At 48.4% G+C, this 63461-nt stretch overlaps 2 protein-coding genes across 4 annotated transcripts; both read left to right on the plus strand.

Moving 5' to 3' along the window:
• Nucleotides 1–23044: 23044 nt before the first annotated feature.
• On the plus strand, nucleotides 23045–29800 carry WAS (WASP actin nucleation promoting factor). The gene is made up of 12 exons (XM_036840687.1): nucleotides 23045–23206; nucleotides 23577–23717; nucleotides 24689–24775; nucleotides 24877–24979; nucleotides 25092–25133; nucleotides 25227–25280; nucleotides 25945–26119; nucleotides 27129–27171; nucleotides 27374–27527; nucleotides 27737–28143; nucleotides 28385–28499; nucleotides 29542–29800. Exons 1-12 carry the CDS (start codon nucleotides 23075–23077, stop codon nucleotides 29595–29597), a joined length of 1509 nt encoding a protein of 502 aa, XP_036696582.1. The 5' UTR covers nucleotides 23045–23074; the 3' UTR covers nucleotides 29598–29800.
• A 5044-nt stretch (nucleotides 29801–34844) lies between these two features.
• SUV39H1 (suppressor of variegation 3-9 homolog 1) lies at nucleotides 34845–47292 on the plus strand. Of its 3 annotated transcripts, XR_005018408.1 has the most exons (7): nucleotides 34845–35019; nucleotides 37139–37284; nucleotides 38893–39555; nucleotides 44666–44812; nucleotides 44896–45025; nucleotides 45345–45460; nucleotides 45762–45828. XR_005018408.1 is itself a non-coding variant. In XM_036840688.1 (6 exons), exons 1-6 carry the CDS (start codon nucleotides 35001–35003, stop codon nucleotides 45893–45895), a joined length of 1239 nt encoding a protein of 412 aa, XP_036696583.1. In that variant the 5' UTR covers nucleotides 34847–35000; the 3' UTR covers nucleotides 45896–47292. The 3 variants fall into 3 exon arrangements, 1 of the variants encoding a protein (XP_036696583.1); XR_005018409.1 differs by lacking the exon at nucleotides 45345–45460 and having other exon boundaries at nucleotides 38893–39542; nucleotides 45762–45898; XM_036840688.1 differs by lacking the exon at nucleotides 45345–45460 and having other exon boundaries at nucleotides 34847–35019; nucleotides 45762–47292.
• Nucleotides 47293–63461: the final 16169 nt, after the last annotated feature.

Genomic DNA, 63461 nt, shown 5'->3' on the forward strand with positions numbered 1-63461 from the left:
TTGGTCGGGGAACTAAGATCCCACATGCCAAAAAAAAAAAAAAATCAGATAATTTGAAGAAAAATTAATTTGTGCAAAGCATAATCAAGGATAGTTTAGTTAAATTATAGGCTTTATTTCTGCACACTTTGTTGACAAACATAAAATTCATAATTAATGTAAGTGACACCCAGAGGCCTCTAAGTATTTAATGGTTAGAAATCAAATCTATTTGTGGTAGATTGTGGAAATGGCCCTAATTCTCCACTCTTCCCTGTTTCCATGTCCTTGTGCAATGTAACTTCACAGCTCCTCCCATCAAGAAGTGGAGTTTATTTCTTCACCCCTTGAATCTAAGCTGCCTTAGGACTTGCTCTGGCCCATAGGACAGTAGCAAATGTGATGAAAGCAGAGACTTGAGGTATGCTTACATATGCTGCTCTTGGGAACCCTAAGCCTAGGGTTAGGGTTAGGGTTAGGGTTAGGGTTAAGGGTTAGGGTTAGGGTTAGGGTTAGGGTTAGAGGTTAAGGTTAGGGTTAGTGTTAGGGTTAGGGTTAGGGGTTAGGGTTAGGGTTAGGGTTAGGGACGTGAGCCAGGGCAGTGGAGGCCTGTCATATACCTTCCGGCCTGCCAACTGCCAGATATGTGAGCGAGGCCGTCTTGTACCCTCCAGCACCAACTGAGCTGGCCTACCTACACCAGAAGAACCACCCAGGTGACCCACAGAATCATGAGAATTAATTTAATGTTTATTGTTTTAAGTCCTAAGTTTTTTGGCTTTGTCATATGCAGCAAAAGCCAACTAATACGCAATTCTTTTTTTAAAAAAATATTTATTTATTTATTTATTTTTGGCTGCGTTGGGTCTTCGTTGCTGCACGCGGGCAATTGTGGCGCGCGGGGGCTACTCTTCATTGCGTTGCACGGGCTTCTCACTTGCAGTGACAAAAGTCACTGCGTCATTGCGTTGCACGGGCTCTAGGTTGCAGGCTCAGTAGTTGTGGTGCACGGGCTTAGTTGTTCCGCAGCATGTGGGGTCTTCCCGGACCAGGGATCAAACCTATGTCTCCTGCATTGACAGGCGGATTCTTAACCACTGCACCACCAGGGAAGTCCCAATACGCAATTCTTAAAGTGATTTATATAATACCAACATAAAGATGGAAAAGGATATTTTTAACTAAGCCCTTGTTATTGCGGGAGTGGGGAGTGACTAAAAGTGAGCTTGAGGGAAATTTAGGAAGTGATGAAAAAATTCTGAAACTGGATTGTGATCATGGTTGTATGATTCTATCAATTTATTAAAAATCATTGAATTGGGCTTCCTTGGTGACACAGTGGTTAAGAATCCGCCTGCCATCGCAGGGGACACAGGTTCGATCCCTGGTCCAGGAAGATCCCACATGCCGCGGAGCAACTAAGCCCGTGCACCACAACTACTGAGCCTACGCGCCACAACTACTGAAGCCCATGCACCTAGAGCCAGTGCTCCGCAACAAGAGAAGCCACCACAATGAGAAGCCTGTGCACGACAAGGAAGAGTACCCCCACTCACCGCAACTAGAGAAAGCCCGTGCACAGCAATGAAGACCCAACACAGCCAAAAATAATTTTTTAAAAAAATCATTGAATTGTACACTTACAATGGGTGAATTTTATGATATGTGTATTATACCTTGATGAAGCTATAAAACATGTGCCCAGACCCAGGAGAGATGAACAGGCTTTATCTTGCCCCAGCAGTCACGGCAACAACCAACCACAGTGTGTGCCTGGAAGATAAGACAGATGAGGAACCAGGACTAAGGAGATGCTGCTGCCACCACCGTTCTCTTGACCAAAGACTGCTGACTACCTCAAGGACCTGCTATTAGAATTGTGAGAAGCTTTTCTAGCGTTCTTTGACACAAAAGATTTCATTTCCTTGGCTTGAAAGCAGACTTGTCCAGTCTTCCACAAATAGACCATAATTTCTGTGCTATCTCCCTGTTTCCCCCCAAATCATCACAAATAACTAGTGAGGTGCAGCTGCAGCAATTTCTTAACCAAGAAGGGATCACAGGTGCTATTGGGCCTTAATACCATCAAACAGACCTTTTGTTTGCCTCTGGGAAGAAATTCCCATTTCCCTCAAAAGATCTTCCAAAGTTTTACCACTAACCCCAAGCTTATTTCCTTTTTTCTTCCAGCAGATGTCCCATCCTACATGATCTGGAAAAATGGAATTCTCCTTACCTTTCTTCTCTCCTTCCTGCTCAGTCATTGCCATCTTCACCCCCATTCTTGCTTCCTTCTCTGGGTCTCTGGAGCCCCAGAGGATGATGTGGCTATATTCTGCGATTATGTCCTTTCTCCTTTTTTTTTTAAATTTTTAAAGTTTTTAAATAAATTATTTTAAACTTTTATTTTATTTTATTTAAAATTTTTATTTATTTATTTATTTTTGGCTGCGTTGGGTCTTCGTTGCTGGGTGCGGGCTCTCTCTAGTTGCGGCGAGCAGGGGCTACTCTTTGTTGCAGTGCGCAGGCTTCTCATTGAGGTAGTTTCTCTTGTTGTGGAGCACGGGGTCTAGAGCGCAGGCTCAGTAGTTGTGGCGCACGTGCTTAGTTGCTCTGCAGCATGTGGGATCTTCCCCGACCAGGGCTCGAACCCATGTTCCCTGCATTGGCAGGCAGATTCTTAACCACTGCACCACCAGGGAAGCCCCGGGAATTAATCGTTTTTAAAAGTATACATACTTTGTTTTTCAGAGCAGTTGTAGGTTCACAGCAAAATTGAGCAGAAAGTTCCCACGTACCTCCTGCCCCCCCACACACAGCCTCCCCAACTATCAACATCCCCCACCAGAGTGGTGCGTTTGTTACAATTGATGAAGCTACACTGACATGCCATTATCACCCAAAGTCCATAGTTTACATTAGAGTTCACTCTTTTTTTAAAAAAAATTTTATTGGCGTATAGTTGATTTACAGTGTTGTGTTAGTTTCAGGTTTACAGCAAAGTGAATCAGTTATACATATACATATATCCCCTCTTTTTACATTCTTTTCCCATATAGGTTATTACAGAATACTGAGTAGAGTTCCCTCAGCTATACTGTAGGTCCTTATTAGTTATCTATTTTATATATAGTAGTGTGTATCTGGTAACCCCAATCTCCTAATTAGGGTTCACTCTTGGTGTTACACATTCTATGGGTTTGGACAAATGTTTAATGACTTGTATCCACCATTACAGTATCATACAGAGTATCTTCACTGCCCTAAAAATCCTCTGTGTTCTTACCTATTCATCCCTCCCTCTGTCCTAACCCCTGGCAACCACTGACCTTCTTACTGTCTCCATAGTTTTGCCTTTTCCAGAATGTCATATAGTTGGAATCAAACAGTATGGAGCCTTTTCAGATTGGATTCTTTCACATAGTAATGTGTGTTTAAGGTTCCTCGTGTCTTTTCATGGCTTGATAGCTCTTTTCCTTTTACCACTGAATAATGTTCCATTGTCTGGATGTATCACAGTTTACTTATTCACCCAGTGAAGGACGTTTTGGTTGCTTCCAAGTTTTGGCAATTATGAATAAAGCTGCTGTAAACATCCACATGCAGGTTTTTGTGTGGACATAAGTTTTCAGCTCCTTTGGGTAAATACCAAGGAGCGCAATTGCTGGATTGTATGGTAAAAGTATGTTTACTTTTTTAAGAAACTGCCCAACTGTCTTTCAAAGTGGCTGTACCATTTTGCATTTCCACTAGCAATGAATGAGAGTTCCTGTTGCTCCACATCCTCACCAGCATTTGGTGTTGTCAGTGTTCTGGATTTTGGCCATTCTAATAGGTCTGTAGTGGTATCTTATTGTCGTTTTAACTTGCATTTCCCTGATGATATATGGTGTGGAGCATCTTTTCATATGCTTATTTGCCATCTGTATATTTTCTTGGGTGAGGTGTCTGTTCAGGTCTTGGGCCCATTTTGTAAAAAAATAAATTTATTTATTTATTTTTGGCTGCCTTGGGTCTTCGTTGTTGTGCGCAGGCTTTCCCTAGTTGCGGCAAGCAGGGGCTACTCTTCGTTGCAGTGCGCGGGCTTCTCCTTGTGGTGACTTCTCTTGTTTGTTGCAGAGCATGGGCTCTAGGCGTTCGGGCTTCAGTAGTTGTGGCTCGCGGGTTCTAGAGCGCAGGCTCAGTAGTTGTGGTGCAGGGGCTTGGTTGCTCCACGGCATGTGGGATCTTCTCAGACCAGGGATAGAACCCATGTCCCCTGCATTGGCAGGTGGATTCTTAGCCACTGTGCCACCAGGGAAGACCCTGGTCCATTTTTTGATCAGGTTGTTCGTTTCCTTTTTTAAAAAAATGTTTATTATTTTTTAATTGAGATATAATTGACATATACCTCTGTATTAGTTTTAGGTGTGCAACATAATGATTTGATATATGTATATATTGTGAAATGATTACCACATGGTCATCTTTTTTTTTTTGTCTGCTGCACTCCCACCTCTTTGCCTTAGATCCGAGGGGTAGAGATGGCTTCTCCTATTCCAGGCAACCCTTCCCCTGGGCTCTGACCCCCATTGCCTCCTACCTCCTCAGCGATCTTTCTCTCAGCAATCCTCTCTCTTGTGTTCCTACTAGACTTTTACCTTCTGCAAATAAAATGGCTCCCATGAAACCTGAAGCACTGTATATATTTTTAAGGTTAATTGATTTAATTGTATTTATTTATTTATTTATTGGCCACACCGTGTGGCTTGCAGGATCTTAGTTCCCTGACCAGGGATTGAACCCAGGCCCTTGGCAGTGAAAGCATGGAGTCCTAACCACTGGACCACCAGGGAATTCCCTTTTTACATTAAAAAAATTTTTTTACTGGAATATAGTTGACTTACAATGTTGTGTTAGTTTCTGCTGTACAGCACCTTCTTACATTTATTATTTATATTTTTTTACATTTAATTTGTATGTCTTTCACATTTCTTGCCTATAATTGTCACCAGCCTATATACACTAACCTGTGCATTTTAGAACAACTATGGACAGTAGGTACATAATATCTATAAATCCTAAGAATTTTATAACAACAGATGAAAAGGGGATTTTTCTCCCTTTCTCTTGTAATTTGGTGCTCCAGTTGCATTATTGAAGCAATGTGCTCAAATTGCTTTTATTTTCCTTAATTAAAGGCACAATATTTTTTTTTTTTTTAAATATTTTATTTATTTATTTATAAATTTATTTATTTATTTTGGCTGTGTTGGGTCTTCGTTTCTGTGCGAGGGCTTTCTCTAGTTGCGGCAAGCGGGGGCCACTCTTCATCGCGGTGCGCGGGCCTCTCACTATCGCGGCCTCTCTTGTTGCGGAGCACAGGCTCCAGACGCACAGGCTCAGCAATTGTGGCTCACAGGCCTAGTTGCTCTGCAGCATGTGGGATCTTCCCAGACCAGGGCTCAAACCCGTGTCCCCTGCATTGGCAGGCAGATTCTCAACCACTGCGCCACCAGGGAAGCCCATAAAGGCACAATATTATCTATTCTTATCTGCAAAGGAAAAAAAGATACATTACAGAAGGAAAAGTAAAACAAAAAAGTGATATTCCTTTTCCTTTCAGGATGACAAAAGGAACATACAGAATAAATTCCAGGGACTTCCCTGGAGGTCCAGTGGTTAAGACTTCGCACTTCCAATGCAGGGGGTGCAGGTTCAATCCCTGGTCGGGGAACTAAGATCTCACATGCCGAGGGGCAACTAAGCCCATGCCGCAGCTACTGAGCCCGTGCACTGCAACTAAGACCCGACCCAGCCAAATAAATAAATATTTTTTAAAAAAGAATAAATTCCACTCCCTCCGGCTCATCCAGCTGCCCTCAGGCTGCCCAGTGAATGATGAGAGGAGAGCTATTTGGCTTTGGGCTGAAGTTAGTGTGTGCTTCAAGCAGAGGCAAACCTCTGATGCTTGCAGGAATGAAATCACAAACTATTAGACCAGGAAACTCTGAATCACAGTCTGACAGACAGATTGCTCTAAACATTTTTAAGGAAGCAATAAATTCTCTATCACACACATATAATATGCCTTTCTCCATCTTTTGGCCTGCTCTAATCCAGGCACTGTGGAGGCAACACAGGAATATGAGGCACGCACTATTCTTGTCCTCGGACTGCCATCAGCCTCAGAGCACAGCTCAGCCCAGCCCCGTGCTGCCCCAAAATGGAACCAGCAGAGCCGGCGTGGCTGAGCAAGGACTGGGTGAAGTCCAGAGGGAAGGCAATGCGTGACCGTGACCAAGGAGGGCAGGTTCTACGGAAGACTCGGGCTTGAGAAGGTGAGAGCAGGGAGAAGGGGACAAGTGGCATGCAAAATGCCCCGGAATTACTGACAAATAATACATCACTTGTAATAATACCTACTTGTAGATAATACATCACTCACAGGTAAGAGTGCATTTAGCCTATCCATCCGCATCTGACTGTGAAGGTATCAGGCTTGATTCCCCAGTTCATAATTTATATTCATGTGATTGTTCTCATATTTAGATCGAGCAACTAATTTGGATGAACCAAATTTTATTTGCCTCCTCGCCAATGACATCAGTTGATCTTCCTGCCTCAGCTGCCCTCCATCCACCCCACCCTCTCCTCTAGCTCAGAGGACACCGCATTACCAATCATTGTTTTCTGGATTGTCTCTTCAACTAGCAGTGAAACCACAAGGGCGGGACTCATTCATTTCTGTACCCTGTCCCCCACCCCAGAGGGCTCAGCACTGGGCTTACTGTGGATTATGGGAGACTATGCGGTTTTGTGGAAACCTGGGGAGTGGACCGTTCACGCATTCATTTATTCACTCATCCCACAGCTATTTCTTGAACATCTCCTACACGCTTGAAACTGTAAAATCAAGCCACAGGTCTCTTGGCCACTTACGGATTACAGAGGAGGGATGATGGGGGTAAGTCCAGGGGCCACGGGAGCCCACAGGAGAGGCACAGAACCTGAGCTTGGGGTGTCAGGGAAGGAGTCCTGTGGAAAGAGATGCCTCAGCTAAAATCCGAAGGATGAATAGGAGTTTGATAGATGAATGAGGGGAGGGGATAGGGGAGCTGGGGACCGAATTTTAGAAGACACCGCTCAGCTTTATTTGTGCTGGTTGTGTGGCCTTGAACAAACTGGTCACCTAAATTCTCTGAATTTCAGTTTCCTCATTAGTAAAATGCAGACAAAATAGCTACCTTGTGGACTGGTTGTGAGGGTTAAAGGAGAGAATGTATGTAAAGCATCTGGCAGAACACCTTGAACAGTAGATATTCAAGAGACGTTTCAGGGAGCAGAGATGCCTGAGTAATTCATCAGGTCAACCCCCTGTATTAAAGCAAGGACAGAGCTGTTGTCTGGGGGCAAGGATTCAGTTTGAGATCCAATTCACTTTGGCTCTGCAAACTCGAGTCAACTAAGGGTGAACCAAGAAGGCGTCAAGAGTTCAGCTATCAATGACAACAGACCAAACCAGTAGGTGGTTACGACAGTTGCAGGCCATCAGACGCCAAATAATTTGTTTTGCAAATGATGTATTAGGCCAGAAAGGAAATTGATCCTGAAAGTTCCAATTCATGGCTGCAGGGACACACTCCAGAAATCTCTACCCTGAGGCCGGGGCAGCTGATGGTGCTCTGGTTGGTTTAGTTATCACCTTCCATCATTGGCAGCAGCTTCATGTTCTAATAAAAGGGCAGATTTGGTGTTTAGGGTCCTAAATTTCCCTGTGTGGAAGTGAGCAGATCAGATTTACTCAAGAAGGGAAATGCTCAGTTCTGTGTCCAAAATAGAATCAAGTTATTGAGACTGAGAAATCCCTCATTTTTGCTGAGTTAGCCGAGTTTGGGAAACATAATTAACTGGATTTTAAAAGACACAATGCTGTAATGATGTCTTTAGAATGAGATAGTGGTTGCTAGGGGCTGGCGGGCAAGGGGAGGGGGCATTGGGAAAAATGGGGAGATGTTGATCAAAGGGTACAAACATCCAGTTATGAGATGAATAAGTTCTAGAGATCTAATGTACAGTGTGGTGACTATAGTAACAATACTGTATTGTACACTTGAAATTTGCTAAGAGAGTAGATTTTAAGTGTTCTCACCACACACGCACACACACACACACACACACACACAGAGTAACTCTGTGAGGTGATGAGTGTATTAACTAACTTGATTGTGGTATAAAAACAGACACATAGACCAATGGAACAGAATAGAGAGCCCAGAAATAAACCCATGCATATATGGTCAATTAATTCATGACAAAGGAGCCAAGGATATGCAATGGGGAAAAGACAGTCTCTTCAATAGTGTTGGGAAAACTGGACTGCCACATGTAAAAGATGAAACTAGACCAATATCTAACACCACACACAAAAATTAACTCAAATGGATTGAAGACTTGAATGTAAGACCTGAAACCATAAAACTCCTAGAAGAAAACAAAGATAGTAAGTCCATGATATCAGTCTTGGAGATGATTTTTTGGATCTGACTCCAAAAGCAAAAATAAACAAGTGGGACTACATCAAACTAAAAAGCTTCTGCACAGTAAAGGAAACCATCAACAAAATGAAAAATCAACCTATGGAATGGGAGAAAATATTTGCAAATTATATATCCAATAAAGGGTTAATATCCAAATATATAAAGAATTCATACAACTCCATAGCAAAATTCCAAATAATCCAATTAAAAAATGGGCAGAGGATCTGAATAGAAACTTTCCTTTCTTTTTTTAAATTGATTTTATTTTTATTTATTTTTGGCTGCATTGGGTCTTTGTTGCTGTGCGCAGGCTTTCTCTAGTTGTGGTGAGCAGGGGCTACTCCTCACTGTAGTGCACGGGCTTCTCATTGCAGTGGCTTCTCTTGTTGCGGAGCATGGGCTCCAGGCATGCAGGCCTCAGTAGTTGTGGTGCGCGGGCCCAGTAGTTGTGGCTCACAGCCTCCAGAGAACAGGCTCAGTTGTGGTGCACGGGCTTAGCTGCTCCGCGGCATGTGGGATCTTCCCAGACCAGGGTTCAAACCCGTGTCCCCTACATTGGCCGGCAGATTCTTAACCACTGCGCCACCAGGGAAGCCCAATAGACATTTTTCTAAAGAAGACATACAGATGGCCAACAGGTACATGAAAAGATGCTCAACATCACTAATCATCAGGGAAATGCAAATCAAAACCACAATGAGATACCACCTCACTCACATCTGTCAGAATGGCTATCATCAAAAAGACAAGAGAGGGACTTCCCTGGCGGTCCAGCGGTTAAGACTCTGTGCTTCCACTGCAGGGGGCAGGGGTTCGACCCCTGGTCAGGGAACTAAGCTCCCGCATGCTGCATGGCCAGCCAAAAATAAATAAAGAAAAAATTAAAGAAAAAAAAAACGAGAAGAAAGAACACGTGTTGGTGAGGATGTGGAGAAAAGGGAACCCTTGTGCACTGTTGGTGGGAATGTAAATTGGTGCAGCCACTATGGAAAATAGTATGGAGGTTTCTCAAAAATTAAAAATAGAACTACCATGTGATCCAGCAATTCCACTTTTGGGTATTTATCCAAAAAAAACGAAAACACTGATTTGAAAAGATATATGCACCCCTATGTTCACTGCAGCATTATTTGCAATAGCCAAGACATGGAAACAATCTAGGTGTCCATCTATGGATGAATGGATAAAGAAGATGTGGTATATATACACAATGGAATATTACTCAGCCATAAAAAAGAATGAAATTTTGCCATTTGCAACAACATGGATGGACCTTAAGGATATTATGCTAAGTGAAAAAAGTCAGACAGAGAAAGACAAATATTGTATGATTTCCCTTATATGTGGAATCTGAAAAACAAAACGAACAACCAAATCAAACCAAACTAAACTCACAGATACAGAGAACAGATTGGTGGTTGCCAGAGGGACTGGGGGTTGGGAAGGTGGATGAAGGAGGTCAAGAGGTATAAACTTCCAGTTATCAAATAAATAAGTCATGGGGATGTAATGTACAGAATGGTGACTAAAATCAATAATATTGTATTGCATATTTGAAAGTTGCTAGAAGTAAAATCTTAAATCTTAAAAGTTCTCATCACAAGAAAAAACATTTTGTAATTTTATATGGGGACAGATGGTAACTACACTTATTGTGGTGATCATTTAGCAATGTATACAAAAAACCAATCATTATGTTGTACACCTGAAAATAATATAATGTTATATGTCAATTATGCCTCAATAAAAATGTTTGTTGAGTAAATGAATTTTGATTAGGCAGATCTAATACATTCTATAAATTTTACAGGTGTTCCTCTCCTGCCTAAGATCGAATCCCAAACTCTTGTGTGATAACCTCACTGAATTATTTTAAAAGAATAACTGGCTCTTGAGGGTGGGGTGTTGCCTACCAAATTACTTTGATCAGTCCACATAATTAGGCTTTTCCCCTTGAGGCCCCTGACCAATCTATGGTTTTAACGATCCACACAAGCACGCGTGCACTTGTCTGTGTGAGTGTTCATATAAAGTATATACACACGTGTTTGTCTGAAGAAGGGCCATATAAAGGTCACATAGCTGTCAGAAGCCTTTTCAGCTCATTAGCTGAGTTTCTGGAGGTTTCTCAGCCTTGTGGTTCAGCTTTCCCTCTGCCAAGTGGGGATGTGTTTCAGTTTCCTATTTCAATGAAGGTTTAGAAGGATTGCTGTGATACCACTTTCCTGAATGAAAAATGTCACTTGACCACAGGGAATAACTTTGAGGAAACTAAAGGCTGGAAGTTGAGAGCTAATATCTCAAGGCAGTATTGTTAGCATGTAAGCCTTTATGTTGATCAAAAACAAACCTATTCAAAGCTTAATCAAAATATGAAATAGAGGGGACTTCCCTGGTGGCACAGTGGTTAAGAATCCACCTGCAGGGCTTCCCTGGTGGCGCAGTGGTTGAGAATCTGCCTGCCAATGCAGGGGACACAGGTTCGAGCCCTGGTCCAGGAAGATCCCACATGCCACGGAGCAACTAGGCCCGTGAGCCACAATTACTGAGCCTGCACGTCTGGAGCTTGTGCTCCGCAACAAGAGAGGCCGCGATGGTGAGAGGCCCGCGCACCGCGATGAAGAGTGGTCCCTGCTCGCCGCAACTAGAGAAAGCCCTCGCACAGAAACGAAGACCCAACACAGCCAAAAATAAATAAATAAATAAAAAAAAAAAAAAAAAAAAAGAATCCACCTGCCAATGCAGAGGACATGGGTTCGATCCCTGGTTCGGGAAGATTCCACGTGCCACAGAGCAACTAAGCCCGTGCACCACAACTACTGAGCCTGCGCCCTAGAGCCCCTGATCCGCAACAAGAGAAGCCACCGCAATGAGAAGCCCACGCACCGCAACGAAGAGTAGCCCCCGCTCAAGAAAGCCCGCGCGTAGCAATGAAGGCCCAATGCAGCCAAAAAATTTAAAAATAAATAAAATAAAATAAAAAGTGACATAAATATATATATAAACCTTGCAGTGACACTTCTTTGGTTGAAGGCTCATAATTGCTTTAAAAAAAACTTTTTCTTTTTTGAATTTCCAGTAGTTATTACCACAATTTCAAAGACAGCAAAGGCTACAGACTCTGAATCTGGGGAAAGAGTATTGAAGTGGACAAGTGTTGAGTCAATTAATGGGGCTCCCAGCCATGGGGCTGCAGTGTCTTCTCTGCCTCCGTGTGGGAGTTCCCTGGCCTACGGACAAGAATTGGTCCTTCGGGGGATTCCCTCGTGGCTCAGTGGTTAAGAATCCGCCTGCCAATCCAGAGGACATGGGTTCGAGCCCTGGTCCGGGAAGATCCCACATGCCACGGAGCAACTAAGCCCATGTGCCACAACTACTGAGCCTGTGCTCTAGAGCCCGCAAGCCACAACTACCGAGCCCACGTGCCACAGCTACTGAAGCCCACGCGCCTGGAGCTTGTGCTCCGCAACAAGAGAAGCCACCACAGTGAGAAGCCTGCGCACAGCAACGAAGAGTGGCCCCCGCTCACTGCAACTAGAGGAAGCCCGTGCAGCAACGAAGACCCAATGCAGCCAAAAATAAATAAAATTAATTAATTTAAAGAATTGGTCCTTCGCGCAGACATAGAGAGTGGATTTGAGGACACAGGGAGGGGGAAGGGTAAGCTGGGACGAAGTGAGAGAGTGGCATGGACATATATACACTACCCAATGTAAAATAGATAGCTAGTGGGAAGCAGCCGCATAGCACAGGGAGATCAGCTCGGTGCTTTGTGACCACTTAGAGGGGTGGGATAGGGAGGGTGGGAGTGAGGCTCAAGAGGGAGAGGATATGGGGATATATGCATACAGACAGCTGATTCACTTTGTTGTACAGCAGAAATTAACACAACATTGTAAAGCAATTATACTCCAATAAAGATATTTAAAAAAAAAAGAATTGGTCATTTGGCTGCCCAAAAAACGTTTGCCCTTTAGGAATATGTTCAGGTTCACTCAGCCCTAGGCAGGGAGAGAAGAATGCTGCAAAAGACTTTTGAAGAATTTTGCAAAAGACTGCAAAACTTAGTGACTTTGAATTACAACAGTGTATTTGCTCACAATCCTGTAGGTAGGCAATTTGAGCTGGGATCAGCTGGTGGTTCCACTCTTGGATTTCTCTCTGCTCAATCATGTGGCTACAGTCAACTGAAGGATCGTCTGGGCTGGAAGTTCCAATGGCCTTGCTCACATGTCTGGCAGTTGGTGCCACTGTCAGTGGGGGTGCTTTGGTTCTCTTTCACACTACCTCTCATCCTCCAGACCAGCTTCCTTGCATGGAGGGCTCAGGGCAGCACTGTACTAGGGCCCAGGCAGAGGCTGCAAGGTCTCTTGAGGCCTAGGCTCTAGATTTCACATAATGGGAGTTCTGTTGCATTCTGTTGGCCAAAGCAAGTCACAAGGCCAGCCCAGATTCAAGTGGTGAGGAAATAGACTCCACCTCTGGATGGCGAGCTGCAAAGTCACCTTGCCAGGGGACTTGACTACAGACAGGGGAGGAATGTTTGTGGCCATCTGTATTAATCTGCTCGGGCTATCCTAATGGAGTACCACGGACTATTTGGCTTAAACAACAGAAATGTATTTTTTCAGTTGAGGTTGGAAGTCCAAGATTAAGATGTTGGTAGGTTTGGTTCCTGAGGCCTCTCTCCTTGGTTTAAAGATAGCTGCCTCCTCACTGTGTCCTCATGCGGACTTTACTCTGTGGGCATGCATCTCTGGTGTCTCTTCCTCTTCTTATAAAAACACCAGTTCTATTGGATTAGGGTCCATCCTTATGACCTCATTTAACCTTAATTACCTCCTTAAAGGCCCCATCTCCAGATACAGTCACACTAGGGGTTAGGACTTCAATATGTGAATTTTGGAGGGACACAATTGGGTCCATAACATCATCTTTGCAAACAATCTACCCAATGCATTTAGTTATAAACCAATTATAAGATATTTTACTCCATTTACTTGTTTTGATTTCAGTACAAAGTTTATTTCTTTTGGGAGAATATATCTTTGGGATGAGGATCAGAAGCTGTCTAGCCACTAACTGCACTGTAGCCTGGCATCTACTTTTACCCTTTGTGAAATCCAAACCACTAGGACCTTCAGGGATATCACAAGCAGGTATTCAGAGCTTTGGGGAGGGAGGAGAGATTCTGTTTGGTAACTGGCCTCACTCATTGCCGAATACCCGGCACTGCTATAATTATTTTATAATCAAAATTTTACATAAGGAGTTCATCTGTCTTTGATAAGACTGTTACTAATTATCAGGGAAAAAAAGCTTTGAAAGGATGAATATATTTCTCTTTTTTTTTTTTTTAATTTTATTTATTTATTTATTTATTTTTGGCTGCGTTGGGTCTCCGTCGCTGCACACGGGCGTTCCCCAGCTGCGGCGAGCGGGGGCCACTCTCCGTTGCGGTGCGCGGGCTTCTCATTGCGGTGGCTACTCTTGTTGTGGAGCACGGGCTCTAGTCGCGCGGGCTTCAGTAGTTGTGACATGTGGGCTCAGTAGTTGTGGCTCGCAGGCTCTAGAGCGCAGGCTCAGTAGTTGTGGCACACGGGCTCAGCCGCTCCGCGGCATGTGGGATCCTCCCGGACCAGGGCTCGAACCCGTGTCCCCCGCACCGACACGCGGACTCCCAACCACTGTGCCACCAAGGAAGCCCTATTTCTCTTTTTTTAATCCCTGCTCCCCAGAATATCCTGGGCCTGCATCTTGCTGCCCCATTCCATTGTGTAGCTTCCCCCCACCCCCAGCTGCCTAAATACTCTTAAACATTGACAAAATACCTTTCAGTTATAAATCAAAGAAAATCAAAAAGTTTCATTTCTTTAAAAGATTTTGTGGGGGGCTTCCCTGGTGGCGCAGTGGTTAGGAATCCACCTGTCAATGCCGGGGACGTGTATTCGAGCCCTGGTCTGGGAAGATCCCACATGCTGTAGAGCAACTAAGCCCGAGCACCACAACTACTGAGCCTGCGCTCTAGAGCCTGCAAGTCACAACTACTGAAGCCCGCAAGCAGCAATGAAGACCCAACGCAGCCAAAAATAAATAAATAAATAAATAAAATTTAAAAAAAGATTTTGTGGGAACTTCCCTGGCGGTCCAGTAAAGACTCTGCGCTTCCACTGCAGGGGGGTACAGGTTCGATCCCTGGTCGGGGAACTAAGATCCCGAATGACGTGCACAGCGGCCAAAAAAAAAAAATTTTACTTTGATTTCAAAAGACCATTGTTGGCAACAAAGAAGTTTTTACTTTATTTTTTTTTTTTAAGATTTATTTTTGGCTGCATCGGGTCTTAGTTGTGGCATGCGGGCTCTTCATGGTGGTGCGCGGGCTTCTTTCTAGTTGTGGCGTGAGGATTTTCTCTTCTCTAGTTGTGGCGCGCAGGCTCCAGGGCACGTGGGCTCTGTAGTTTGCAGCACGCGGGCTGTCGTCCAGGCGCTCGAGCTCAGTAGTTGTGGCGCGCGGGCTTAGTTGCCCCACGGCATGTGGGATCTTAGTTCCCTGACCAGGGATGGAACCTGCGTCCCCTGCACTGTAAGGCGGATTCTTTACCACTGGACCACCAGGGAAGTCCCTCAAAGAAGTTTTTAAAGCTTCCTGTCCAACTTGCAGCACTCACACAAGGTATGCTAACACTATGCATATGTACATCTTTATCACCCAATTTTCTGAAAGCTCTAGTGATTATAAGATTATAGACACACACAGTGGGTTCTCCCATAATTGCCAAACTTAGCAGCTTAAAAAAACCCAAAACTCTTTTTCTCTTCAAGTTGCCTGTAATCAAGGTATAAACAAGTTGATGATGATGAAATCTGTATAATTTAAAGGGCTCCAGACATACAGTGCAAGCTATATTTTTGGAGGTTTTTTTAAAAAAGCATTTTATTTTATTCAGATAGGCTCATCCTTTTATTCATAAGCTAAAGATCTTCTTCTGTTCCCCTCTGTCTTCTTTCATTGTATCACTTCGGGGTATATTTCTGTAATAGAGACTATATAGCTTATTGGGTTATACCATACTATAACCATTAGGGCAAGATCCCAAACAAAAACAATTCACCCCTCTCTATCTATGGCCCCTGAGTGGAGATACTAAATTGAAGTATGTATGTTACAAATCCAGCCACCATCAGAAAGAAACATTCAGTAATGACCAAGGGCCCACACTTTAACCAACCCTTTTATTTGTTCTACCCAGCACCCCAAGTGCCCATATACACACTTAAAATAACAATCTTCCTAGGATCAGAGCTGATACAAAGGCCAGCTTGTGTTTTCAGCAGTGAAGGCAGTGCTGGGCATAGACTTGGAGTTTCCAAGCGAATTAAGGGAAATTTGTCCTATTTGGTGAAAGCAGGGGACTCAGGGATCAGTCTTCCTAAAATTGGGGGCACTGTGTTAAATTATCAGCAGTCCCCTCCAGGGAATTCCCCGGCGGTCCAATGGTTAGGACTCCACACTTTCACTGCTGATGGCCCGGGTTCAATCCCTGGTCGGGCACTAAGATCCCACAAGTGCCGCAGCACGGCAAAAAAAAAAAAAAATTAAAAAGAAAACCAGAAAACAGTCCCCTCCCTTTCAGCATGTGACTGACTCAGGGCAGTGAACAGGGGCCCCACTGCTCCATCTATATCATCTATATCTCTATCCCTATGAATCATGTATTTACTCATATTTATATTTTTTTATAATGCATGTAATCTATATTTATATTTTAATTTACATATATAATGTAAAAGTTGCAGACTTTAAAATCGGTAACTGGCTATATCGCCTATGATGTATATTAAATAACACATGTCAATCATAGCAATCCTGTCCCATCTGAGCAGGCCTAATGCTCCAAAACCATCACTTTGCACATTGAATACTGGGTAAAATGTTTATTCTCTTAAACACGTTTTGTCAAAGGCCTCGCCAGTTACGGCTTTTAACTGCTGTAAGCTTTGTACCTGTTTTGTCAGTAAAATTAATAATTTTAATACATCGTATTTGAAGACCACAAGATGTTCACTCTGTGATTTACGGTCTTAGGAGAGCCAGACACCCCACCGTGCCCGTCCTACTGCAGCAGGATTTAATTTTATTAAAGTAACTTCTGAGGGGCTTCCCTGGTGGCACAGTGGTTAAGAATCCGCCTGCCAATGCAGGGGATACGGGTTTGAGCCCTGGTCCGGGAAGATCCCACATACGACAGAGCAACTAAGCCCGTGAGCCACAACTACTGAGCCTGTGAGCCACAACTACTGAGCCCGTGAGCCACAACTACTGAGCCCGTGAGCCACAACTACTGAGCCCGTGAGCCACAACTACTGAGCCAGTGCACCTAGAGACCATGCTCCACAATAAGAGAAGCCACCGCAATGAGAAGCCCATGCACTGCAACGAAGAGTAGCTCACTGCAACTAGAGAAAGCCTGCACGCCGCAACAAAGACCCAATGCAGCCGAAAATAAATAAATAAAATAAATTTATTAAAAAATTTAAAAAAATAAAAATTTTTCATTAAAAAAAATAAGGTAACTTTTGAGAGTTTTCCTAAAACCCTAACTCAAAGAACGCTTTTTATTTTGAGTAAACTATAGAGTAAATGAACGAAGAACCACTGGGCACGGGCATGAAAACCCTAGTGGGTGAGTTACAGAGTTTACGATTGTAACGCCCAGGGCACCAGGCGCCACGCCCTGATGTGTGATCTTAGTAAACCCCAGCAGTAAACTCCACCTTCTGCCCCTCCTACACTTGAACAATCTGAACCTCTGAGGCTGTATTCAAACCCACCACCCGAAATCCCCAAAGTCCGGCTTAAGTGGCCTGGCACACTGGTCTGGCATCTACTGCGCATGCCTCGAACCCATGACCAATGGGAGCCCGGAGCAAGGGAGCGGAGGCGGGACTATGTTATTCTCCGAACTCGCGTAGCTTCAAAGAACAGCGAGGACGAGAACTCGGTCATCGACCAATCAGAGGCCACGGCGGTCCCCTGCTCTCCCCGCCTGTGAGCCAATTGCCGGCTCCGGTGCGTCGCGAGCTGCTTCGAAATTAAGGAATCAAGGGGGTGGTGAAAGTGGTTAAGATGGCAGATGTGAGAAGGCTGAGGGCGAGACCAGAGAGTGAGGCTCGCCCGAAGCGGGCGGGAATCAGGAGGACAGGATGGGGATCTTGGGACAAGCAGGATTGCGACACTCCCCTCTCCATTAGGGAATGAGGCAGCCGTCGTATCCCTCCCCCACAAACAAAATGATATGTTGCAAGATGGCCACCCCCTCCGCAGTGGTATGATCCTGGGCGACAGCTCCATTTTGCGTTCCTCCCCACGCCCGCAGTGGTCCATTCCAGACTGCAGCGTTAACGCTCTTGGGCTCACACAGTCAAGGGAGTGGGCGGCCCTTGGGACCCACTGACCGGAAAGTTGAAACTCTTAGAGTCACACACACTCGGGTGTGTATCCTTCTGGTGTCACAGACTGGGAAGTAGACACTTGGGGTCACAGATCGGGGTAGGAGGTAGGGAGTACACATTTAGGGAAAGCTGGTGGTGACTTTGAGGTTGTGGGCAGTGTAGGGACCAGGAGGGGACCTTTAGCACCCCGGCTGGTCCGAGGTTAGCAGCACAAACCTAGAAGGGAAGGAGAGAGCTGGCTGGCACAGTGTTTTCCCGTGCAGGTGGGAGGAGTAGGGCAGGAAACATGTGGTGGGTTAGACCTCCGAGGTTGGCAGGGAGGTCTCCAGGAACATGTCACGGCCCTGGAAGAGTCTAGCTGGGCCCACACAATGGATCTCTGAGATGGACTTTGCAGCAAGGAAAAGTAGAGAAAGGGCAGTGGAAAGGTGGCCATGTTTGGTCTCTGACCATCCACCAATGGTGGTGGGACCTGAACGTCTGATGCAGGAGGGTGAGGAGAGGATTGGTGCAGGAGTGGGGAGAATGCTAGGCTGAGGGAAGGGTAGTTATTTCATCCAAGTTACTCAGCTATTCCATGAAAACAAACAACAATGCAAGATTATAACATGTTAAGCTCTGCCCTCATCACATGAATTATCTCATTTAATCTTCCCAATAGTCACTACTATTATTATCTCCACTTTATGGGTGAGAGAACTGAGGCACTGAGGGGTTACCAGACTTTAAACAGCTGGTAAGTGCCAGAGCCAGAGCAAGGCTGTAGGGCTCCAGAATCTGGAATTCTATCCACTGAGCAATTCTTATCTGTACAGTCGTCTCTGCTTTTCTGTGCACACCCTGTCCTCACTCCATCCTGACCAGGACTAGAAATCAGCCCCTCTCCTGAGGGGCCCTAAAGCACCCATTTGCCCGTAGCATCAGTGAACAGTGTAGACATCTCTGTGGGAGGGGCTGGCCCCTGCACACTCTGAGCTGTTTTTCTTCCCTCTTTCCCCATGCAGGGAGGTGAAGAGAGGACAGGGGAGCCCAGTGGGAAGAGGGCAGTAAATCACAGCATAGATATCTAGACCGTACAATGATTATTCAACAAATATTGATTGAGCTTTTGCATTCAGGGTCTTATGCTAGGTGGTGGGGATATGGCAATGAACAAGACAGACGAGGGTCCGGTTCCTGCCTGCCCTGGGAGTGTGTTTGGGGAATTCCTGGTAGGCAGACTTTGGTTATCACAATGATGGGGGTGCTTTGGCATTGAATAGGCAGGGGCCTGAGATGCTGGGGGACAGCTCCACACCACCAAGACTCGTAACATCCATGATTGTCATTCCTGGATGGTAAAAAGAGGCCTCCCAAAATGTTTCTTATGAAAAGGAAGCATTGGGTCCAAGGGTTGGGAACTGCTGTTTCCTTAGACCTGTCCCCAGGAAGCACCCCTCAGTCAGGGGTAGGGAGGACCACGAAGGGCAGGAAGGTAAGGGGAGGAGAAGGATGGCATGGCAAAGGAAATTTTGCCACCTTGGCCTCAGTTTGGCCTTTGAGGACAGCGGTAGTGAAACAGGAGGGAAAGGGGCAGGACACAACTTTTAAAAGAATGGCGTAGCCATAGGACATGACAAAAACTGACTAGAACCGACTAGGTCCAAGATGGTGGAAGATTCAACTTCCAGTAGACCTTGAGCCTCATTATACGCTCATTGTAATACGTTAGCATACACTAAATGACACACCCATCAGCGCCATGACAGTTCCAAAGCCAACCATAAAAGGTTAAAAATGGGTGGTGGCCCAATTCCTGGAAATCCCCGCCCCTTCCCCCAAACAGTTGGAATAATCCTCCCACTCATTAGCCTATGAAATTACCCAGCCCATAAAAACTAACCACGCTGTATTTCGGGGCCTCTCGCCTTCTGAGATGGCCCACACTCTGTCTGTGGAGTGCTTCTCCTAAGGCCATTCCTGCCTTTTGAGACGGACCGCATTCTGTCTATGGAATGTGTTTCTCTCTAAATAAATCCGCTTCTTACCTATCACTTTGTCTCTCACTGAATTCTTTCTGTAAGGAGACATCAAGAACCTGAGCTTCATTAAGTTCTGAGACCAGGTGTGTGATCTCAATTAAAAGACAGTGGGTTCAAGTCCCAATCTGGGTTTTGGCTGGGTTCGAGTCCCAGCCTGTGGGTTCAAGTCCCAATCTCAGTTGTGCGTGATTTCAGCAGGACCCTGCCCATTCCTATATCTCCTCCGTGGGTTCAGTCGCGTGGCAGTGACTGGGGTGTAGAAGACGCTCCCATGTCTTATAACCGACAATGTCTTATTACCTACTCAGGACTTGAGGCATGGCAGTCAGAATCTTGTAAGCAATATCCCCTCAAAATAAAGCAAAATAAGCACAAGATATAAACAGGAAATGACTCTTTGTCTGGTGATCCCTGGGGGTTGGCAGAGAGAGGTGATGGGGGAGCATCAGGTGGGTGTAAGTTATTAGGCATATCCTGGTTCTTGGGGGTTCCTGGGTATTCACTGGATTACTAAGAAGTACGTTAAAACTTCTGCTCCCCTCTGTGGTGGGCTGACTTGTAAGTATTCAATCCACTCCCCTGCTGAGAACAACCGGAAAAGCTAGATTAGGGTTTTTGTTCTTTTTTAATCTATTTGAAGGCCCAGGAGAGCAAATTACCTTTGAGGTCATCACCTCACCAAATACTATCATCCAGTACAGAAAAGCAAGAGTTGATGGGAACAAATAAAAGTAAAATAAACCAGCTCCAAATTATTAGTGCAGGTCACCAGAGCAATTCAATAATCTGAATAAGATGAAAAATGATTGTAAAATGATGAATAAATCACTGTTTTCCAGGGTGGGGAAACTCATTCTATTAGGGACTAAAATAATAAAAATCTACTTTAGGTTTTTCATTTGGAGAAAAATATAAGTTTTAAACCTGTCTGCTCCTTAGAAGTAAGAACAGGAAATATACAACTTTTAAATGTTAATTTACAAAATAACCAGCAAATGTAGCAGATGTTTAAAGCCTCCTGATGTAGACTTAAAGGAGACAGATCTAGGAGCGGAGAAAGAAGGAGAACTAAAGACAGAAAAGGAGCAGAAGAATTTTATCTCAGGCCCCATGTGGCATTTAACAGTTTAGGAACCATTTCTCACATAACTGGCCTCAGCTCCACCACTCACAAGCTGTGTGACCTCGGGCAAGTTAGCTAAGCTTCTCTGGGCCTCAGCTTCCCTATCAGTAAAATGTAGATAGCTGGAGTGCTTACCTCAGGGGGTCGTCTGTGCCCATGAAATGAGTACATAAGTGTGAGGCACTTAGAAAAAGATCAGAAAACACTAAATCAAATTAGACATTAATCCCTCATTCATTCCTTCAAGAAACATTTATTGAGTGTCTAGTTTGTGCCAGCTACTGGAGAGATGCCTGGCACACAGTGAGAGTTCAATGAACAGTGTCAACATGAATGAATGCAGTGGCTTCCTAAGGAAAAAGCAGGACCTTGCCCTAATGAACAGGCTGGAAGGGGCTCCAGGCCGGGAGGTATGAAATCACCCGGTAAGTTGGGGGCACCATTCGCTGAGTTGTGAGCAGAGAAAGGAGGGAGGGAGGTTGGAATTGCCACACCAGAAGGGGCCTTGAGCCTAGGCTTAGGAGAGAAGCTTGGCACCTGCAGGTGTGGGAGCCATACAGGTTTCCAGGTAGGACTGTGGGTCCTGCCTTGAGATGTGCTGTTTCCCTTCAGGTACCTGGGAGTGCCAGGCACACCCCAGACGTGCTCAGCTCCCCCAAGCTGCTGTATGTGTACCTGAGAACTTCGCGTCTCCAAACAGGCAACAGGCCCAGGGAGGAGTGGGGACTGAGCTGGCATTCACTTGGGGAAACAGTCTGTCAAAGTTAGAGCTACGCAAACCCTGCTATGCCCCAATTCCCCTCCTGAGAGTGTGCATGCCTACGTGGACCAGGAGATGCGTACAGGAGGGAACACAGTAGCCTTGCTGCCAACCACAAAAGCCAGAAACAGCTCAGATGTCTGTTAACAGGAGAATATGAATAAACAAATTGTACAGTAACACAACAGAATACTATATAGCAGTAACAGGCAAATACGAATCTTAGTAACAGAGCAGGCGCGGAGCATCCTGATGAAAAGTGCACACTCTGTACCCAACCTGCTTGGCATGCAATCTGGGCTCTACCACTTGCTAGCTAGGAGCTACTGGGGAAATCATTTAACCACTCTGTGCCTCAGTTTCCCTCCATCAAATGGACACGGTAAAAATCGTGTGTGTCCCCCGGGCTGATATGAGGATTTCAATGAGTCAATATTTAAATGAGTCAATATTTCAGAACAGTGCCTGGCACACACGTTCAGTGCTAATGAATGTTTGTTAGATAAAAATAGAATGTTGAGTGGGGGGGGGGAAGGACAAGTCTCCAAATATTACATACTTTCAAAAGTTCAAAGGCAACAGCAACTAAACAAAATGTTGTTTAGGCATTTATATATGCTATAAAATCCGTTTCTTACAAAAAGGGGATGATAAACAGCAAGTAATTTGGGAGCTGCAGGGAGGCAGGGGTAGGGATGGGGAAGTTGAGCTGGGTGCGAGCAAGTTGTTGGGGTCTCAGGAGAGGGGTGGGATCCCAGACGCTCGCTGTGTAATTAAAGGAAAAGCTTTAGCGCAGCAACCCTTCAGCGCTAGGGGCCTTGGACCTCGGGCCCCAGACTAACTAGATGCTTTGGGAAGGAAGGAGGCCGCCCAGCCCATGACTGCTCCCCGCCACACTGCAGAAATGCTGCAGTGGTCTAGCTCTTGCTGCCAGCCAACCAGGGGGAGGAGGGCCCGAGCTAGTTAGAGGGAGATGGGCCCCAGAGAGTAAGAAAAAAGGAGGAAGACATGAGCTGGTCCAAAACATGGGTCTAACCAGTCAAATGGAGGAGGGCCCCAGTCTAGGGGAGGAGGAGGAGGCCAGGCCCACCGAGGGGCCCCTGGAGGACTTGTTTCCCTTGTGGTTTTTTGCACTTCCTGTTCCCCTGCTCACTGCGAAAGTTCCTCTTCTTACCCTGCACTCAGAGCCTAGCCGGAGAGGACAAGGGCAGGAGGCACCATGAGTGGGGGCCCTTCGGGAGGCAGGCCTGGGGGCCGTGGAGGACCAGGGGTTCAGCAGAACATACCCTCCACCCTCCTCCAGGACCATGAGAACCAGCGACTCTTTGAGATGCTCGGACGGAAATGCTGGGTGAGCTGGGGATCTCCTGGCCCTCCCTGCCTCCCTTTCCTCTTCTTCCTCTCCTCCTCCTCTTCCGCCTCTTCATCTTCCCCATCCTCCCCCTCTCCTCCTTTCCCTCCCTTCCTCTCTCCTCATCTTCCCCATCCTCCTCTCTTTCTCTTTCTTGCCCTTGTCCTCTTCCTCTCCATCATCTCTCCTAGAATCCACTTACCCCCATTCACCAATCCCAGGAAGATCTCGATGACCATTCAGTTTCCCTCTGGCTGCGGCTCTTCCTTCAGAGCCATGACAGCCATGGGCAAGGAAGGACCAGGTCTGGTTCCCAGACCCTCTGGCTGCCCCTGACCAGATTCCACTGAGTCTTGCTCTCCCCTCCCAGACGCTGGCCACCGCGGTTGTTCAGCTGTACCTGGCGCTGCCCCGTGGAGCCGAGCACTGGACCAAGGAACATTGTGGGGCTGTGTGCTTCGTGAAGGATAACCCCCAGAAGTCTTACTTCATACGCCTTTACGGCCTTCAGGTGACCCCCGCCTCCCACTGGACAGACAACCCACTTTTCAACCCACAAACCCAGAGCTGTGTCCATAGCCCTGAGCCCTCAGGCAGATCAATGAACCCCTGAGCCCCAGAACCAAAGACTTCATCCAAATGTCAACCTCTGGCTTGTCTTTCTAAGTCTGCGATGACTGGCCCCAGAGTCTTCATGTCAAGATCTATAACCCCAATATTAGTATACATCCTAAGTCTAATCTGTTCCACAAACTCCAAAAAGATGACTACTGTATTTTTACCTGAACCTCCAATCTGTTTGAAACTCAACATTTTGGGTCTCAGAAATCGCCCATCAAAACTCCTGAACTCCAGAATTTTGCCTAGCTCCTAAGTCATAAATCTGTTCCACAAATCCTCAACCTAAACTCTCTAAGCATAAACCCCAAATTCATCCTTCTAAACCCTAAAGGTAGATCCAGTAGGACCACATCAAGATCCCAGGGCCATAAAATATTGACCAAACCCCTAAGCTGTAACTCTGCTCTACAAACCTCAAATTGCACAGACGTTGGCTAAACCCCCCTCCAAAATAACCTCCCAAGTCTATATGTCTGAACCTCAAATCTCAACCCCAACTCCCAATACTGGAGCCCTACCTGCCCAAATGAAGGCCCCCATAAAAGGGGGGATTTGGGATGATTCTATGAATGGGCTTAGTTTCCTAGGACTAGAGTCCAAAATCCTCAAATTCAAGCCCCCAAGTTCCACATCTAGGGCCCTGGACCCCAAGTCCAAATCTCTCACTGAAGTGTCTGATTCCCATACTGTACCTCAACCCTCCACATCTGACACCTAGACCCCCAACTCTCCGATGCAGAGCTGGAAATCTCCAAATCAGATCCCGGGCTCCCAAGTTTGTATACCATGTTCCCTGTCCAGAAAACAGAGGCCTGCCACCCAGGGCACGCCTCAGTGCCAGTGTGTTCCCCACTTCTCCAGGCTGGCCGGCTGCTCTGGGAACAGGAGCTGTACTCACAGCTGGTCTACTCCACTCCCACCCCCTTTTTCCACACCTTCGCTGGAGATGTAAGTGACCACCTAACCCCTGGGCCTCAGTTGGGGTGCAGGGAGGAGATGGGAAAGGTGTGGGGGACCTGGAAGGCCGCTGACCCCCGACGCACGTGCAGGACTGCCAAGCGGGGCTGAACTTTGCAGACGAGGGTGAGGCCCAGGCCTTCCGGACCCTGGTGCAGGAGAAGATACAAAAACGAAATCAGAGGCAAGGTGGAGGTGAGGAGGCCTTGGGGGAGGAAAAGAGGTTGAGCAGAAGTGAGCGCAAGAGTGGGGAGCTGGAAAAGCCCCTCTCATGGTTCTGGTTCCCAGTCCACCTGTCTCTCCACAGACAGGCGCCAGCTCCCCCCTCCACCAGTACCAGCCAATGAAGGTGAGTCCTCTAGTGCAAGGAGGAGTAAGAAGGGGCTAGCCCAGGAACCTGTGGCAGGGTTGCGATAGCTCTCTACCCATTCCGTCTTCCCAGAGAGAAGAGGAGGGCTCCCACCCCTGCCCCCACACCCAGGTGGAGACCACGGGGGTGAGTGCTGTTCTTCCCTGTGTCTCTACGTGGGCAGGTGGGTGGGGGGGGGGGTGAATGGATATACAGATGGGGAGTGGGTGGATGGATGAGTAGGTGGGTGGGTGCAGCGATAAGTGGGTGAATGTGTGGGTGGATGGATTGGTGGTGGAAAGATGGTTGAACGGGGGCATGAATTGATGGAAGGATGAAAATATAGATAGATGTATAAGTGGGTGTAGAGATGTATAGGTGAGTGGGTATGTGGATAAATGGATGAATAGATGGATGGATGATTGAGTAAATTAGTTAATGAGTGAGTGATTGAATGAATTCGGCAGTGAATAAGTGAATAAGTGACATAACATTTCAATCGGTGAAGAAAGCAACTATTGAATGAGTGAACGAATAATTTAACAAATTAGTCGATGAGCCAGTGAATAAATGAGTCAGTACTTAAGTGATAAGCATGAGTAAATAAATAAATAAATGAATCAGTGAATGTATGGATGGTTTGTGGCACCCACCCACCCACTTCTCCATAAACCCTATCTGGACCCCTCACCCACTCCCTCCATGACCATCAAACACACAGATTCCCTCAACCATCTTCCTGTCTCTTGCTCCTATGCTCTGGTTGGTAGGTAAGTTTGCCAGTGGCCCAGTCACCCACTTTTCCCCACAGGCCCAGCAGCTGGCTCACTGTCCCTGGGGCTGGTGACAGTGGACATCCAGAACCCAGACATCACGAATTCACGATACCGTGGGCTCCCTGCTCCTGGGCCTGGTCCAGGTGATAAGAAACGCTCAGGGAAGAAAAAGATCAGCAAGGCTGATATTGGGGCACCCAGTGGATTCAAGTGAGAACCTCTCCCCAGTGGGCCCACGGATCCTGGGGGTGGGGGAGCAGATGAGCAGGTGGATAGGAGGAGAGTTGAGTGGATGGAAGGATGGGAAAATGGATGGGTGGGTGGGTGAGTAGGTAGATGAGTGGATGGGTAGGTGGGTGGGTTCAAAGCCGGGACTAGGGAGAGGCACCAAAGGCACCAAGGTTGCAAACTTTTACAGAGGCAGTCACTCTCCGGGTCATGCAACTACAATTCATGACTCAGAGAGTGAGTGCCTCCTGAAATTTTGCTCCCTAGGCACCTCACTCACCTCAATCTAGTCCCACCCTAGTCCCACCCTGGGTGGGCTGGTGGGTGAGTGGATGGGTGGGTAGATGGATAGTTGGATGAATGAATGAATGGGTGGGTTGGAGAATGAATAGGTGATGGGTAAATGGGAAGTGGGTAGGTAGATGGATGGGTGAGTGGATGAGTATGTGGTCTGATGGGTATATAGGCTGATTTGTTCACAGACAAGGTGGATGGGGATGGATAAGTGGCCAGATATGCAGATGAATGGACAGTTCAATGGGTAAATGGACAGAAGTGTGTGGTTGAATGGGTAGTCAAGTGAGTGAATGGATGGAAAGATGGGCACATGGGTAGATGGATGGGTGGATGGACAAGTGTGGGTTAGGACAGATTGGTGGACAAATGGGTAAATAGATGTGTGTGGACAGATGAGTGGGGAGACAAATGTATATAGATCAATGGTCCGACAGGTGAATGTGAATGGCTACGTGGGCAAATAGATGGGTGGATGGATGGTGGAAAGAGGGCTGGGCGGACAGATGGGTACCACAAACTATGGACCCCTTCTAGTTCCATAACTACTGCTCTCACTCATTCATTCACTTAAGACTCATTCATTAATTCTGGCCCCTCAGAGTCCCTCTGGGCAGGAGAGGGCAAGAGGGCTTCACTAGGAAGAGAGGGAAGGAAGGGCCGTGGGGCTTCACTGGGGTCTCCTCACCTCCCCCAGACATGTCAGCCACGTGGGGTGGGACCCCCAGAATGGATTTGACGTGAGTAACTCCAAAGTCCCCTGGACCCCACTCAACTCCCACCTACCTTTCCATAGTCCACTGCTCCAGACCTACCCCCAGACCCCACCCTTCCCACACCCCTCTTAGATCCCTCTCTGGGGTGGACCTCATGATAATCTGTGCCCCTTCCCTCCCCACCTTATTCCCCTACCCCTGCCCTGGCCTTTTTCCTCCTGGGCAGGTGAACAACCTGGACCCAGATCTGCGGAGCCTGTTCTCCAGGGCGGGAATCAGTGAGGCCCAGCTCACTGATGCAGAGACCTCCAAATTTATCTATGACTTCATTGAGAACCAGGGCGGGCTGGAGGCTGTGCGGAAGGAGATGAGGCGCCAGGGTGAGCCCCCCTCTTTCTGGACACCCCCTTCTTCTCCAACCCTGGTAGCTGATCTCTAAGAGATACACTGCAGGCACTCAGTCCTCATGGAAACCCCTATACCGCTTGAATTGGGAGTTGGTCGGTTAGGGTACCCATTTTACAAATGAGCAAAACTGAGGCTCTGAAGAAAACGATAACAATAGCTCTGTGTTATCTTTCCCCCTCAGAGCCGCTTCCACCGCCCCCACCGCCATCCCGAGGAGGGAACCAGCCCCCCCGGCCCCCAGCTGTGGGGAGTAACAAGGGTCGCCCTGGCCCACTACCCCCTGTACCTTCGGGAGGTGCTCCTCCCCCGCCAACTCCCCGGGGGCCCCCACCCCCGGGCCGAGGGGGCCCTCCGCCACCACCCCCTCCAGCCACTGGACGCTCTGTACCACCGCCCCCTCCCCCCCCTGGAGCTGGGGGGCCGCCCCTGCCTCCGCCACCACCGCCACCACCGCCACCACCCAGCTCTGGGGACGGACCAATCGCTCCCCCACCCCCTCCTTCTCTGGGGCTTGTGGGGGGCCTGGCCCCTGGTGGGGGTCGGGGGGCGCTTTTGGATCAAATCCGGCAGGGAATTCAGCTGAACAAGGTGAGGGCCGGCGTGATGGAGGATTGGGGGACTGGGACTCTGGGGTGTGCTGCACAAGTCAGGATATTAGGGGGCCAGGGCCGAGACTGATGGGGGTCCCAGGATTTGGGGGTTGAGTGATAGGGTTGGGAGGTTGGTGGGGAGGCTGGAGTGTGTGGGAGGAGAAAGGATGATGAGGGGCGGGGAGAAGCGCTCCTCTCACAGGCCCTGAGCCCTGTGTGCTGGACCCTGCTTGCTGCAGACCCCTGGGGCCCCAGAGAGCTCAGCGCTGCAACCGCCACCTCAGAGCTCCGAGGGGCTGGTGGGGGCCCTGATGCACGTGATGCAGAAGAGAAGCAGAGCGATCCACTCCTCAGGTGAGAGCCCCCCCTCCCCTGCGAGCCTGCCACTCGGAGCCCATCCTGCCGGGACCCCGACCCTGGTTCCCAGCTAGTGTCAGCCTAAAAACACCCCTAACAGCCACCATCAATAGTAACATTAGCCCCATCTGTTGATGAGAGCATGAACATGAATCTTTAATCAGTCTCTTTTTCTACAATGTTAACTGTCATTATGTAACAGTAATATGATTAACTCTATCTTTGACAATAATATTAACATTAATCCCATATGTTCAATAGTATTAACATTAGCCTGCTATGTGATGATAATATTATAAAGAACCCCATCTTTGATCATCATATTGACTCTAACTCCATGTGTCAACAGATTAACCTTAACACATTATGTGATAATATTATAACTAACCCAATCTTTTACAATAACGTTGACATTAATCCCTTAATGTGTCAACAATATTGTCATTTATGACAATTATATGAGCATAATATTAACCTCATCCTATTATGTGACAATAATATAATTAACTCCAACTTTGACAATAATACTAACATCAACCCCAGAGTCTGTTCACAAGATAAACATGAATCCATTACATGACACTATCATAACGAACCTCATCTTTGACCATGACATCATCATTAACCCCATTCCGTGTCAACAATGTTAACCTTAACCCATTATGAAACAATAATATTGTAATTTCCTCCACCTTTGCTAATATTTAAATCCACCCCATTAAGTGATAAGTCTGTTAAAATTAACCCTTTGTGTGACAGTAATATCCCAACTAACCACACATTTTTGACAATAATATTAACCTCGACTCCAACTAGAACCCAGACCCCAGCTATAGTCCCTAACTTGCCCCTAAATCTCCCTCCTTTGAGGGGGCCCCTTCTTCATCCAACACACAGGCCCCAGATCTAATTTCCAAGCACGAGATCTCAGTCCCCCAGGGCCCTGAGTCCCAACCTCCCAGGCCCTAGTAACCCCCCTCCCCAGGGCTTTTGAACCCTCCTGCCCATCCTGAGTTCCACTCTTTCTCTCTCCCTCTAGACGAAGGGGAGGACCAGGCCGGCGATGACGATGAGGATGATGAATGGGACGACTGAGTCACCACCCCCCCCACTGTTCTGTGCTCACTCCCCTGGCAGCCCTGCTCGCCACCCTCCACTCTCAGCTTCCAGGCCCCTAAGTCCCATTTCTTCCCCACCCACCCCTTCAATGCTGTTATCTCTGACTGCCCCCCGCCCGACACTCACCCTAGCAATAGCAGGGGACCTTTTTATACACAGTTTCTCAGTTCTCCTCACTCACTCAAGGATTTTTAAACAAAAATAAAATAACTGTCTTTTTGTTTCTTTAAATCTTAGTTCCTTTGTATTCCAAATGTGGGAATTTGGGGTCCTTTTTCCTCCGAAGTCCCTTTTATTCCCATTTCATTTATTTAACCTTATAGGTATACATTCATTCATTCATTTGTTCCCTCGGTCATTTAGCCTGTACTTCTTTGTTTCCTTCTGCCCTTCTTTCTTTCCACAGATATTTATTGCCAGGCACTACTTTAGGGGCTAGGGATAAAGCAGTGGGAAAAAAACAACAAAAATTCTTGGTCTTGTGAGGTCAACATTCTAGGGCAGAAGACACACAAGAAACAAGGAATTAAATCGAAACAAAAGATAGTTATAGGACTTCCCTGGTGGCGCAGTGGTTAAGAATCCGCCTGCCAATGCAGGGGACACGGGTTCGAGCCCTGGTCCGGGAAGATCCCACATGCCGCGGAGCAACTAAGCCCGCGCGCCACAACTACTGGGCCTGTACTCTAGAGCCCACGAGCCACAACTACTGAGCCCACATGCCACAACTACCGAAGCCCACGCACCTAGAGCCCGTGCTCCTCAACAAGAGAAGCCACCACAATGAGAAGTCTGCGCACTGCAACGAAGAGTAGCCCCCACTCGCCACAACTAGAGAAAGCCTGTGTGCAGCAACAAAGACCCAACACAGCCAAAAAATAAATTTAATTAATTAATTAATTTTAAAAAAAGATAGTTATAGATCATGATAAGTGCTATGATGTGCTGAGGGGAAGTGACATTAAGATGGAATGTTCAGGGAAAGCCACTTGGAGGAGGTGACCGTTATTCTGGATCTAAAGAGAGAGGAATCAACATGTGAATATTTGGGGAGAAGGGCATTCCAGGCAGAGGGAACAGCCAGTGCAAAGGCCCTGAGGTGGGAAAAAGCTTGTTGTGAGGCTGAGTGTGGTGAATGAGTGAGAGAGTTATTTGTTCATTCACGTACTTATTTTTTTTTAAAAAAACGTTCAATCAACACAATATTAGATCAAGAGAGTACTCGATGGTCAGACTTCCCCACTCTCCATGCACACAACTCACACACTAGGATCCTGATGGGCAGGATCTCCCTCTTAATTTTAAAATTTGGTTCTGCCCAGTTCCCAGTGCAAACCAAGTCCCGGCCAATGGCAATGGAAGAAGCAAAGACTTAATAATCAGATAGATCTGCTCTAGAATCCGGGCAAGATGCCTCACCTCTGAGCCTCAGTTTCCTCATCTATACAATGGGGGCAACAATATGTAACCTTTTCCAACTGGGATCCCACTGGGTCACCCTCCTCCTCTAGAACTTTCTCTCCAGGAAAAAAAAAAAGGCACAACTCAAAACTGTCCGTGGTGTTTAAAGCTGTTTCCAAAGGAGTAATTAGAAACTCTTGCACATCAAAGCCTAGAATAGAGGTGCCTACTCCTTCCCATTTCTGAAACCTGGTGGATTCAAGATCTCAGGTTTCCTACCTTTAGAGGAAGAAGAAAGGGGGGAGGAAGATAAAGGTGAGGGGAAATTCAAAGAGGGCAGACTTCTTCCATCTGCAAAACCAATGGAAGAATTTCTGAACCATCCAAGGGCAGCTTGAGGGGTTAGGGGAGGGCAGGGGTGTGGGGAGTGGGAGCTGGCTTTGCCCCTTAAGAATTCTCCCGCAGCCGTGGAAGCTGGAGAAGGGGGGAGTCTCAGGTTCCCTTTAATTCTTTCATTATTCTTCATCCCCTACTCCACTCCCCACCCAACCCTGGTCGGTTCCCGTGGCGAGCACTGAGTCCAGGAAGGGCCTATCATATCACTTCTCCCCCACCTCCCCCGTGCCAAACCCAGAGTTCTGTAACCCCTTGGGCAGGCTTTGTCCTGGAAAAGACCTTACATCACACAACCTCTGAATCTCCAGGAGCACAGGCTAGAGCAAGCACAGACCTGTGGTAAAAGAGTTGACTGTGGGCGAGTTGCTTGACCTCCCTGGGCCTCAGTTTCCTCAGTCTTTAAAATGAAGATTAAAATGAAGATAAAAATTAAAGTAGATGGTGTCTGCAAGGTTCCTGGCTCCCTGTAGGCATCTATAAGCATAAGATGCTGCTACTGCTGTTGTTACTATTGTTATTACTGGGTGTCCCTGATCCTGAGTCACCATTGATTACAAAATGCGTCGTTATTCTATGTATCTCTAAGAAAGATGAAAAAGTACTGCCAATTAAATTATGACCCATCAGTGCTTGTGAGACACAGCCTGATTTCAGAGATGTTAAAAAATTAAATGCTTCTGGAGCCCTGGCTGGGGATGTTGTTCCTTAACCTGCATTCTGGCTCCACATGTATGTTTGCTTGTGAAACTCATGACATGGGTCACCCATGGTCTATGTGCTTTTCTGTATGTGTGGTACAGTCCATATGAGGTTTACATTAAAAGCAGGTCAAACTTGTGCAGCTTGGAATGGATAAAACCTTGTATTAGCCTCACACTGAGATGCAGTATACACAGTTAGGCACTAAATTAATTCTGAATGAACAGACGAGTGGCTGGGAGTAGGACACAGTAATAACAGGGTAGCCTCTTACTTTGAGGTCTCTTGAAAAGGTGCTAGTCCAGAAAGATTCATTTTCTTTTTTTTTAATAAATTAATTTATCGTATTTATTTTATTTTTGGCTGGGTTGGGTCTTCGTTGCTGTGTGCAGGCTTTCTCTAGTTGCGGCGAGCAGGGGCTACTCTTCGTTGCGGTGCGCAGGCTTCTCATTGCAGTGGCTTCTCTTGTTGCGGAGTACAGGCTCTAGGCACGCGGGCTTCAGTAGTTGTGGCACGTGGGCTCAGTAGTTGTGGCTCGCGGGCTCCAGAGTGCAGGCTCAGTAGTTGTGGCGCACGGGCTTAGTTGCTCCGCGCCATGTGGGATCTTCCCGGACCAGGGCTCGAACCTGTGTCCTCTGCATCGGCACGCGGATTCTTAACCACTGCGCCACCAGGGAAGCCCCAGAAAGATTCATTTTCTAGATGAGCAGGAGATGCCCACCCAAGGTCATTCATCCGAGGTTTTACAGATGCAGAAACTGCCTAAGGTCACACACTTTAGTAAATGGTGGAGCTGGGATTGGACCCAGGTACTTAGGCTCTAGAATCCCAGCCTTTACCCACTACACTGTACTGTTTGGGGAAGACCAAGGGATGCTTCCCAACACCCATAAACCTCTGCATTTTCCCCCAGATTCAGGCAGAAAGAGGTCATGCCTTAAACCACTTTGGTGGGTTGGACAAGCCTCCTGGACTCCTGGGATTGGGAGGGTCCTGCCTGCCGGGGGAGACTGGGGGCATGTGAGGACCAGCATCGAACTCTGTTCTAGAAGGAATAAGGGAGGGAAAGGGAATCTGTGGTGGGACTTCACTGTTAACTGTTCCACTCATGAAGCAGGGACTAATGGAACCTCAGCCTGACCAGCCATTTCTCCAACCGGCGCACAGCTGGCCTGGCAGGCACAGAATAACCGTGTGGTTAACTGTAGAACCGTGTGGTTAACTGTAGAACCGTTTGGTTAACTGTAGAACCGTTTGGTTAACTGTAGAACCGTTTGGTTGACTATATATCTCATGGACTGACAGGGAGAGGGGCAATTTGAGGAAATGACAGTGCAGTTTCCTGACACTGTGAGCTACTGAAAATCGAACTGACTTACAGCCTGCCTGGGACAGGCTGGGGCTGGTGACCTGATGGTGCAAAAGATGGGCAGCCTCCTGAGGGACTTACAGGCTGGCTGACTGATGATCCACGCTGTTGCTGCCTGCCTCGGTGGCGGGATGTTGCAAATGGCTGACTTGCTAGGAATCACACCCAGCCTGAGGGGCTGTCTGGATGTTACACTGTCTGGCGATGTGTAAAGGAGATCTACCCTGAGGGAATTTCAGGCTGACTGATGGACAGATCTGTGGCCGCCTGATAGGCAACTGTATCTGGTGATTGACTGTCTATCCTGACCAAATCACAGCATGCTTGACAGACCATGTGGTCAGTCGGATGCTGAGAATGGCTACCTGGCTGACTGATATGAGGGGCAGACTGAACGAGGCACAGACCAGCTGACCCACTGAAAGATCAGTATAGCTGCCTGACCCCATGGCTGTCCATGGATAGAATCACAGCCGCCCCAAGAGGGCCCCGGGGTCAGAGGCTGCTGACTGACCGACCAATGGGGGGCATGCCTTGCCTGAGAAATGACAGATTGCTGACGACTGACAGGTGGCCTGGAGGCTTTAGCTGCTGTGACTACGTGCTCTGAGGGAATAAAGTGCCTGATCATGGTGTGAATGAGGAGGAACCTGAGGGAATTACAGAGTGACCAACTGACAGTGGAGAGCGTGACTGCCAGGGCTACATTAGATGCTGACAATGACAGCCTGTCCTGAGATAATCACAGCCAGCCCGAGGGCCTGGCTGGTTGCTGTGGCTTCCTGGGCGGTGGTGAGATGATTCTCCCCAGGGGATTCGAAGCTACTCCCAGAGCCAGGGTAGATAGAGAGCCCGGTTGCTGGACCGACTGTAGGTGCGATGAAGGGACAGTCTAAGGGAATGACAGGCTGCCTGACGAGCAGCGAGCAGCGTAGCTGTTGTCAGCGCCGTGTGTCTGCCTTGAGGGCCTCGCAGCTGGCCCGAGGGCACGAATGGATGCTGCTATTGACAGACTGGCAGCGTGAATGGGGGCCGGAGGTCTGATGAGACAGTGGTCGTGGTGATTGTCTGATTTGAGTCGGGTGACTGCCTGAGCAAGCTGTATGTGGAGGTAATCCACCTGGGGAGTCACGGCCTGCTTGGGGTTAAAATGTGGTGACGGACTGACGGCGGTAATTGGGGGTCTGACAGGACGGAGAATCCCCCCGTGCAGCTGGCTGACAACGTGATTGGCTGACAGCGTGACAGACAGACCGGCTTACGGGCAGGGCCTCCAGCAACCTCAGCTGCCGCCGCCGCCGCCCAGACGCACTCTGGGAAAGCGCCGGCGAGCACCCGCCTTCGGGACCGAGACGGGTGGCGGGGAGGGGTCCGGTCACGGCTAGCCGGTTGGTCCGCGCGGGCGTTGCTCGAGGCGCGGCGCGGCCAATAGGCTGCGCGTTCTCGGCCACGCCCGCGCGAGCTCTCTTCTCGCGAGGCCGGTTAGGCCCGAATGTCGTTAGCCGTGGGGAAAGATGGCGGAAAATTTAAAAGGTGAAGCAGTGGCGGCAGCGACGCGGGCCTGCTGGCCGGGCCGGGTGGGCTGGAGGGGTGGCGTCGCTGGCTCGGGGCCCCGGCGTCCGAGGCCACGGGGTCGGGAGCCGGAAGCTCGGCGCCGAAAGGCTGGAGCTCGAGGCGCGCGGGCCTGGCGCGCGGGGCTGGGCGGGGCTGAGGGGAGGGGGCGCGTGCCTCGGAACGCGGCGGGCACGGGGCTAAGTGGGGACACGGGAGGGGCGCGCGCGCCGCAGGTCGCGACCGGACGGCGCGCGCACGCGCGGGGGTTTGGGAGGCCGCGCCCGCGCGCGGGAAAATTGGCCGCCGGTGACCGTTACCCTCTTGGTGTCCACGCGAGACGCCGGAAGGGGAGGGGAGGGAAGGGGACGGACCTCCTTTTCGGAGTTAGGGGACGGGGACTCTTCTGGGGGAGGGTATTTCCTCGCAGCGTGGTGGGGGAGGGGTTTGCGGCAGAGAGGGCTCGCCCAGGAAGAGGGGAAGGGGGCTTCCCTAATGGGAGAGCTGGACTCCCCCCCATGCGCGGGGAAGGAGGGGTGACTCAGTGTGTTGGGGAAGGTGGGCCCCTCTGGGTGAGGGAAGCTGCGGGGAGGATGGGTTCCACAAGTGTGAGGGGGAGCTCTGAGGGTAGGAGAGTCCATCTGTGGTCAGTGCGGAGACAGCAGCTGATGTGAGTTGGGACCACGTTAGCGGGGCTTCAAAAGCAAGTTAAGGGTTTGAAAGGGAGAGGCATCACAGGGAAAGGAAGGCGTGGGTACAGGCCGAGTCTCCACTAGGCCTGCCTAAGTGGAGGGGGGGAAATGCACACGTAATAATTTTGCAAAACTCTTGTACATTTGTAGGTTGACATCTAGAGTATTTCATCATGAATTTAAATGTTTGGTTTTTGTAATGGAAGGTAGAAAATATTAAACATTTTTAAAAGATGAAACAGGATGAGGACTGACTGACTATATTTGGAATAAGGGTTTTGTGAAATGATTTGATAAAATGGCTTCTAAAGCACAGTAGTTAAGAATATGCCTTGAACCAAAAGAAGCCTTTTTAAATAAAAAAATGTGTGTCCTGAAAACTTTTGGTAGCCCCCCAAAACATTCCAGGTATATTTAAAATAATTACTGTAACTAACCTATATTGTTCTGTCTGTTCTTGAATTCAGAGCACACCACTTTGGGCCAGCTTTACCCTTCACAGAAATGTGGATGAGACAGAGAAAATCAAAATGCAGCGTGAAAAAATATACCTTGTGGGTTTAAAGCACCTACACTAATCATTTGGGGAAGCTTCCTGTAATCTAATACCACTCCACAATCTCTTATTCATAATTCTGAAATCCAAAAAGCCCTGAAAACTTAAATTTGGTATCATTCAGTGGTAAAACTAGGCTATATGGAGGGACTGTTCACTGCCACTATCTTGCAGCTTTATTTCTCCTATTTTTGTGAAAATTCAGACTTTTGCTACAGAACTATTAATGTATTTGATTATGGCTTGATGTCCCTGACCACAGTAGGGGTGTGTTAGGGAATGTATGGGATATACCTAGAACTGCACTTGTAAAATCCAAAAAAGAAATTTGGATTCCAAAACATCTGGCCCCAGGAGCTTCAGATAAAGGATTATGGACCAGTCTTTCTAGTTACGCCTTTGTTTGGTGCCCTGGAGGTTTTAATCCCATCCCTACCCACACCCCTTGGGGAAATGCACCCTACTGAGATGGAGGGGGTTGTTCTCTTTCTTTTGCAAAGTGGGGAGAAGGATGATTAGGTCCTGAACTTCAGGCAGGTTTGCAGGCAGTTTAAGGAATGGTATAGAGGGAGCTGGAAGCTCTGGGAATAGATTCCTTTAGGACAATCCATGCAGCAGATCCCACTTGGAAGTCTTCTGCCCCAGGGAAAGCCTTGGACAGTGAGCATTGGGGTAGATGGGAGTGGCACGTTTTTGTTGTAGAGGGGTCTTAGCATTGGGAAGGCCTGTGGATTAAATTTCACTGACTCTGAGGTAGTCCTTTGGAAGTCCCAGGGAGGATTTGGGGTCCTCTTTGACCCCTGGCCTTGCCAGGATGCACAGCAATAGTTCCTTCTGGCCCCCTTTGTTCTAGGCTGCAGTGTGTGTTGCAAGTCTTCTTGGAATCAGCTACAGGACCTGTGCCGCCTGGCCAAACTCTCCTGCCCTGCCCTTGGCATCTCCAAGAGGAATCTCTATGACTTTGAAGTCGAGTACCTGTGCGATTACAAAAAGATCCGCGTGAGTCTGGGGTGACCATGGCCGGGGCAGGGGTGACTCAAGGAAGCTGGCTTCCTGCCCCCTTACCCCCAATTACCCACATCTGTTTCCAAAAGCAATTTTCTCTGATCTTAAAAAAATAGGATTAGTAGGCCCTCTTATCATCTCCATTTTACAGGTGGGAAAACTAAGTGGCTTTCTGAGAGGGGCAGGAGCCAGAATGAATCCCCAGATAAATCTCTCCTCCCACCTCCCTAGGAATACAAACCAATTGCAAAGATTGAGATGTTGAGCCCAGGAGTGGAGATAATGACAGCTAATGGTTTTGAGCACTTTCATGCCAGGCACTTCCTTTCAGAAACTCATTTAATCCCGCCAACAACATTGTAAAATGGGAACTGTTGTTGTTGCCAGAGGAGGTAATGGCAGGATAGTTAAGAGAGCAGCCTGGAGCCAGCATGCTTGGGTTCAGATTCTGGCTCTGTAACCCCGAGATACTTACCCAAATTCTCTGTACTTAATTTTCCTCATCTATAAAATGGGTATAATTAGTAGTATCTACCTCATATAGAGTTGTGAGGGTTAGATTAGTTAATAATACATGTAAGGGGCTTCCCTGGTGGCACAGTGGTTGAGAATCTGCCTGCCAATGCAGGGGACACGGGTTCAAGCCCTGGTCCGGGAAGATCCCACATGCCACGGAGCAACTAGGCCCGTGAGCTACAATTACTGAGCCTGCGCGTCTGGAGCCTGTTCTCCGCAACAAGAGAGGCCGCGATAGTGAGAAGCCCGTGCACCGCGACGAAGAGTAGCCCCCGCTTGCCGCAACTAGAGAAAGCCCTCGCACGGAAACGAAGACCCAACACAGCCAAAAATAAATAAATAAATAAATAAATATTTTTTTAAAAAAATAATAATAATACATGTAAGTTGCTTAGAACAGTACCTGCTACATAATGAATGCTAGAAAAATGTCAGCTTTTTTTTTCTTATTTACAGATGAAGAAACAGGCCCAGCGAGGTTAAATAACTGCCTAAGTTTACACTGCTAGGGATCAGCAGATTCAGGATTTGTCTAGTTGTAGAATCTGTGTAGTTAAACTCTGTCCTATAGCTGCCGCTCAGCAAGAAAAGATCCCTCTGGCTGCTGTGTGGAGAACAGACTGTAGGGGCAAGGGTGGAAGCAGGGGGACAGGTGAGGCTGCTGCTGCACTCCAGGTGAGCAATGACGGTGGTGACAGTGACAGAGGTTTGAAGTGTAGGATTCTGGATGTAGCTTGAAGGCGGGGCTGACAGGATTTCCTGAGAGTGGATGTGGGGAGTGTGAGAAAAAGGAGTCAAGAATGACTTCGAGAGCTGGGTTGAACAGCTAGCAGGAGGGAATATGTTTGGGAGATTAAATTAAAAGTTGGGATTTAGACAGATAGTAAGCGGGAGCAAGGGATTTGAACCCAGTGGGCCTCACTCTAGAGCCCATGCTTTTTAACCACTGCACAGAGTCATTCCAGGAAACGGGGGGAACAGTTTGGGTGTTGTCCACAGGCGTTGGGATGGAAGTCTCACGAGGGCTGGCCCAAGGGTCTCATCTGTCACTTACAGTGACCCCATCCCTCCCCACCCCACCCCCAGGAACAGGAGTATTACCTGGTAAAATGGCGTGGGTACCCAGACTCAGAGAGCACCTGGGAGCCACGGCAGAATCTCAAGTGTGTGCGCATTCTCAAGCAGTTTCACAAGGACTTGGAAAGGGAGCTGCTCCGGCGGCACCACCGGTCAAAGCCACCCCGGCACCTGGACCCAAGCCTGGCCAACTACCTGGTGCAGAAGGCCAAGCAGAGGCGGGCGCTCCGGCGCTGGGAGCAGGAGCTCAACGCCAAGCGCAGCCACCTGGGACGCATCACCGTGGAGAACGAGGTGGACCTGGACGGCCCCCCGCGGGCCTTCGTGTACATCAACGAGTACCGTGTCGGTGAGGGCATCACCCTCAACCAGGTGGCCGTGGGCTGCGAGTGCCAAGACTGTTTGTGGGCACCTGCTGGAGGCTGTTGCCCTGGGGCGTCGCTGCACAAGTTTGCCTACAATGACCAGGGCCAGGTGCGCCTGCGAGCCGGGCTGCCCATCTACGAGTGCAACTCCCGCTGCCGCTGTGGCTATGACTGCCCCAACCGCGTGGTACAGAAGGGCATCCGCTATGACCTCTGCATCTTCCGCACAGATGATGGACGCGGCTGGGGTGTCCGCACGCTGGAGAAGATCCGCAAGAACAGCTTCGTCATGGAGTACGTGGGAGAGGTAGGGAGACGGGGCTGGGCGGGTGTGCGCAGCTCTCCCCACGTGTGTTCCCACCGTGCGCGCCCAGCTCTCCCCACTGTGTGCCTGCAGCTTCCCTGCTTTCCCTGTGGGAAAAGTGTTGAGGGGGTGAACCTGAGTGTGAGGGGGACATCCTGGCAGGGGCGAGTATTCCAAGCTGGTAAAGGCACGTTGAAATACCTCCAGACTGGGTTGACTTCATAAGGGTATAGCAAAGAGGAAAGCGGGAACTGAAATCCAGGCAGCGTTCCTTTTAACAGGCCGTGTGGTCTGCACAGGATTGCGTCACCTGAAAAGGCACTTCCTCTTCTCATTTCACGAGGGTCCAGCTTATCACCAAGCAGTATCTACCCGGAAGGAGCACCTTTTACTAATCTGCACAAAAGGAACACAGTCTGGAGTAGGATGTAGACATGCCTTGGGGAGGTTGGCTACCTCCTCCTTTAGCCGCGCAGGACACTGGGGAAAGGCGGGCTGTGTCCAGCAGGCTAGCCGCTGGACCAGACAAGCCCCACATCTTAATGGCTTTGCACGCTATAAGTCCGTTTGCTCCTCCAGTGTGGGCATTTAGGTCGTATCCTTCCACACGACGGCGTGGCCACCTAGGTTCTTTCCCTCTTGTGCCTTTGCCATGCCTTAGAGTTGCCTCTGATCCTCAGCATTGCCTGGCAAGTGGGCTGGGGGGGTGCAGAAGGCGAGATTTCTAAGGGGCCAGGCCCAGACGCGGTGCACATCATGTCTGCCCGCACGTACTGGCTGGAACCGAGTCACTGGCCTTACCTCAGTGCAAAGCAGCTGTCAAGTGTGATTCAGCCATATGCCCAAGTGGAAAACAAAAAGGGATTTGGGTGAATAACTAGCAAGTATCTGCAACAGCAAGTGTCATCTTCTAAGGTGGGACGTGGTGGGCATTTGGAGTGGGGCAGTTCTTTGTTACGTAGGACCATCTCATGCATTGGGGAACATTTAACATCCCTGGACCTTGACCATTTAAATCCATGAGTGTGCCTTGTCACGATGACAACCCCAAACACCTCCGTATTTCTGTGGGTCTCTTAGGGGTGTGACATGGCTGGGAAGTGACAGAATTGGCCTAAGGGACACACACCTGAGGATGTGCACACTGTAGTGATAACACTGATGAAGAGGAGAGGCTCCTGCTCTGAGGAACTATAAAGTAGAGAGGGTCATAGCCCCTGGGGCTGGGGGCGGGGCAGAGGCCGTCTAGAAGCAGAGCAGTCCACACTGCAGAGGACCCTGACAGTCTGGACAAGGAGATGTCCACACCCCAGATAAGCCCGGTGGTCGGGTGGAGGAAACGTCCACATGTTGAAGGACCTGACAGTCTAGAGGAAGGAGGAGGTGGCCACAGCCCAGAGGGTTCCTGACAGTCTAGAGAAGGGGGGTCCTGACAATCTGTAGGAAGAGGTGTCCACGTCCCAGAGTGACCTGAGGAAGAGAGCAGCCTCTCCAAAGGACCCTGGCGGTCTGACTTAGGAAGTGTCCACACCCACACTGCCCTGACACTCAGGAAAATGAAGTGTCCTCACTCCAGAGGGATAGTGACAGTCTGAAGGAGCTCAGGTCTACACCTAAGAGACTCTGACAGCCTGGAGGAAGTGTCCACACCCTCAGTGCCCTGACACTCTGGTGGAGATGTCCAGACCTTAGAGGGACAGTGACAGTGTGGAAGAGATGTCACACCCCAGAGCTATGTTAGCAGTGCAGGGGATGAGGTGGCCACACCCACAGGAGTCAGCAGTCCTAGAGGAAGTCCAGAGCAGGGGGTATCCCTAGCTTCACTGCACTGACAGTCTTTGGAGGAGCTGTCAACAGCACAGGAGAATCCTGACAGGCGAGGAGGAGGAAGAGTCTTCAGCTCACTGGCACCCCAAGGTCCCCTGGGCCCAATACTTTCCCACCATTCTTCCTTAGTGTCCTTACTCCTCCACGCTGTAAACGTGGCGGTTTCTGGGGACCCTGCGGTGCTGTCCTACTGGGTGTTATGTAATCAAGGGCATATCCCCGACCCGTTCACCACACTGTCCTCCTCCAATCTGGACCCCCATTCACTCTCCACCTCTGCACTGACAGTCCCTCCACGTGAGCTGCCCTTCCACGTTCTGTCAGAACATCCCCACCCTCACCCAGCAGAGAACACAGCCTGTTTCATCAATTCTGAAACATGCACTTTCTTCATATTTTAACAACTCTGAAATGAAAGTGAGTCTCGCTCTAGTTTAATTAAATGATGGCATATCATCATTTAATTAGGAGCAGTTTTTCCTTTCTTGGGAAAGGGTGCACAAAATCAGGGAGCCTGTTAGATTTTGACAAGCTACAGTACTCATAACCACTCCTAACAAAAAAACAAACAGAAACCCCTCTCACATCTCTGATCTTGTTGGATTTTGACAACAGCCCCTATCAGGTTGGGATGATTGTCATTGTCATCTCCATTCGACAGATGAGAAAACTGAGGCCCAGAGAGGTATAGTAAAGTGCTCAGAGTCACCAAGCTAGTAAAGTGGGTAAAAAAGGCCCAAATGTCTAAAATTGGTATGCTGCCAAACCTGGTGGAGTGTGTTTTGGATTTGGGAGGGGGGTTTGGCTGAGGAAACAGGGGCAGGGAGAGAACATTCAGGATCCCATATCCGGGGTGGGGCAGAGCAGCAACTGGACTCCGAGTCTTCTGGTTCCCATTCCCATCAAAACCCTTTCCCAGCTGCCAGCTTCTAGCCCATCTGTCTTCCCCAGTCACTCCGGAGAACTGCTGGGGAGCAGGGACATGGACTGATTTGTTCTCAAGTTTTCAGGGTGGACTACCCCTTACAGAGTGGGACTGAAAAGAAGACAGAGAGAAGGAACCGTTTGTGCCCTGCAGGGTTTGCAGTGTGACTCACTCCTGGGGAGACTGGGGGAGCAGGTAGGGGCAGAACAGGCAGGAAGATGGAGACTGGGGAGGAGGTGGGCATTCCCTCTGGTTGGGGAGGGGCCCAAAGGGAAAAGCTGGCCCAGACACCACTCAGTATGCTCATGAGCCCAGGAGAGGCTGTCCTTTGATCCCAGGCTTCTGAAGGCAGCGGTGGGTGGGGATTGGGAGCTTCAGGAAGGCTGCACAGAGAAGTGACATCTTTTGGAGCTGATGTCACAAGGAAGAGTATGTGTTCTCTGGGAGGTGGAGGGAGACTGACCTTGACGTACTCTTCCTCAAAATGCTTCTGTGGCTCCTGTTTTGTCCCTCAGGAGAGTCCCCACTTTTCAATCTGGTCAAAGCCCTTGTGTGATCTGCAGTTTGCTTTAGATGGTGTATCTCTTTTCCACTGCCCCTCAAACTCTAAGCACTGTGGGTGTCTGAGTCCATCTATATTACCAGATTGTGACCCACAAGGGCCAGACTGGGCCTGGTCTCTGTGACTTCCCCACCAAATTGACCCCTGAGGGCCAGGACCAAGCCTGGTTCCTGTGTCTCCCCCACCCAACTGTAACCCCTGAGTACTGGGACCAGGCACAGGGTAGGCCTCATGAAAATCCACTGAATGAATGAGTGAAAAAACAAACAAACAAAAATTGGGGGTATGGGGGAGCCAGGTTCCTCAAGGAACGGAGCTGGAGTATGGGGCAGTGAGCAGTGTGGCCTGAGGGATAGGCCTTGGCCTTCTAAGGGGGTTTTTGATCGGCATTCAGCACGGAGCAGAGGCTGGAGGTGATGGTGGAGGAGGCAGGGAGGAGGCTAGAGAAAACGGAGGCTGGTCAAGACCGGAAGTAGGAAGAGCAAGGTCACTGGCTGGCATGAGGATGAGCAAGGAAGGAGGCCCGGGTGGGTCTCGGGCTTACGCCCAGTGTGGCAGGAGGGTGGTGGTGGGCAGTGGGTCTCTGATGAAGGGAGAAGGAGTAAGGGGTGTGGCGAGAAGAGAGTGCCTGAGTTGCCTATAGGACCACTGCTGGACAGAGGTCAGGTCTCCGAGCTACAAAGCAGGATACAAATAACGGGCATCTGCTGCATGTCTGCTGTGTACTGTGCTGGCACTTGTGTCTGAGGGCCGGGCAGAAACCCGGGAGTGGAGAACGAGGCCGGCCCTGTTCTAGGGGCACCCAGGCTGAGGAGGGGGCAATCTTGGCTACCGTGGGAACTCTCCCAGAGGCATGGGCCCAGAAGAGGGGACATGAGGGATGGAGAGGAGGGATGGGGTGTGGCAGGGGCTGGGGTGAGGAATCCATCACCAGCACTTGGGAGGCAAGGACAGGCTGGGCTAGGATAATGGTCCAGTTACTAGGACAGATGGGAACCCATCTGGGGAGGAGGAGATGCCTACTGCTGTCTTAAATACCAGTGGTTGGCAGTGCGCGGTGTCAGGGCTGAGCGAGGTGTTCTGCTCTGTGCTCTGGTCCCCTTTCTTTCCTCTTCCATCTCTGAGTTTTTGGCCTTGGTCTCTTTTTTGTGATCTCAGACTCCTTGGGGTCTTGGGCCTTTTTTCTGGACCTGGATCTTTTGCATTAAGATTCTGTCTGTGTTTCTAACTCTCTGCCTCTAGCTCTCTCTTCTGAGTCCCTTTCTCATTCATTCAGTCTCCCTTTTCCCAGGCCTCTCTCTTCAGCTTACACTCCGTGTTCCTTTTGCTGTCTGCACCACCCTGCACTGGCTCAGTTCTCTAGTGCTGGGTCCTGCAGTGCCTCAGGCTCTCTCGCCCTGGATCAGTCAGCCTCTCGCACCCCCACTCTCCCCACCCCTCTCTGTTGAGCACTGGGTCTTTTTCTTCCTCGCCCTTGATCTGGGTCCCCTCACTATGTCCTACTATGGGTCTCTCACTATGGGGACCTCTGTCTGTCACTCCTGGACCTTGTGGCCACCCTCCGCCTCCCGTTGAGACTCCCTGTGCCCTCCAGAGGCCTGAGAAGGGCTGACACACCCTGTGTGGCACTGCCTTGCATGTGTCCATGCCGTCCAGCCCCGCTGAGCCAGCCGCAGGGTGCGGGTGCCTCCTTACTCCCTTGTTCTCCTCCAGGGGGGCCACGCTAGGGGGTCGGGAGCTGTGCTGGCTTTCCTGAACCTTCTTGGCCAACCTCCCCTCCCCCGTGGCCTTCTCCTCAGATCATTACCTCAGAGGAGGCAGAGCGGCGGGGCCAGATCTACGACCGCCAGGGCGCCACCTACCTCTTCGACCTGGACTACGTGGAGGATGTGTACACCGTGGACGCCGCCTATTACGGCAACATCTCCCATTTTGTCAACCACAGTGTGGGTACCCCGCAGGCGGGCAGGGGGTCGGGAGGAGCAGGCTGGGGCCCCTCCTCACCCTCCCACTGTTCTTTTTTGCCCAGTGTGACCCCAACCTCCAGGTGTACAACGTCTTCATAGACAACCTTGATGAGCGGCTGCCCCGCATCGCTTTCTTTGCCACAAGAACCATCCGGGCAGGCGAGGAGCTTACCTTCGATTACAACATGCAAGGTGGGGGTGGCAGGGGACCGCGGGCAGGGACACACGATGACGTGGGGCACAAGGACCCCTCCCCAAGGAGCTTTAAGATGCTCTTACTCCCAGTCTCATATCTGGACTCCTGGACCCCTGCCTACCCTTTGGGGGTCCCTTCATTCCCAGCCACTGGACCCCAATTCTGAGACCCTCATACCACCTTCTCCCAGGGCTCCTGGGGGAGGATATTTGGCTCAAGAGTTATGACACTCCTCCTGACTCCAATCTTGTCTGAATTTCCCCAGTCTCCCAACCCTCCCCGCTCCTAACCCCCTTTGGCCTTCCTCATTCTAAGCCTCTGGACACCCTTGTGGCCTCCAACCAGTCCCCTTCTTGACCAACTAGCCACCTCTGAGACACTCGAGGGGGGATCTTTGGCAGGAGAGTTCAGATGCCCCTCTGGATGCCCAGGTGACCCTCCATTCCTGACCCCTGCCTGACACAACCCTCTTGGTTGCCCCTGACAACTCCCTGACCACCCCCCAAGAACCCCCAATCCCTGGCCATCTTCCTAATACCTGAACACCCCTCTAGTGCTAAGCCCTGGCCCTTGCCTGAAACCACCAACCCATGACCCATTCCTGACCCAGATCTCAGACCTGCTCCCAGCCCCTAAGATCCCTGGGTCCCATGGTAAAAAGGGCAGTGGGACAACTTCATCTAGGCCTTCTATCTAACAAGTACCCCCCCACCCCCGGCTATGACTCCACAGTGGACCCCGTGGACATGGAGAGCACCCGCATGGACTCCAACTTTGGCCTGGCCGGGCTCCCCGGCTCCCCCAAGAAGCGGGTCCGTATTGAATGCAAGTGTGGGACTGAATCCTGCCGCAAATACCTCTTCTAGCCCTTTGAAGTCTGAGGCCAGACTGACCATGGGGGCCTAAATATGCCTACCCCACCCACCCACTGCTGCCCTCCTGTCGAGGAACGACTGCCAGGGCCTCCTGCCTGCCTCCGCCTGCCCCCACCTGCCCCATGCTCGGGGCTGCGGGGCCATGGGGAGGACAGACTCCAGGAGTCCCCTCTCCCTGTCCCAGCCCCATCCGTGGGTTGCACTTACCCCTGCCCACCTTCGGAATTGATTTTTCAGCACCAGGACTTTCTGCAGTTGGGATTCATTGCCTAGCAAGGAGGTCCAAGGGCTGAGCCCCAGTGCAGACCCAGAATAGAAAGACGTTTGTTTTTGCACCTGCTTCTGCCTGGAGCTTGAAGGGTCTGCTGCAGGCCCTCTCCCCACTGCCCCAAGGGTGTGGGGAAGCAGCCCCAGGACAGGCTGATACCAGAGCCCAGGGTTCCCAGCCCACTCGTCTCCCCTACCACAGAAACGTGCTAGTGAAAGAAAGGGGGTCTCCAAGGCTGGGGTCTGAAGCTGGTTCCTGCTCATGCTTGCATGCTCCTAGTGTCGGCCTAAGAGCCGTAGGGTCTCTCTTTAAGGGCTATGCGTCTGAGACGTGGACACCCACATGCCACTGGAAGGACAGTGGATGCCCATGGCCTGCTGGCCAGTGAAAGGCAGTCCAGACTTTCCCAGCCCTTAAGGTGGGCTGGGACTGAGCTCTGCCTTTGGGAGTACATAGAAGGTGCCCAGGGCTCTCAGGAGCTCAAAGGGTGCTGGGAGCTCTAACCTGGGGTGCAACGACTGCTGGGAGTACCCAGAGCTGGAACTGAGACCTGGCTAGGCTGTAGATAGCACTTAGGACAAAATGTGCATTGATGAGGTGCCAGGCACTGGGCAGAGCACCTGGTCCACGTGGATTGTCTCAGGGAAGCCTTGGAAACTATGGAGGTGGATCCCAGGAACGGGCCCATGTGGCCGAAGGCAAAGCACAGGCCAAGAATGGGGGTGGGGATGGCTTACCCACGAGGGTGTGGTGAGGCGAGGGGAGCCTCTGCTGCCTCCCAGCCCTGGCCCTTTGTGCTCACCTTGGGTCCAATGGTCTCAAAAGTTACCTGCCCATAAATGTACAAAAGGCGAAGGCTCTGATGGCTGCCTCGCCCCTTGCTTCCCCTGTGAGGTCTTCTCTAAGAAGCCTTCCCTGACTACCTATGTGTAGAGTGTCCCTACGTGAGACTGTGCCCTGCCACCAGATGCCACATCTGTGTGTCCGTTTGTATGTCCGTCTGTGTGTCCGTGCTCCCCACCCCAGACTGACCTTCAGGCATGGACTGAATCTGATTCTCCTCTTGTATATCCCTCAGCCCTACCCAGCCTGGGATGGGCATCAATAAAACAAATTATTGACTGAACAAACCAAGGTGTGGGGATTGAAGACCTTGTGTAGGTGGGGGTTGGGGACATGAGAGGCTGGGAGCCAGGGGGCGCCCAGGAACGCGGTCCTCCAACCTCAGCCATTTGACTAACACTCCCCACAGTGCACCACTTGCACCGTCGTCTACATAACATCCTAACCTAAAATAAGCTTGCTTTATACTTAAATTTTATAATGCACTGAAAAGCAAACTAAATCCATTGCTGTTTAAATGGACAAACCATGATCACTGGCCATAAACAAAACCCAGAGAAATAAATACAGTGGCGATACAGAAATATGACACAATTCTAGCTGGATCCTCCCTGCTCTTCAAAGTTTTGAGCCCAAAGCCTGCCTACTACATTCAAAGAGAGAAGTTTGTGTGTGCTGGGGGAAGGTTTTTCTGCAAATATTTATAGAGCACCTATATGTGCCAGGGTATAAAGCAGATCACAACGAGATGGTGTTTCAAGTATATGTCCTTGTTTTTATCATCCCTCAACCTGAATGTGAGCCAGTGCTCTTTGGTTTTGCTCAGAGACCGCACATGCTGTGACACAGATACCCAAATATTTCAAAGACCTCACACACAGGTGACAGAATCCTCAACAGCTCAGAGACCTCAGGGCAACTAGGGCATGGGCCTCCAAACAGCTCATAGACCTTATACCCTGGATATTGACCCCAAACCTCAGGGACCTCACACCCTGGGACATACATCTCCCTACAGCCCAGCGATCTCATACCTGGACACAAACCCCACATCACTGAGGCTGCACTGAAGCCAGGGGACACAGACTTCCAAAGAACTCTGAGACCTCAGATGCTGCCTCATGCCCTGCATCGGATTCGTGGGATAGAGATGCACAAACATCTCATACCTCACAATCTGGAATACTGCTCCCCAAGCTATTTGGAGCCTTCACACCCTGATCATCGAGTCCCAAACTGCCCAGAGGCCTCACAGCCTCAGATAAACCCCCAAAACAGCTGAGATGTGACACCCCGGACATGGACTGCCCAAACACCCGAGAGACTTCATACTCTGAACACAGATCACTAAGTTATTCCAAAACCTCATACCTTAGACATGGACCCCCAAGTTGCTGAGACACCCTGGAACACAGAGCACTAAACACCCCAGAGGCCTTGCTCCCTAGAACACAGTGCCGCAAACAACTCAGACTCAAGTCTCGGACACATACCCCAAAGAGCTTAGAGATCTCAGAGCCCAGAAACAGACGCAGTTCAGAGAATTCTGACCCTGGGAAACAGACCTATACATGGCTCAGAGACCTCACACCTTCTGACACAGACCCCTAAACAGTTCAGAGTCAGGGCGTCCTAGGAAAGACTACCAAGCATTTCAGAGACCTCACACTTCGCAACCCACATACCCAAAGAGTTCAGAGACCTGAAAATCTGACTACAGGCCCCCACAAAGCTCAGAGACTTCACAGCTGGGGATAAAGACCCACCAACTTCTTGGAGAACTTACAAACTTGGGTAAAGATGGAGAAACGGTTCAGAGACCTCAAACCCTCTTCTCAGACCACCAGACAGCTCAGAGACCTCACAACACGAACATGATGCTAGACAGCACCAAAATCACATCCGCTGGGACACGGGACCTAAACCAGCTCAGCAACCTCGCACTCTCGACAGATTCCTGTTCAGAGATGTCACGTACTGAACACAGATTTCCCCCAAATAGCTCAGAGCCTTCAAACACTGAGGCAGATCCCCAAACAGCTCAAAGGCCTCACATTCTACTTCACAGAAGAGCTCAGAGATCTGAAAATCTGGACATGGATCCTTTACACAGCTTCTAGACTTCAGGTCCTGTGATACAGACCCCAGATAACTCTGAGGTCACACGTCCTGGACACAGACCCCAAACAGCTTAGAAACCTCACATCCTAGGCTAACATCCCCAGCAATAAACACAGACCTCCAAATGACTGAGAAATAGCACACCTTGGACTCAGACCTCAAAACCACTCAGGGAACTTGCACTTTGTACCCGTATCCAGAAAGATTTCAGATACCTGACCTTTATGGACACAGATCACCAAACAGCCCAGAAACCTCACAAACCTGGGCAAAGTCTGCCACAAATGGCAGAGAGACCTCATAACTGGGACACAGACCCACAACAGCTTGGGGACCTTGCATCATGGAGGCACAAAAACGGCTCAGACACAGCATATCCTGGCTACGTGTGCCCACACACAAGCACCTCACATTCTGGGACAGAAACCCCCAAAGAGTTCATTAACCTCATAACCTGGAAAGTAGACCCACAAACAGGCCAGAGACCTCACATGTCAGACATACAACACCAAAATGCTCAGAGTTAACAAACCTTACACCTAGGAGACAGACCCCTACACAGCTCAGAAACATAACAACCTGGACACGGACCCCCAAACACCCAAGAGACATCATAAACTGGTGACAGAACCCCAAACTGCTCAGAGACCTCAAACCCTGGAAACAGACCCCCTAGTAAGTCAGAGGCCTCACATCCTGGGACAGAGACTCCCCCAACAGGAGCTACCTCACCCTTGGAAACATACCCCAACGGTTAGGGACCTCAATATCAAGGGATACAGAGATCAGAGATCTCACACTCTGGGACACAGAGGTCTGAAACAGTAGAAAGACCTCAGCAGAAAGACCTCAAACTCTGGAAGCAGATCCTGAAACTGCCCCGAAAAATCACACCCAAAGACAAAACCCCCAACATCAGAGAGAGCTCACTCCCTGGGACATGGGCTCAAAACGGATCAGAGGGGTGACACCCAAACAGTTCAGCCACCTCACCCCTGAAAAGAGAGACTTCTAAGGTGTTCAGAGACATCATCCTCTGCACAGAGACCACCACAGAGTTGAGAGATTTCACACACCGAATAAAGACCTCCAAATAGCTCAGAAAACTCACTAACCGGCACCCACCCGCCCCATGCCCCCATTAAAAGCTCAGAGAACTTGACCCTGGAACAAACCTCTAATGAGTCGGATAGCTCACACCCTGGGACTGAGGCCTTCTGAAAAGAAGACTTCACATCTGAAAATATGTCCCAAACAGGTCAAGGAACTCTCCAACCAAAAGAGCTCAGGGACCACAGACTCTAGGACAGTCACCCAAACAGCTCAGTGAACTCACCCCTGGAATGTAGACCAGAAGAAGCTCAGAACCCCCAAATCCAGGATTCAGAAATCCTTCTGAGACTTAGGATGTAGACCCTAAAGTATAATTCAAAGAAAATATGCTGGATGCAGAACATTGAATAACTCAAGAGACCTCAAATCGTGAGACATACACACCCAAACAGATCAGGAAACTCACGTCCTGGGACACACACACACACACAAACAGCTCAGAGAATTCAAATTCTAGGAAATCATGCCCCGAAAGAACAGACCTCACATCCTGTGACATACTCACAAAAAGATCAAAAACCACACAGGCTGAGATATACACTCACAAACGTTTCAGAGAAACAGCATCCAGGGACATATAACCACAAACAGATCACAGACCTCAATCCCTGCAACATTTGTACATAAAAATACAGACACGTCGCATGCCGGGATACATGCCAACAAACAGATCAGAGCATTCATATCCTGGGAACTACACCAAAGAATGGACAGACCGGGGACTCACACCCACAAAGAGACCAGAGACTCAAATCCTGGGACACAAACCCAAAACACCTCTGAGACCTCACATGTTGGGACAAAGAAAGACAGGTCAAAACCGTGTGGCCTGGGACACAGAGTCCCAAACAGGTGAGACACCACACACTGTTGACGGACATACAAAAACAGACCCTCACATCCTGAGACACACCACCACTAGGGATCAGGTATCTCACGTCTTGAAGTACACCCACAAACAAATGTGACAGCCGGGGACAGGGACCCCCACATAGATCAGAGACTTCACACCCTTGGACATACACCCACAGACAGGTAATAGACCTTGCAAGCTGGAAATACACACAGAACTAGATGAAAGACCTCTCATCCTGGGACATAGACCCCAAAAGAGGTCAGAGAACTTATGTCTTGGGACATATGCCCACAATCACAACAGAGACCTCAGACCCTAAGACACAAAACATCAGACAGAGAGCATACACCATGGAATGTACACCCACAAAGGGATCAGATACTGCCCACCCTGGGACATACATCAAAAAAGACCAAAGAGAGGCACATTCCAGGAAATATACTTTAAAATCCTGGGAAACAGCAAAATGTACACGCAAAGTGGAGAGAGACACACATTCTGGAATACTCACCCACAAAGAGATTAGAGACCTCAAACACTGGGACATTCGCCCACAAGCAGATCAGAGGTCACACAACCTGGGACACATACCAACAAACAGTTTGGGATTTCACATCCTGGAACAAACAGCAAGAAACAAATCAGAGACCTCAAAAGCTTGACAATACACATGAAGATATCAGGGCTATCACATACTGGGACATATAGCGACAAAATGTTCACAGACCTCACATGCTGGGAAATACACACAGAAACAGATCAGAGGGAATCCCCTGGCAGTCCAGTGGTTAGGACTCGGCACTTTCACTGCCGGGGCCCAGGTTCGATCCCCGGTTGGGGAACTAAGATCCCGCAAGCTGCGTAGCGTGGCCAAAAAAATAAAAATAAAAATAAAACAAAGAAAGAAAGAAAGAAACAGATCAGAAACCTCGCATCCTAGGACACACACCCTCAAATAGATCACAGACATGAAATCCTGCAAAACACCCACAAACCATTTACAAACCTTGCATCCTGGAACATACAACAAATCAGAGACCTCACATCCGGTGACTACACACAAAGAGAATACAGATAACACATCCTCAGACAGACACCCAGAAGCATATCAGTGACTTGAGGTTCTGGGAAGACAACGGCAAACAGATCAGAGACCTCACATCAGCAAAATAAACACACAAAGTGGAGAGAGACACGCATTCTGGAATACTCATCCACAAACAGCTCCCCCCAAAAATCACATATTGGGAAATACACCCAGAAACACCTCAGAGACTTCACATCCTTGGACATTCACCAACAGATCAGACACATCAAAACCTACAAATCGCACGTGGAAATCAGTCCTCATATATAGGGGAATAGACCCACAAATAGATCAGAGGGCTCAAGTCCTGGGATGTACATTGACAAAAAGATTAGAGACCTCACAGCCTAGATACAAAACAAACAAAGACTTCAAAGCCTGCAACATCCATCCACAATCAAGTTAGATACTCCATGAGCTGAAAAATACACCCAGAAAATACACCAGATGGCAGACGGGACATCTTGTGGCATAGCCCACAAACAGGTCAGAGGATCCAAGCATTGTAACTTCAAATCTCTCTCTCTGACCTCACATCATCTGCCATCACATCACCTTTTGTGACTTTACTTATGTCGCCACATAGCCCTCCCTGTCTCGACATACACAGTCACTTGGTCTTCTCTGATCCTGAAGGTTCTGCCTCTCTCATATAAAGATTATACTGTGACTATACTGGACCCTCCTAAGTAATCCAGGATAACTGCCCCAATCTCAGGATGCTTACTAATACATATCTGCCAAGTCCCCTTTTCCAGGTAAGACAACACATTAACAAGTTCCAGGAATGGGGTGAGGACATATTTGATGATCCATTACTTGAGCAAACAGAATATGCATGCACAAACGAAAAGAAACCTCACATCCTGGGACATACATCCATGAAGTGCTCAAAAAATTCACATCTGGAGCCACTCACCTCCAAAGAAATCAGAGACCTTCCGCCCAGGGACATACATGCAAAAGAGGAGAGAGCCGCACATTCTGGAACGTTCACCAAATAATGCTTAGAGTCCTCACACTTTGAGAATTAAACTCACAAAGGCATAAGAGAATGCACTCTCTGGGACACACACCCCCGACGAGAAGAGGGACCCGACATGCTGGGATATACACCCACAAAGAGATCAAGGATCCACATTCTAGGACCCCCAAATAGACTAGACTTCTGACTCTGGGACATACACACACAAAGATCAGAAAAAAAGCCCACATTCTCTGACATATACACACAAACAGATCAGGGACCTCACAAACTGGGACATATAACCCCAAATAGAACAGACCTCATATACCCTTTTACAAACACACCCAAGGAGATGATACACTCACATGTGACATACACGCACAAACAGATCAAAGACCCGATCTGAGAAATACAACCCAAACCACACCAGAGACCTCCAATCCTGCAACATGAACTGACAAACAGGTTACAGACCTCACATGCTGGTAATGCACCCAGATAAATACAGACACCGGAAATCTTGGGGCACACAGACTCAAGGAGATCGGAGAACTCAGATCCTGGGATACACACCCACAAACAGAGATCCTCCCAGAAACAAGTGCACGGAAATAAACCCAGAAGCACATCGGAGAGCTGTCAACATGGGACATGCACCCACAAACAGATCAGAGGCCCACATCCTGAAATACGCACCCAGAACGAGCTTAGAAATCTCACATCCTGGAATATATCTATCTCTACCTCTATCGATCTATCTATCTATATCTATATCAATACTGATATACATAGACTTTAATAGGTAAGAATTTCACTTCACAGCATATATGCCAACAAACAAGTAAAAAGTGCTTAAAATATCCCCATAAGACATCAGACATCTTACAACCTGGAATAAATACCCACAAACAGCTCAGAGACCTCACACTCTGGGATGTACATTCACAAAACATCAGAGACCTCACATCCTGTGACATGCATTGAGAAACAGATCAGATAACTCACCTCCTGGGAAAACACCCTCAGACACATCAGAGACCTCATGTCCTTGTTCATTCCCCAGTGAAAAGATCAGACACTTCAGGGACTTCCCTGGTGGCGCAGTGGTTAAGAATCCGCCTGCCAGTGCAGGGGACACAGGTTCGAGCCCTGGTCCAGGAAGATCCCACATGCCACAGAGCAACTAAGCCCGTTCATCACAACTACTGAGCCTGCGCTCTAGAGCCCGCGAGCCACAACTACTGAAGCCCGCGCACCTAGAGCCCGTGCTCCGCAACAAAAGAAACCACCGCAATGAGAAGCCCACGCACCACAACAAGGAGTAGCCCCTGCTCACCACAACGAGCGAAAGGCCGTGCACAGCAACGAAGACCCAGCACAGCCAAAAAAAACAAAAGGATCAGATACTTCACACTATCAGACAAGAGACAAGTACCCACAAACAGATGAGGGAATTCCCATCATGGCATATACACCTGGCTTCACTCACCAGCAAACATACCAGAGACCTCACACCATGAGAATGAGACAAACAAACAGATCAGGAAGCCTCATATCATGGGACATAGACCTAGAAACAGATCTGGGGTTTCAAGCAAAGGGAAATGTACCCACAAAGAGCTCAGAATCCTTACACCCTGAGCATGCACACCTCAACAGTTCAGAGAACTCACATCCTGGGACCTGTACACAAACTCAGATCAGAGACCTTCTCTCCTAGGACATATGTCCCAAAACAGCTGGGCCCACAAATTCTGGGACACACAACATCAAAGAGATCAGAGACCTCACACTCTGGTTCAAACACCCACACACAAATCAGAGACCTCCCAACCAGCAGACACAAACCAACAGATGGTGGAGTTCACATCCTGGAATGTGCACTGACAACCAGATAGAGACATCACAACCTGGGACATTGTGTTCGTCTCCTTCCTTCCTCCCTCCTTTCCTCCCTCCCTTCCTCCCTTCCCTCTTTCTTTCTTTCCCTCTTTCTCTCTCTCTCTCTCCCCTCCCTTCCTTCTCTTCCTTCCTTTCTTCTTTCTGAAAAGAAGGCCACATTTATTCCATTTCTTTTTTTTTTTAATTTTTTTTTTGGCTGCACTATGAGGCTTGTGGGATCTTAGTTCCCCGACCAGGGATTGAACCCGGGCCCTCAACAGTGAAAGCGTGGAGTCCTAACCACTGGACCACCAGGGAATTCCCTATTCCATTTCTTGAAGGTGCAGGCCTTTTATCTCCTCAGGACTTGGTGCTGTAAAAAATCACCACAACCTTATTGTCATAAAACAACACAAATATGTTATCTTACATTTCTGCAGATCAGAAGACTGGCAAGGAGTCTTGCAAGGTAAAAGTCAAGGTGTCAGCAGAGCTGGCCTCCTTCTGGAGTTCCTAAGGGAGAATCCAGTTCCTACAGGCCGCCTGCATTCCCGAGCTCATGGCCCCTTCCTCCGTCTTCAAAGTCAGCAGTGTTTCATCTTCAAATGTCTCTCTCTTTGTATTCATCTATGTCTATCTCCATCTCTCTTTGATCTCTGCTTATGTCATCACGTCACCTTTTCTGACTCCACTTCTGTCACTACATTGTGTTCTCTGACTCTTGCCTTCATGCTTCCCTCATATAAGGACACTTGTGATTACACTGGGCCTACCCAGGTAATCTGGGATAACCTCCTCATCTCAGGATGCTTAACTTAATCATACCTGCAAAGTCCCCTTTTCCGTGTAAATTAACATAATCATAGTTTCCAGGGATTAGGAAGTGGACCTCTTGGTGGGGGGCTGTTATTCAGACACCAAAGACATACATGCACATACAGCTCACAGACCTCACGTTCTGAGTCATACACTTCCAAATAGATGAGACACCTCCCACCCTGTCATATTCCTCCAAAAAGAACAGAGAGACACACATTTTGGAACACATACCCCAAAATGCTCAGAGTCCTCAATCACTTGGAATTAAACTCACCATCTGGGACATACACACACAAATTGCAGAGAGAAACACACTCTTAGACATAAACCCACAAACAGCAGCAAACTGAACAGACCTCACACCTTGGATAAACCCACACAAAGAGATCAGGAACTCACATACTGTGATAAACACTCACAAACAGATCAGAGACCTCACAACCTGAGATAGATACCCACAAACAAATCAGAGATCTCAAATCCTGCAATATATACCCACCATCAAGTCAGAGACCTCATATGCTAGGAAAAAAAGAACCAGAAACCAACCATAGACCTGAGATCTTACAACATACACCCATTAAAAGGTCAGAGAGCTTGTATTTTGGGACATCCTCCCAAACAGGTCAGAGGTTTCAAAACAAGGGAAATGACCCACCGAGAGCTCAGTAACCTCACAGCCTGGACATAAACACCTTCAGATCAGATAAGTATATAGATATAGACATAGATATAGATATATAGACACAGATTCACACATATATCAGCAAACAAACCAGAAATCTCATAAGCTTGGAAGTATCCTCCCAAATTTCAGAGATCTGACAACCTGGAAAATGCACACCCCCAAGAGCTCAGAGAACTCATATCCTTGGGATGAACATTCATAAAGAGTTCAGAGACCGGACACTTCCTAGGACAAGCCAAAAGCGAATGGACTAGAGAACTCAGATCCTGGGAGAACACCCTCAGACAGGTTGGAGACTTCACACTCTGGTTCACTGGCCAGTGAACACATCAGACATTTCACACCATCAGATGCTACCCACAAACAGATCAGGGCATTCACATCCTGGGAATAGACCAATAAAGGGATTACAGACCTCACCAGCCGGACATGCAGCCACAAACAGATCAGAGACCTCAAACAAATAGCTCAGAGGCCTCACACCATGTGATATACACCATCAAACAGATCAGGGAGCTGAAATCCTGGGATATGCATCCACACACAGATTAGAGACCTCACAACCTGCACATGAAGTCACAAAAAGACCACAGACTTCAAACTCTGCAACGCATACCCACAAATAGATCAGAAACCTCAAGCCCTGGGTCATATATAACAAACAGATCAGAAAGTTCACATCCTGGGATATATTCCACAATGTTGAGGTCACAGGTACCTGAGACCCACAGATGGATCAGAGACCTCAAGTCCTGCAACCCACAATCACAATCAAGTCAGAGATCTTTCAGGGTAGGAAAACACCAGAAACAGATCAGAGACCTCACATACTGGAATGTGCTCCCCAAATCAGCTCAGACACCTCACATCCTAGGACACGCACACACAAAAAATGTGTGGAGACCTCACATTCTGAGACATATCCCCACAAACAGCTACAAGACCACAAGTTCTGGGACACACACCCTCAAACATTGAAAGACCTCTCAACATGGTTCATACACCCGCACACAGATCAGAGACCTCCCACCATCAGACACACACTCACAAACAGATCACGGAGTTCACATCCTGGCATGTGCACCGACAACCAGATAGAGACATCACAACCCGGCACACTGTTCATTTCCTATCGCTGTTGTAACAAGTCACAATCTTAGTGTCATAAAACAACACCAATTCATTACCTTACGTTTCCATAGGTCAGAAGCCAAAAAATGGGTTGTGGGCAGAGCTTCATTGCTCCTGGAGGCTCTCGGGGAGAATCTGTTTCCTTGCCTTTTCCAGTACCTGAAGCTGCCTGCGTCTCTTAGCTCGTGGCCCCTTCCTCCAACTTTAAAGCCAGCAGCGTTTCATCTTCAAATCTCTCTCTCTGATCTCTACTTCTGTCATCACATCTGCTTCTCTGACTGACCGCTCTGTCTCTCTCCTATAAGCACCCTTGTGATGGCACTGTGCTCACCTGGAAAATTCAGGATAATCTCCTCCATCTCAAGATGATTACTTAATCACATCTACAAAGGACTTTTTAACTTGTTCCAGAGATTAGGACATGGACAGCTTTCAGGGACCTTTATTCCACCAACCCCAGATATACTTCCACAAGCAATTAAAAACACCCCATCCTGAGATGTATGCGCATAAGTAGCTCAAAGACCTCACATTCCGTGCCATACAATTCCAAGGAGGTCAGACACCTCCCAACCTTGGCCATACATCCAAAAAAGGAGTGAGGTACACGTTCTGTGTCACCTACCCACAAACAGGGTAGGGACCTCATAAACTGGTACATATAACCACAAAGAGAAGACATCTCACATCCTTGACAAACACACACAAAGAGATCAGAAACAAATACTGAGATAGAAAGGCGAAAACAGAACAGACACCTCATCTGAGAAATGCACCCACACACAGAAGAGAGACCTTGCATCCCGAGACATACACCCACAAACAGATCAGAGATCTCAAGTCCTGCAACACACACCCACAATCAAAGAAGAGACCTCACATTCTAGGAAAAACACCTCGAGGCTGACTGTATACCTGACATTTTCACAGAACACCCACAAAGAGTTCCGAGGGTTCGTGTCTTGGGACACAGACCCACAGAAAGATCAGAGACCTCAAGCCATGTGAAATACAGCCGTAATGAGCTTCAAACCTCACACCTGGATATACACCCCGAAACAGATCAGAGACCGCTCATTCTGGTATGTATATATGCATATACATATGTATTTATATATATGTATATGTATATATGTGTATCTATATATGTATATACATACATCACCAAATGAATCAGAAATCTCCTATTTCAGAAATACCTGTGAAACATCCAAGACCTACCAACCTAGACATAACTCAAAGACATCTCAGAGACCTCATATACATACACACAAAATCAGTGCAGACAGACTTAGAGAACAAACTTATGGTTACCAGGGGGGAAGGGTGGGGGTGTGGGATAGTTAGTGAGTGTGGGACTGACATGTACACACTGCTATATTTAAAATGGATAACCAACAAGGACCTACTGTATAGCACAGGGAACTCTGCTCAGTATTATGGAACAACCTAAATGGGAAAAGAATTTGGAAAAGAATAGGTACATATATATGTATAACTGAATCACTTTGCTATACATCTGAAACTAACACAACACTGTTCATCAACTATACTCCAATATAAAAGAAAAAGTTAAAAAAAAGTCAGTGCAGAGACCTCATATCCTGGGACATGCACTCACAAACAGAGCAGAGCCCGCATGTCCTGGGACGTACACCCACAAAAATCTCAGAGCCCACAATTTTAGGGGGACATACACTCTCAAACAGGTCAGAGACCTCTCGCCCTGGTTCACACACCCACACACAGATCAGAGACCCCCACCATCAGACACACACTCACAAACACTGTGGAGTTCACATCCTCGGACAGCCAGATAGAGACACTGCAACCCGGGACACCGTATTCGTTTCTTATTGCTGTTCTAACAAATCACCACAATCTTAGTATCATGAAAAAACACAAATTTACTTATTATATTACATTTGTGTAGGTCAGAAACCCAAAAATGGGTCTTACAGTCCTAAAGTCAGGTGCAAACACAGCTGTCTTTCTTCTGGAGACTCTAGGGAGAATCCATTTCCTTGCCTTTTCCAGTTTCCAGAGCTGCCTGCATTCTTGGTCCCTAGCTCCTTCCTACACCTGCAAAGCCATAATCACTTCATCTTCAAATCTCACTGATCTCTGACTCTGCTCCCATCACCATATCTCCTCCCCGATTAGGGCTCCCTGGTCACATGCCCTTTGCTGGGACCCATTATTTGCCCAACTACAGACATATATGCACAAACAATTAGAAATGTCACATCCTAGAATATACTCCCATCAACAGCTCAAGGACTTCACAAGCTGGGACACATACCCACAAACATCTCCATCATGAGATCACTGTATCTGACCTGGCCTGTGTCATTACTTTGCATTCCTGACAATAACCATCCTGTCCCCCTCATTTCATTGGATTACATTGGACCCACCTAGAAAATCTAAGAAAATCTCCCCATCTCAATATACTTAACTTAATCACATCTGCAAAGTACCTTTTAACATGTAAGGTCACATCTTCACAGTTTCCAAGGATGAGAACATGAGACAAGGATTACGACATCTTTAGGAGGCCTTAAGTCAGCAGAGCAGAGACATACACACACAATTAGAGACCTCACATCACAAAACACACACCTCCAAAAAGCTCGAAAAGCTAAAATCCTGGGGCATACACCAGAAATAGCTCACATCCCTCATCTGGAGTCAGGCATCTAGAAAGTAATCAGAGACCTTCTACCCTCAGACATATATCTAAAGACAGCAGAGAGATGTACATTGTGGGACATATACCCACAAACAGGTCTGGGACATCACAAATTGGGACACACACCCACAAACAGACAGACCTCACACCCTTGACTAACACGTAAAAGAGACCAGAAAAAGAAACTTCACATACTGTGATACACACACAAATGGATCAAAGACCTCATCTGAGAAATACAACCAAAAATGGCTCAGAGACCTCAAACCCAGCAATAAGAACCTACAACACGTTAGAGAGCTCATATAAAGTAATGAGCTCATATAAGTAATTAAAGATACTTGACATCTTGGGGCATATACCGATAAGGAGATGAGAGAGCTCAAATCCTAGGGCACATACCTGCAAACAGATCAGAGACCTCAACCCTGAGACATACATCCAAAAAGAGCTTGGGGGCTTCCCTGGTGGCGCAGTGGTTGAGAATCTGCCTGCCAATGCAGGGGACACGGGTTCGAGGCCTGGTCTGGGAAGATCCCACATGCCGCAGAGCAACTGGGCCCGTGAGCCACAATTACTGAGCCTGCGCGTCTGGAGCCTGTGCTCCGCAACAAGAGAGGCCGCGATAGTGAGAGGCCCGCGCACCGCGATGAAGAGTGGCCCCCACTTGCCGCAACTAGAGAAGGCCCTCGCACAGAGACGAAGACCCAACACAGCCATAAATAAATAAATAAATAAAAACTTTTCCTTTAAAAAAAAAAAAAGCTTGGAAACCTCATACCTTGGTTATACACACTTTAACACATAATAAACCTCTCATCCTGTTATATGTTTGAGCATATAAATCAGAAATCTCATACGCTTGCAAATAACACCAAAAGCATCAGAGATCTAACACCCTGGGGTATACAACCTCCAACAGTTCAGGGAACTCACGCCTGGGATGTACATCCACAAAGGGCTCTGAGACCTCACGTCCTAGGACCTGTATTCAGAAACAGATCAGAGAACTCACATCCTGGGAAAACATCCTCAAACACATCAGAGTCCTTCTAACCTGGTTCATTTACCAGAAAACAGATCTGAATCTTCACACCATTAGACATATACCACACCGCCCCCTCCTGACACACACACAAAGATCAGACAGTTCACATCCTGGGATACACCTCAACAAACAGATTAGAGACCTCACAACCTGGACATGTAACCACAAAGAGACCACAGACCTCAAACCCTGCAATCTATGCCTTCAAAAAGATGAGAGATCTCACACTCTGAGAAATATACCAACAGAACAGGCGACGTCACGGGATATACTCCAGAACACATCAGAGACCGTATACAACCAGACACCCACAACTAGATCAGAGATCTCAAATCCTGCAACGTACACTCACACAAGCACGTCAGAGACCAGACATGCTATGAAAAAGAGCCATAAATAGATCACAGAACGAATATCTTGTGACATATACCTGCAAAGAGATCAGAGAGCTCATAGACAAGGACAGGTACTCACAAGAGATCAGAGGATTCGGGCCAAGGGACGTACACTCACAGTGAGCTCTTTGAAACCTCACAACCTGGATATTCATAACTAAACAGATTAGAGACCTCATATTCTGGTAGATGTACCACCAAGGAAAGCAGAAAGTTCACTATCATCAGAAATACCTCCAAAACACACCAGAGACCTAATAACCTGGAATGCAAACCACAGACATCTTAAAGACCTCATATACTATGGGAGTTCCCCAGCAGTCCAGTGGTTAGGTCTCAGTGCTTTCACTGCCATGGACCTGGGTTCAATCCCTGGTCTAGGGAACTAAGATCCCACAAGCCACAAGGCCAAAAAAAGACCTCATATACTGGACATACACTCTGAATCAGCTCAGAGACCTCACATCCTAGGACACATACAGATTGGAGACCTCACATTCTGAGACATAAACCAACAAACAGCTCAGAGACCACAAATTTGGGGACACACACCCTCATACCATCAGACGCACATTCACAGATGATGGAGTTATCATCCTGGGATGTGCACTTACAACCAGATAGAGACATCACAACCCGGGACACTATGCTCATTTCCTATCACTGCTGTAACAAATTACTACAATCTTAGTGTCGTAAAACAACACTAATTTATTATCTTACATTTCTATAGGTCAGAGACCCAAAATTGAGTCTTACAGAGATAAAATCAAGTTGTTGGCAGAGCTACCTTCCTCCAGGAGGCTCCAAGAGAGAATGCACTTCCTTGCATTTTCCAGTTTTAGAGGCTGTCTGCAGTCTTTGGCTCATGGCCCCTTCCTCCATCTTCAAAGCCAGCAGTGTTTCATCTTCAAATGTCTCTCTGATCCCTTTGCTTTCTGCTTCAGGTGTCATATCTCCTTCTCTGACTTTGCTTCCAACATGACATCACCTTCTTTGACAGCTTGCATTGTCACAGTGTTATTTCTGACTCTCACCATCCTGCCTCCCACACATAAGGACCTTAGTGATTACACTGGGCCCACCTGGATAATCCAGGATAAACTCCCAGCATTAAGGTGATTAACGTAACTGCATCTGCAAAGTCCCTTCTGCCAGAAAGTTAACATAGTCACAGGCTCCAGGGATTGAGACATGGATATCGCTGAGGGCCAGTCTTCAGCTGAACAGAGACATACGTGCATAGACGCATATCCTGGGATACACACACCCACAAACTAATCAGGGAGCTCACACCTGAAATATACACCCACAAACAGATCAGGGACCTAAAAACCTGGAAAATATAGCCATAAAGAAATTACAGGGACTTCCCTGGTGGCGCAGTGGTTAAGAATCCGCCTGCCAATGCAGGGGACACGGGTTCGAGCCCTGGTCCGGGAAGATCCCACGTGCCGTGGAACAACTAAGCCCGTGCACCGCAACTACTGAGCCTGTGCTCTAGAGCCCATGTGCTGCAACTACTGAGCCCACGTGCTGCAACTACTGAAGCCCACACGCCTAGAGCCCGTGCACTGCAACAAGAGAAGCCACCGCAATGAGAAGCCCACACACCACAACGAAGAGTAGTCCCTGCTCGCCGCAACTA

The sequence above is a fragment of the Balaenoptera musculus genome, chromosome X, assembly GCF_009873245.2.
Source record: "Balaenoptera musculus isolate JJ_BM4_2016_0621 chromosome X, mBalMus1.pri.v3, whole genome shotgun sequence".
NCBI lineage: Eukaryota > Metazoa > Chordata > Mammalia > Artiodactyla > Balaenopteridae > Balaenoptera > Balaenoptera musculus.

Coding starts and splice junctions, on each gene's coding strand:
- WAS (XM_036840687.1), top strand. CDS start 23,075: ATGAGTGGGGGCCCTTCGGGAGGCAGGCCTGGGGGCCGTGGAGGACCA. Junction 24,776..24,876: donor TCCACACCTTCGCTGGAGAT/GTAAGTGACCAC, acceptor ACGCACGTGCAG/GACTGCCAAGCGGGGCTGAA. Junction 25,281..25,944: donor CCCAGGTGGAGACCACGGGG/GTGAGTGCTGTT, acceptor TTTTCCCCACAG/GCCCAGCAGCTGGCTCACTG.
- SUV39H1 (XM_036840688.1), top strand. Junction 37,285..38,892: donor GCGATTACAAAAAGATCCGC/GTGAGTCTGGGG, acceptor CCCCACCCCCAG/GAACAGGAGTATTACCTGGT. Junction 39,556..44,665: donor TCATGGAGTACGTGGGAGAG/GTAGGGAGACGG, acceptor CCTTCTCCTCAG/ATCATTACCTCAGAGGAGGC.